The 72,089-nt window shown below is 37.4% G+C and overlaps 2 pseudogenes; both read left to right on the top strand.

The window, feature by feature from the left end:
- Window positions 1-4,728: 4,728 nt before the first annotated feature.
- Window positions 4,729-7,294, top strand: LOC149194344 (uncharacterized; annotated as a pseudogene).
- Window positions 7,295-24,733: 17,439 nt separating this feature from the next.
- Window positions 24,734-37,632, top strand: LOC149194343 (SART-1 family protein DOT2-like; annotated as a pseudogene).
- The last annotated feature ends 34,457 nt before the right edge of the window (window positions 37,633-72,089 follow it).

Genomic DNA, 72,089 nt, shown 5'->3' with positions numbered 1-72,089 from the left:
TCTATAACTGCCTTGAACATGAATTCGTTTGACTGAAAACCCTTATGTTTCATTTTGTAAAACATTCTCCTAACACCGTCTACCAACCCTAGCTTCCCATAGCTAATTGTCATACTTACATAAGTAATTGTATCTGGTTCAAGACCTTTGGCTTGCATGATCATGAACATGTTGTAAGCTTCATTAATCCTCCCAGCACTACCAAGTGCATATATAACAACATTGTAAGAAGACACATCAAAATCCAACCCAGAAGCTCTCAGTTCATCACAAGCTTCCAAAGCTTCAGCATGCATCCCCACTGTAGAAAAGATTGTCATTCTCAAGGCCTGAATACCATGTGGAAGCTATACAAGGAGCATAGATTTAAATTTCCCAGAGAAAAATAACCTGTTACAATTTTACAAAATGTTAAAAGACACAACAGCATGAATACAGGGTATGCCAGCTTCCTTTTAAAAGCTGTGCACATGAAATCGAGCTCGAAACCAGATCTGCATAATCTTATATAATGTGACCATGATCTTGCAACTGATGCATGAACTCCCTCTCCTGGGTAACAAATCTGGCTAAAGCAAACTTCCCAGCACTTTTATAGGCATCTATAACTGCCTTGAACATGAATTCGTTTGGTTGAAAACTCTTCTGTTTCATTTTGTAAAACATTCTCCTAACACCGTCTACCAACCCTAGCTTCCCATAGCTAATTGTCATACTTGCATAAGTAATTGTATCTGGTTCAAGACCTTTGGCTTGCATGATCATGAACATGTTGTAAGCTTCATTAATCCTCCCAGCACTACCAAGTGCATATATAACAACATTGTAAGAAGACACATCAAAATCCAACCCAGAAGCTCTCAGTTCATCACAAGCTTCCAAAGCTTCAGCATGCATCCCCACTGCAGAAAAGATTGTCATTCTCAAGGCCTGAATACCATGTGGAAGCTATACAAGGAGCATAGATTTAAATTTCCCAAAAAAAAATAACTTGTTACAATTTTACAAACTGTTAAAAGACACAACAGCATGAATACAGGGTATGCCAGCTTCCTTTTAAAAGCTGTGCACATGAAATCGAGCTCGAAACCAGATCTGCATAATCTTATATAATGTGACCATGATCTTGCAACTGATGCATGAACTCCCTCTCCTGGGTAACAAATCTGGCTAAAGCAAACTTCCCAGCACTTTTATAGGCATCTATAACTGCCTTGAACATGAATTCGTTTGGCTGAAAACCCTTCTGTTTCATTTTGTAAAATATTCTCCTAACACCATCTACCAACCCTAGCTTCCCATAGCTAATTGTCATACTTGCATAAGTAATTGTATCTGGTTCAAGACCTTTGGCTTGCATGATCATGAACATGTTGTAAGCTTCATTAATCCTCCCAGTCCTACCAAGTGCATATATAACAGCATTGTAAGAAGACACATCAAAATCCAACCTAGAAGCTCTCAGTTCATCACAAGCTTCCAAAGCTTCAGCATGCATCCCCACTGCAGAAAATATTGTCATTCTCAAGGCCTGAATACCATGTGGAAGCCCACTTTTACGTGCAACATCGAGCTGCTCTACTGTATCCCTTGGAATGCCTCCTCTCTTCAGAAGAATGCCCAGTGTTTTATATGTATTCTCATTGGGTGAAGCCTTTAGTTTTAACATTTGATGAAAAACTTCAGCAGCCTCTCTCAATCTTCCATCTGCAATGAACAGGCTAATGACGCTATTAAAAGAAAGAACGTTAGTAAGAAATCCCGATTCTAACATTTCCTTTGCAATTTCAGTGGCTTCATTAAGCCTTCCATTCTTTTTGTATAAGGACAACATCATGGAAAAAGAAAATTCATTTGCCTGCTGCTTTTCCTTCAAGACTTTGAATACTTCTTGTGCTTCAGTCACCATATCAGTGCGAGCATAAAGGTCAAGTATACAGCCTGATAAAAAGGCATCTGATTCAACACCCAATTTCTGTATGCATTTGTACGTTTCTTGTGCTTCCTTCAAAAAACCACGTTTACTATAAACCTTAATCAAAGAACTATACACCACAGAGTTCCCTGCAAAACCAGCGTTTTTCATTATTTGAAAGTAACGTATAGCTTCTTCCACACATCCAGCTTCAGCAAATGCATTTATCAAGGCACCATAAACAAAAACATCTAGCTCCACACCTGCGCTAACCATCTTTTCAAACATCTTCTCTGCCTCTGCAGCTCGACCCAATCTTCCATAGGCGGCAATAACAGCACAAAATGATGAACCCTGGAGGTTGGGAGTGGATCATAAGCTCCCGGAAGAAACTTGGAAACTGAGGAGGCCAGGCTATAATGACACTGGGTAGCAGACCCCGCAATTACAAAGGAAAAGAACATACAGTAGGTAATGTTAAACGTATGTAACTGGTAAACAAGCTGCAATTATTAAACGGAGATCAGGTTGGCCGATACCACATATCCAAATCGAATATTTATAACTCTTTATAACGTAGACAACTCCTTGAAATATGTAAACGATATAACATACGGGAAAACACGAGTAAGCAAGGAATTGAGTATACATCACATTATTTTCTGAAGATATAACCGAAGACGCAAACCCCGAACTGGGTATACATATTTAGCAAAGATTCAAAAACAAATTTAAGCAAATGTGTCGTCGACTGCTGGCCATGGTAGCCATATCAAACCGCAGAATAATTAACCGGCACAACTCTATAAACCTTCATCGTCACAAAAGAGAATAACAGGAAACTACATAATTTCAGAGCAGAATAAGCTCTGGGTAATATCTGAAATGATAATCACATTGTCATAGCAAAATTTATTTACATTTGGGAAAAAACCCATTAAAAGCTCTAACCCTCTTCTAAATTGAGCTTTTTGGCTACGAAACAGGCATCCCATAGATGCAGAGAGCCATAGCCACGCTTTAAGTTTCCCCTCCAACCAGGGCAAGTTCTTACCCATAACTGGAAACTCCGCCACTGTAGACACGTCGCCCTACCAAGCAGGTTGAGCCAGCTCCGGGTCCCAACGTCCTGCGTTGCATTTCAAATACAGGAAAACTGATTAGGGTATCTGATAGGGCTTGAACGCCTACAGTCACGAAGAACAAGGAAATAAGAGCAGAACAAGGAAATAAGAGCAGAGAACCAGCTGAAAGATAAAACCAAAGCTTTTACCTGTAAACATTTCTGATCCACCGCCAGACCATCAAACAGGACCCAAACAGAGTTACCGACCACTGAAACAGCACTGCGGAAAATGGCCGCATCAAAGAAACCTTCGCGGGTGGAATGCAAAACAAATGAAGTCATTCTCTCCACAGTTGGAGATGAGGAAACTCTGGCAAAAGCTCCACCATTGGGTCACATTGGAGCCACGCTTTAAATTTCCCCTCAAACTATGGCAAGTTCTTACCCGTAAGGAAACTCCGCCACTATAGACACGTCGCCCTACCAAGCAGGTTGAGCCAGCTCGGGGTCCCAACGTCCTGCGTTGCATTTCAAATACAGGAAAACTAATTAGGGCATCTGATAGGGCTTGAACGCCTACAGTCACGAAGAACAAAGAAATAAGAGCGGAGAACCAACTGAAAGATAAAACTAAAGCTTTTTATCTGTAAACATTTCTGATCTACCGCCAAACCATCAAACATGACCCAAACAGAGTTACCGACCACCGAAACAGCACTGCGGAAAATGGCCGCATCAGAGCAAACTTCGCGGGTGGAATGCAAAACAAATGAAGTCATTCTCTCCACAGTTGGAGGATCTGAATCTGGCATCTTCGTTCATAATCCAGTCCGTCCTCTATCTGTAAGGGGATTTTCCTTCATAAAACGCGGGAAATTTCTTGTGATCGATGCAGGATTTCTCTTCCGATGGAGGAAATTTGAAGCCCTGAAGATCCATTGAAAACTTTGCCTGCAAAACCCTCACTGGAGATAAAAGCTCATCAAGCTCCAAGCTCCTAGAGTCAGATGCCCAGAGACGCTGCCTGCTCAGGGGGATTTGAAGTAGCGAAAAAAACTGTGCGGCGATTTGAAGCTGCGAGAAAAACTGTGCCGAAAAAATATAAAAAACTAACCTAAACTACATCCAACGGTCTGGAACGTTTCAATCGTCTAACATCTAATCTGATGGCTCAAACAAGGACACGGTGGCAATTGGGGGAGTTGATTTCAGAGAGAAAGGCGTAAAAATGTGTATCACAAAAAAATTAATTATTTCATTATTTAATCAATTTATCTAATAAAAAGACTCAAAATTCATTACAACCCTAAATTCTAAAATAAATTTGGACTTACCTCTCAATGTTACCTCAGACCCCAAATTCTCAGATAAGATTAATTTGTTTCTCAATCTCCAAATTCTCAGATAAGATTAATTTGTTTTTCAATTCTTCTTCAAACTTTCGATAAAAAAACTCAATTATATGGAATAGTGCTAGAAAAAGGGAATAATGTTAGGAAGAGGTAAAACTAATAATTCATGTGCCTCAAAAGGTTAGTGTGAAATAAACATGCTTATTTTGATTCATTAACTTTGAGGTAAATAATACTTATTTGTTTTGATTCATTAACTCTGAGATGAATATTTCTGAAAATTACTCCAATGCAATTCTTTCCCGTACTTCCCTTTGAAAATACCTAATAAAATATATCGGGTACTTTTTATAACGTCTAAAAGTTTAAATTATTTTACCACAAAATCAACCCTGGTATCGAGTTATATGGTGGTGATAACCAGATGAACAGGGGTTTTTCAAAATATATCTTTGGATCCAAGATACTGTTCCAGCGCTTACTGGCATTTATACATGTAAGGGGGAGTGGATTTGGAGTTGATAAAGTGAGTACCCTTTCCGTTTACAAGAACGGATCTACGAGCGCTGAGAGGATTGAAAATTTTTATTTGAGCCATCCTTCTTGATGACCATCAAATGAGGGTGGAGCCGAGTAGGGCAAATCGATTTCACTGCGTGTATAACGAACATGATCATAGATGGCCGTATGGTATACATTACCAATCAAATGAACTCTGAGATGTTGGACGCCAGTGTTTTTTTATGTTTGTACACGACACTTCGAACCGGGTATGAGTTTTTCTCCACTTTTTGAACATTTCCAAGTTCGGAGTTCCCTGGTGCATAGAAACCAATGAAAGCAATTCAATTAAAACTCCATACAAGGCTTCCACACAGTATTTATTACAACACCCACCTCAACAACAAATTTTACTCCACAAGTGCAGTAAGTGAAACCCTATCTAAAAATGAATCCCAAGTGGACATGGGCAACATTCCAGATTCAGAATTCATTCAAAATGTCTTCAAAGTGGTTATGGAGGGGACATGGAACTGTTTGTCCAAAGCCCAAATCGCCTCCAGGCTAAATCCCTGCATTATGAGCGAGATCCTTCTGCAGATTGGCAGGCATGATGGAAACCTGGCATGGAGATTCTTCAAGTGGGTTGCCTACTTGCCACACTACCAGCACGCCACCCGCCCTTACTGGATCATAATCCATATTCTCACTAAGAACAATAAGTTCAAAACTGCTCAGTCATTGTTACAATCCATTTCCCATAAAGGCTTCCTATCTTCTCCAGTAGTCTTAGATGTTATGATAAATGATTATAGCAATTTGGGCACCAATTCTGCAGTTCTGAGTATGCTGATCAATTCATATGCGCAATCCAAAATGACCCAAGATGCAATCCAAGTATTTTATCAGTTGGGTTCTTATGGAATCAACCCCACCGTACACTCTTGTAATATCCTTCTAAACAGTCTAGTCAAGGCCAAATTGCCAACTATGGCCTGGAAAATCTATAGGGAAATGTTGTGTAGAGGGATCGAGGCTGATTCTCGGACTTTCAATGTCATGATCCATGCCTGCTGCAAATAAGGTGATCTGAAAAATGCCGAAGAACTTGTAAATCAGATGAAGAAGCATGGATTCAATCCAGATTTGTTCACATATAATAGTCTTATTTCCCTTCTTTCCAAGAAAGGAATGCATTATGAAGCTTTAAGCATCCAAGACACGATGTTAGAGAAGGGCATTCAACCCGATATTGTAACATATAACACTCTAATACACGGGTTTTGCAAAGAGGGCAGATTGAGGGATGCATTGAAGATTTTGAACGAAATGGGTGATCTGGTTCCAAATAATGTAACATATACTACCCTGATTGATGGTTATTGCAGAGAAAATAATCTGACTGAGGCTTTCAGACTGCGGGATGAAATGATAAGGAAAGGGCTGGTGCCAGGAACGGTGACATACAATGTCCTCCTCCATAAGCTCTGCGAGGAAGGGAAATTGGAAGAAGCAAATGATCTCTTGAATGAAATGGCGGAAAAGGGTCTTGAACCTGATCACTTTACATGCAATATCTTGATCAATTCGCAGTGCAAGAGAGGTAACATGGTTGATGCCTGGAAACTTCGCAACAAGATGTTTCAAACCGGGCTAGTTTTTGATGTGTATACTTACAAGGCTCTTATTCATGGCTTTTGCAAGTCTGGGAAAATAGATGAAGCAAAGGATGTCCTGTTTGAAATGATTATTGTAGGTTTGTAATTTCCAACAAGATTTTATAATTAAAGAATTTTACTTCCTCTTATAATCCTGATTTTTACCCGCAACTATAGGTCTGGGTTTTTTTCATGTACAGTGACCAACTTCACCAATAGGATTTGTTGTATCCATTTCCGTTTGTGAGAAATGGGCCTGTTGCAATACTGAACATTGTATATTAATAAATCAGTTTGTTGTCTGTTGAGTGCAGGTTTTATGCCTAATTTTAGTGTGTACTCATGGCTAATTGATGGTTATTGTGTCCAACACAATGAAGAGGAAGCCCTGAAGCTGCCTGATGAATTTGTCAAAAGAGGTTTATCTGAAGATGTTTTTCTCTATAGTAGCATCATTCGAGGTTTGTGCAGGAAAGCCAAGCTGAGAAGTGCCGAAAAAGCATTCAATAAAATGTCTAGGAGGGGTCTTGTTGGTGATGCCCTTGTTTATACTACTCTTATTTATGCATACTTGGGAGCAGGTGAGCTAAATAAAGCTTCAGAACTTTGCGAAGAAATGGCTTCAAAAAGGATTCTGATCAATCTTAAAACATTTTATGTATTTGATAAGTATTCTCTAGAGATGGATGGCAGACCTGAGGTTTTCTGGAATGGGATGATAGAGAGAGCCTTTGTTGTGAAAAGTGTTGCTCAGAAAGTGAAAACTATTGCACAAGCTTCCACTTCCAATATGCTATTTTGATATGTAACATTAAGGCTCTATGACCTCTTTTGAGTAAAATATTTGAGGTCCAATAGCTTGGGATGCCTCTCTGGAATTTTCTGAATGGTGTTTCCAACACAGAAGGAAAGTGCTTGAATATTGTTGAAAAAAAAGAAAGTGGTTTAATGATTCCAGAAGGGAATTGTAACTAATGTTGCACGCTTAGGCACTTTAAAGAACGAGATACATGAACTTGGGCTTCCGAAGAATATTAAAATAAGTCCGTGCCATCCACATCCATTTATCAGCATTTGACACGGGGCACTTAGTTTGCCCTATTTTTGGTTAGCCCTGTTTTTCTGGTGAGTCTCATTTCTGCACATTCTGATCATGTTTTCAGAAATCCGACGTTCTGGGTTGTCTTAAAATTGGCCAAAATACCTAGCGCCTAGTTTCATGGACAAAACTCCCCTTGCAGAGGTAGTACTCAGAGTTCCAGGATAGTTTCAAGTTTCAACGAGATTTAGAGTGAAAATTAGCCGGAAAAGTGGGGTACTTTGAGTGCCAGATATCCCATGCTCCATTTATCAGTTTGGTATGTAGACATCTATGTGATTCAAGTTTACATAGAGGCTGATATAATGTTTGAAGTTCTCATGCTTGTGAAATTGTATTTCATGCAATGTATAAATAAAAGTCCCCTGGAAAAATTGCAGCATGCTCTTTGGGCCAGTTTTAATGTTTCTCTTGAGTTTAAAGGAAGCACTTCCAAAAATCCAGGAGGTTGTCACCGCAAAATATAAACTTCTTTCATGGTTATTCTGTGTATTTCTCTAATAGAAGAAATTGTCACCTGGGGGCAGGGGGTTGCACAGAACTTTGAAATAGACAAGATATTCTATAATGAAAGATCAATATTGTGAATAGACCAGTCTGTACAGAGTAAAACTACAGGGGAAAAAGCAACGGTTTATCTCACAACCAAGTAATTCCTGTAAAGTACAATTCAAGATCATAATGATCCTGATAATTCATCTGACAAAACCTTTCCTTCAGAAAAAATGATTTTAGTGGAGAAATTTCCTAGTTTCCATCCTTAAAGATGTACGAATATATTGAGACCAGGAAACTCCTTGACCCACATAATTTGCAAACAGGATTAGCAATGATCCAGTTGCAAACATAGACACATTTGTTTTTTTCAGGAAATGAAAAAGCATAATTATATTATATAAGCTATATAATGAGCAGATAATACATTGCCAGATATAAACTTCATATGGGCAGAAGACGGACGCATGGACAATCCGTAGCAGAAGAGTCTGAAAGTAGGAGGGAGACTAGTCCCAAATAGAAAGTTTCTAGAGTTCATCCTGATAGACACATTTGTTAGGCTCACCTTTTCTATCGCTCTCACAGATTGTAATCTTGGCAAGGTAGAACTGACATGTCTAGAATCATAGTGCTTTCACAAGTTACAATTCTTTGAACATCGCCAATTTCGTAGCTCATTTCTATATTGGCAATAATATGTATATTTGAGCAATCTGTGACATTTTGCCTGTCATTCTCCGGTTAATGGTTCATTTCATGATTCCACACAGACAAGTTACACATTTGATCTTAATACACTAACGAACACACCTAAGTGTGATTTTTAGTACGTTAAGATCATACTGTGCGCTGTTATTATTGTTCCTTTCATTATCGATTGTATTTTGCAATACACTGTTTCTTGATATTCTGCTCATACTTTTTACTCCCCTTCTGTTGATCTCATGCATTTTCATTACTCACCTCCATTCTTAAATTGCTTTGTTGCACTTAACTTCCTTGATAAATTATTCACCTTTGTCTCTCATCTTTAAAATATCGCCTCCTCTCTTCAGAAGAATGCGCAGTGTTTTGTATGTATTCTCATTGGGTGAAGCCTTTAGTTTTAACATTTGATGAAAAACTTCAGCAGCCTCTCTCAATCTTCCATCTGCAATGAACAGGCTAATGACGCTATTAAAAGAAAGAACGTTAGTAAGAAATCCCGATTCTAACATTTCCTTTGCAGTGAATGCTTTCGACAACTGCACCTACAATTAAAAATACATACGACTAATAACTGGGTTTTATTTTCATTTTCACAGGAGCTAAAAACCCGGAAAGCTATCGATAAGCAGATGAGAATGAGAAGCTAATCACCCCGAAAACTGTCTGCTAAGCAGATGAATCATAAACAAGATTCACCAAATACTTAACGGGAAGTTTCCTCGGCTGCCTCTTCTACTCCATTCGGCATCGGGATCCAACCACAATAACTTCTCAATATTACCGCTGTGGAAAATCTCAGTAAGAATTAAAAGGGGCCACAACATATTTAAAAGGGGCTTTCTCGGCTAGTTCCTCAACTCTTCACTGCATTGCAAATCAACCACAAAAAAACTTTAATTACATTTTAACAGACTTATGATTTGAAAAAATCAAACCAGAATGAAAAATACTCGGCCAAAGTAGAGGACGAATCCGGTGATGCTTGAGAAGCGCCCAGGTTCGAAGGTGAGACGCTTTAAAACGTTAAGCAGGACACTAGGTCATCTAACAGAATAACACCACCTCTCAATATTACCGTGTAAAAGTTTAATTACATATTAAAAAATTTAACAGACTTTTGATGGAAAGAATCAAACCAAAATGAAAAATACTTAGTCAAAAATAACGAATCCGAAGATGCTTGAGAAGCGGCCAGGCTCGCAGGCAAGTCGCGTTAAATATTACGCGGCACACTAGAGAATAAAACCGCCTTGGATTAATCACATAACCTGCATGCATATAGCGGAAGATGGCCCAATGAGATATACGGCTACTGCAATGTGCAATGAAACCCTGCACGGGTAAGAAACGGCATCAAGAAATCGTCCAGCCATTAGACTACTAGAAAATCCCGTTCAGCTGCGCGGAGGAAACTATTCGACCCGATGCCAAATGAAACGATGAAACTATTCGACCCGATGCCAAATGAAACACCCAAACTGTTTGTGCAACTCCTTTGAATCAACGATCAACGGCTGAAATTGTTGCTATCGTCTAACATATAATCGTGTGGCTTACAAGATGACAGGTAGACAGAGAGGGGAGTTGATTTCAGAGGGAAACGCCTTACGGCATAAAGATGACAGGTAGACAGAGAGGAGAGTTGATTTCAGAGAGAAACGCCTTACGGCATAAATACTATAATTATTCAATCTAAATCTTAAATAACATGTGCTACTACATTGAATGTACTACATGTGTTAATACCTCGAATATACTACTACATTGCTAGAGTCATTATGAGAACCTCAGTGACTATAACATTGTAACAACCGACAAAAAGGCTAATAAAATATTTTTTAAATCATTTGTTTTTTTGAATTTGGAAAAAGAATTCACATATACTAAAGAAATAAAATTACAGCATAGACGATTTAACTAAGTAAATTTTATATGTAATAATAATTCAATATAATTTTCAATTTTATGAAAACTTTAAATATGTTTAAAAATTAAAATAAAATAATATATAGCTAAAAACTATAATCCCCAACTAAAATAAGATACAATGATATATTTTAAGTATAGCAAATTAAAAAAACTCGATTCCCACGTCATTTTGCAATGATTTGGTGAGATCCCATGATTAGATTGTGGCGCATTGTCTAATTTTTTGAATGACAATCTAAAATTGTAATTCGAGGATGATACATTTAACAATATGGTTGTCGTCTTAACATTGTTTTTGTTGATATTAAATTAAATAATTTTTTTTGAATGTTTATAGAATTGTATAGAATGTTTGATTGTACTAGGAATATATATTTAAAATATAATATTTTTTTGGCTCAATTATAAATCTTGACCCTAGAGAGAATTGAATTCATGGAGAGAATAGCAAAAATGTTTTAATGGCAATGAATCTTAATCTCAAAAGTGGAGAGAATTGAACTTGTGGAGAGAATAACAAAAGTGCTTTAATGGTAATGACTCAATTAATTGAACAAATCCTCAGAGGTCAATCTCTCTTAAGTATTACTATGTAACTTTTATGAATTTGTGCACTTAACAAAGTGATAAACGTGACATGAAACATGAAACTTTAAATCGATAAATTATTGCACTTTAAGGGATTACTTAGCGGTGTGAAATGCATGATGGCAAAAATTCTTGCAAGTATCTTGCCATATAAAATGTTCAAATCCACATTACCATGTAAAATGTTCAATCCACATTATATATAAATTTACATATACAAGCTGGAACTAAAAGTTAGACTATGTAGGAAAAGCTATATAGCCCATACAAATTAAAATAATGACCACTCCTCCAAATCCAATTCCTATTCCTATCCCTAAAGCTATTAATGATATCTTTTCTTCCACATGGCTTAGCCAACTCACTTTTACATCATTGCTCTCGATAATGCTATCATTTTTTTTCGATGGGCCTTTATTTTCATTGCATGAATCTAGAGGACAACCCCATAAGCACTTATTATTTTGAAATGAAGTTACATTGAAAGTGGAAAATTGTGTCCCTGTTGGGATTCTGCCGCACAACTTGTTTGATGAAACATCAAGAATGCTCAAGCCATGTAGCATAGAGAGCTCTTCAGGAATCGGCCCACTCAAATTATTATTTGCCAAGTCTAATTGCTCCAAAGTAGATATTCTACCAAGAGTGGCAGGTATTTTCCCTTCCAATTGATTTCGAGATAAATTCAACAGCCACAAGTGACTCATACTTCCTATGCTTGGAGGAATTTCTCCTATAAGATTATTGCAAGACAAATCAAATATAGTGTATCCAGGCCATATATATGATAGATTGTACACATATTTTTTCATGACAATTTTCATTTCACCGGATACTACATAATTATTTGAGGCATCCACAAATCCAGAGAGTCTTTCAAGATGTGCAGGTATTTTTCCACTAAATTTATTGTTGGATAAATCCAACAAAAACAAGTTGGTGAGATTGGTGATGTTTTGTGGAATACTACTATGGAAATTATTATAACCCAAGGCTAATAATCTCAAGCCATAAAAAAGTGTGAAATATAGAGGAAGCTCACCGGTTAATGTATTTTTACTCAAATCTATTAGTTGAAGTTGTGTACAATTTGCTAAAAATACAGGCAATTCTCCATAAAAATTATTAGAATGAGCAGAAAAACTTATCATAAAAGTACAGTTCCCAATTCCATTGGGAATAGGACCTTCTAAATTGTTTTCTGATATATCTAATACTAAAAGTGAAACCATACTACTAATACTTTCAGGGATATTTCCAGAAAAATTATTGTTATATAAGTTCACTGCATTGAGAGCCCTTGGTTTACCTATGCTAGAGGGAATATGTCCACTTAATTTGTTTGAATCTAAATATAAGTTATATAAGGAAGAAAGGTTTCCTATGCTTTTAGGAATTGGGCCTATAAAATTGTTCCGAGAGAGAATAAGGTTTTCAAGTTTTTTTAAATTGGTAATAGCTTCAGGGATGGTACCGTTTAACCTATTGTCACTGAGATCTAAAGTAACTAATTCACTCAAATTAAAAACTGTTGCAGGGATGGGACCAGTGAACATGTTTGAATAAAGATATAGTCTGTTCAACCGAGTCAAATTGGCGATGGCTTGAGGTATACTGCCAGTGAACATGTTTCTAGAGAGATCTAAGTAGTTTAGATTCGCCAAATTGCTAATAGATTTACCTATGCCACTTGTGAGGTCGAATATACTGCCTGAGAAGGTGTTGAAGCCGAGGCTCAGGTACTCTAGCTTCTGCAGAAGGCCCAATTCTACAGGAATAGCACCACCAAGCTTATTCCCGCCTACGTTCAAGATTCGCAGCGCTTCAAGCTGACCAAGCTCCAGGGGAATTTTTCCAGTCAAACGATTAGAAGAAAGATCCAAGATCTGCAGATTATGCAACATACCCAACTCCTTCGGAATAGAACCGTTGATAAGATTCACCCGCAGTTGAAGTGCTTGTAGCTTTTTAAGCTCACCAAATTCGGGCGGAATTCTTCCAGTCAGACTATTACCAGAAAGATTGAGAGTGCGTAGTAAAGACAGATTGCCAAGAGACCGAGAAAGGGTACCTTCCAAATTGAAGCAATAGAGGTCTATGGCGACTACCCTTCTGCTGTATTTTCTGCAGCGAATGCCAGACCAGTAGCATATATTCTCAGAGTTGTCGGCCGTCCAGTTGGAGAGCTTCTCCATTGGATCCGACGTGATGACCTTCCGGAACGACAAGAGAACATGGAGGTCCCGCTCCTCAGCCATGCGTTCAGAATCGGAATGACGTTGAAGTGAAGTTAATCCACCAGGAATGGGGTCATACAGATATTGATGGGCATGGGTATGGGAATATGGCTTGGAGGTTGAGTAATTAATAGACAGCGCAGCAGGCACAGAGACAAGCAAACAGAGAGACAATAATATGAGAAGAAGAAGAGGAGCACTGTGATCCATTTCTCCCGACTCGACTTCTGAGTTCTGTGCGTTCTGTACCCTTCGCTCTGTCTATATATACTAAACAGGGGTTCTCCTAAGAAGTCGACGCCAAGGGATATTTTTGCCCATTGATGGGGAATAGAGATGAAAGGAAGGCCCGCAGAAAATTATTGAATCGGGTAGCCCCACAATTTCATCCTCTTTCCACCCCACTCCGTGACCTCTATGGCCCCTGTCAGCGACCTGTCGATTAATTTGAACACTATTTCAAATCCCATGAAAATCTTTCTGATATCTTGTCCCATCACTTCTTAACTCACCCACCAATTTGTGTGCTCTCAGTTTAGTCAAATTTAGGTGAAGATGACGATTTTTCTCCTCTGTGTTCAACTTAGTCGGCCGCCCACTTGTATCACGCCAGTTTAGTCATCTCAGACACGTGAATATGGCGATTTTTCTTCTCGCCCTTTTGTTTTCTCTGCAATTGTAGAGAACTTTTCAAACTGTCAGCGTCTTTCATTTTTCTCTGTGAAGGCTGCACGCTTTCTTCATAACTCAGCTTCCGAAGACGGTGGTAAGAGGGTTTGAATTTCAATTTTTCTAAACCTAATAGCAATGTGAATAATTCAAGGAATGGATAAATAAACACTTCGTTTAAAGAATGAAGTGTGTTTGTGAATGAACATGGAGATCCTAAGAACTATACCATTTGAGAGAGATAACAACTAGTCGATCATTAGGAGTGTTGAAGTAATTAAAGGAGGATTGAGAAATGACGAACTAATGATCTTTGGAGACATAGCTCTATGAATAAATCAATGATATTTGAAAATAGAACTATGAAAAAAAAACTTATATCAAAGAAAAATAAAAATGAAAAACTAAAGATAATATCAAGAAATGCATAAAATAATAAATAAATAGCATCTTTCGAGTATGGACAATTTTTGGTTATCTTAAAAAAAATATTGTGATATTATAAATACTATATAAAATTACTAATTACTAATCACAAATTATTAATTATTAAATCCAATATGGTGTTAGTTAAATGAATTTTGATCAACAATTTTTTTTATTACAAATTGGAGAATATAACTTAAGTAGTGTTAGACCTTTGAATAATTTTCTCACACAAAAGAATAATAGTCTAGAAAACGAGGGGATATCTATAAACACCCCATATTCACCAAGTGAAGTATTCACTTACTAATCTAACTCCTCAGGTACAGTTAGAGAAGTGGGATAATTATTTTATTTTTAATTTGTTTCAATGAGACGTTATCAGTGATATAAAATTTCATCCGATTCGGACTCTTGGATTTGAAGTTACACCTTCTCAAGGTTTTATTCATTTAACATTATTAATTTCCCTTTTTTGCCATGTGGCACCCACATGTGCTACACATGGTACCTACGTGGTGCATCAATTCGATAGAATTATGTCCAGTTATCTGGTCAATGTGGCCCATGCCTTGCGGCTCCATCCACATAATGTAATTATATATGAACTCATATATATACATATGTCTCAGCGCTCGCATTGTACATACTATATATTATAATGGAATACATAACATAGCTCACATAGTTCAGGGCACACCTACTGACAATATGCATTATAAATATATAATATACGCCAGTCCATGGTGTTCACAATAATATGGGAACCTACTCATATTGATCCAATGGCTAAGAATTTGAATCATCCAATGGTTCATGTCCAATAGCGCCACCGCCCCATGACGTCAACTAGGGGGGTGGCTTTTGATCAATAGTCATTAACCGTGTTGGTTGATTGGTGTTGTCAGATGGTGAAGGGCCACAATTGTCTATATTAGGTATATTATTATATGCAGGCACCACCATATTGGATAGTTGCATATGTGTGTGTGTGGGGAACGATACAACCACTTGTCTTGCTGGGAGTAATGTAATTTGCATCGTATCGAGGCATACACTGGAAAATTCTTATCGAGACAAATATGATGGTGACATCCAAATTAAGTTTTGGAAACTTAGAAGAAGTAAAAAAAATACCCCATTTCCTTGACTGTACCAAGGAAGTTGGGTTAACATAGTAAATACACTCCTACAGGTAAGAGGGTGTGTTTACAATATCCAAATGTCTTGATAAATTTATCATAACAAACAATATCATATTGGAAGTTTATAGGTTTAGATTTTAGCTTGTAGCACATCTTTCTCATAACACTTTTCAAAATTCCTTTAGTTGGAGAAAAACCATTCAAACCCCATTTAACTCATTTTGGTTACAAGAGAAAGAGTTCAAAAATCTATTCAAGAAGGAACATATTGATTTCAATACTAATATTGATGGAATAGTAATGTCTCAATTCAATGAAAACTTTAAAGAAAGCGATTGTTGTTGGAGCCAAACAAAATAATAGAAATTCTAGTTAGAATCTTGTTCTCATTAAATATCATATTCCCCATATACATGAGCCAAATGGAAGTGGTATTCTCTCTTAAGATGATCCACTTGTCCTAAATAATTTGGAACAAGTTATGTAGGTCCTGTTATCTTAGGAAGAAACAAAATGGACATTAAAGAGTAGGGCAACTTAGATAGCAAAAGGGGATGTGTTAGGGTCCCACCTCAACTCTCCTACTTAGTAGAATAGATTACTACTTAATGTAATGGGGGTCATCTCTAGTAAATAAGACCCCACAAGTTAGTAGAGTGTGAAACCAATAAATGTAACTGTCCATATTAAAGACATAGCATTATGTTAGTGGTTGAGGCCTCATCAATGAGGTCCACTAGGTGGTTAGTGTTTTGATTAATTAGAAACCATATATCGTAGTAGAAGGCATGTAGTTGGTTGTTAAGTGAATATTATTGTATTTGGAGATCTTCTCATGTCGTATTTCTCCCCTTGAAGAGGTAAGCAAATGTTGCACCTGTTTCTGAATATCAATAAAAGTTTGCTCTCATGTTAATTCCAAATATTGATTCTAACTATTTACTTTTCGTAGTGTTGAAAAGGCTGAATTTTTATGATTTAACAATAAGGGCTAATCCCAATGGAGATGCACGATTAGACTCTCCTCTATTTGATATGGAACAACCCTCTAGATTAACGGCCCGATAACCTTTTGATAAACCTTAATACATGTTTTTTAATATTATCTTTTTTTAAGTTTTTATATATTAATAAATTAGAAAGAAATAATATTGTTTATTAAAAATAAATGAAATGTTGTTTAGAAATGTAGCTTAAGTGACAGAAAAGAAATATAATTTTTAATCATCTATTTCAAAGAAATATTTCTACATGAATCATTTGATTTGACAACAATTTTTTTCAAGAAATAAGATATAACTTAATGCATTAAATTGTTAGAAGATTTGTTGAGACACTAGTAGAAAATGAGAAATTAGTGACTAGGCGAGTAAAAAAGTTAGTCACTGCAACTTTTACAAGTGAAATACTACCAAAAATAAGCAATCTTAAGTGACCCAACTGAAAACGACTAACATAAATGATTTATTTAGTCCCATGTTAAAATATATGACTTGCTAATAAGTAATACAACTAAAAATGACTAATGTGAACGACTAATTTAAAATAAACTATGAGTAGCTTCTAATAAGGTATTTTGAGCTCTAAGTGAAGTTTTTCGAAAATAATGGGCTACTTACAATTAGTTGAGTTTATTGATGACATTATTCACATATTTGAGGATATTTTTGACTTCCTTAAGGTTTAGTGGATATTCCCCTTATGTGTAAACCTCATCTCTCCTTTCCCTCCTTATATGACTATGCTTGTATTAGGGAGGTTTTCTATGGATTTTATTGATGCCCTCATGCCAAAATTATCACTCTTTGGGCCTTCAATATCATTATATATAGCATCTATGTCAAGTGACCTCCTTTTTCTCAAATGAAAAGAAAATTTAACCTCAATAGTGGCTACATCAACTACCATGGCAATTGAAAAATTGTTAAAATATAATTTTCGTCTACTCTAAAATCTAAAATTGACCTATTAAAATTTAATTCCCCACTAAGGAAAATGGTTTAAGTCATTTCTCATGATAATTAATCATATAAAACATAGGAAGAATGTCGTTAATCGCTAAACTTCCTTCTCCTCATAGTGAACACAAAACAATATCCCACCTTGTGCCTTTATTTCCATCAAAGCAAAAGTGACTACTAAAATAAGAGTTCACAGGTTGGTTGGTAAGATGGATTTGTTGGTTAAAATGAATGAGCACAGTCACATTTAAAGAAAATTCAAGGTAGGCAGAGTAAAGGTTCATGGTTCTATTCTTCCCATGAAAGCCCGTCTTTCCCCTTTTTCCATCTTCGATGCGTCCGATAGTTGTTTGTTTCTATCTCAATGATGACAATGGAAGACTGTGAGTAGCTATCCATCTATAAAACATATCATCTTTTTCAAGTAGGAAAATAAAGGGTAAATAACAGTGAATGGCCAAGTACCTTTGCTCGTAATCTTGTAGAGATTCTTCTCTAGAATGGAGGAGGAAGGTGTGGATCCTTGAGTTGGGTTCTAGATTGGGTTGTAGGATCAATTGCTCACGATGGACAAGGTTTAAAAACCTCAAGAGGAAAAGGAAGTCGTGAAGGGTGATGCTAATAGTAGTGGGAAGTCTTATGAAGTTCAAACAAAAGAGAAGGAGGGGAGTCCAAATAAAAGTGAGTTTTTTCAGAACAAATCAAAACAATATAACAAATATAGATAGACGTCTGAGCAAGCTATGGATGAAATCATAAGCCAGGAATCCAAGGGAGGAGTGGGAAATTGACCTAAAAAAATTGGATATCACGATTATGCTAACCCAGGGCATATTTGGGATTGTTTATAGAGGATTTTACGATGGAAAAGATGTTGCATATATGTTTATTTCCTTTTCTTCTATGCCATGAGCTCATTTGTTTGATCAAATTTAGTCTATTGGAAGTTAAGTTGGCTTAAACATAATTTAAGAGAATGTAAATACATTTTCATCTTTCGAAAGGAGGTTTTACCTATCATATAAAGGCTTCAAATATTATGTCCATATGAAAAACAAACATATTTTGGTATTTTATGTAGTGGGTTTCGCACTTGAGTTTTTGGATTTTATCTCAAAAAGTGTGTGATTTTGTTGTAGCACAGAAAAATATACCCAACAATGTGAGGGGCACATTCCAAGAGTCGCATGCCAAATACCTTGATTGCTAGAAAAGTTTCTAACCTAGGTATCTACAACTTGTTGAATTATCCAATCAAATTTATTGTTGTGTATTATCATTGAGCAAATCTAAGGACAAGCCTATAACATATGGATGTAAGTTTATTGGTTGTGATGTTTAGTATTACAGACCTAGAAAAATTTGATATTTTGCAATCAAAATAGTTAATATGTTGAGCTTATGCCCATTCTCAACAGTAGATAGGAAGGCATAAGTGCAATCCACACCAAAAACGAATTCAATAGCTAAATTTGACTCTAAGTACTACATGCAATATTCATATCAACATAGATAATTGCATATTTATTTGGACTTATGGAAAGAAATTCTATCCTTTTTTGTTCTAGTCATTGTCACCTACATACTCACCTAAAGGTCAGCCTGTTCATTAAACTTTCTGAACTCTAGAAGAAGGGACATAATGGAGGTAAATTGCTCTACCTTTTTAAAGTATGATGCAGCATGATGTGGAGGCCCCAAGCAACAACATTGGAGGAACTAATGAGTTGATCTTAGTTATCTCATATTTCAAGGATGGTCCACTCTCATATCAACATTCTTATGAATATAAAACAACACATAAGTACTTCCTCATGGTGTGGTTTATTCATGATCGAAAAATTTCCCTCCAGAGCTATTATGCTATATGATGGGCAGTCTTAGATGGTGATCTAATGTAAGGTTTTGAGGCCTATTTGGCATAAGACTATTGCTATTCTATAACAATAAATGGAATCCATTTTCATTAGTAAGTATATCCCCTTCTCTAATGTGATACTCATCAAATTAAGAAAGAGATAAGTGTAGATTTGAGAAGAAACATCCAGCAAGTAGCATATTATTCCTTGTGTTCACCTTCATTTGATTTTTTGTACAAAGAGGTTTGATCTATTCTAGAGAAGCATTTTATGACCTAAAAGACATTGGGCATCATTGTGTAGGGTGAAACTCTTTTCCATGGTCGAGAGGTATGTTATGAAGGGGATTCCACTTGGCACACAATCCAAGGTTGCTTCATTTCCTAACAAATGTATTTGTTTTATTTTTTATTTTGTGGTTGATGCATTATAGGGGGAGGTAGTTATAGTAACCTAAGTTTATTTATTGCACCCTTAGCCATTGATTCCTATTCTTGGATATATAGTTGGTTTATTGGATAAAGAGCCTTAGCTACCTTTTCTATTTTGACCTTGTAATTGGTTTTCATTTAGAATGAGTGATGAATCACCTAGACCGAAGGAGTGTTCCCCTAGTTGGCACCTTAACACATTATTTAAGGTCACTCCATTTGCTATATCTTGTTGTGACTTACAATGGCCAAGTTGACCATCCTGCACACATTTTTAGGGTGTATTATTAAGGGATGAATTGGTTACTTGGAGAGTATGCGCTAGTTCACCCTTATCTATTGGGGGTACGTTGACTTACTAATAGTGATATGGGTGAGAGTATGGAGAGATAGTTGGGTCATTGGAGAAAGAGCCTTAGCTGCCTTTTCTATTTTGAGCTTGTAATTGGTTTGCATTTATGATGAGTGATGAATCACCTAGATTGAAGGAGTGCTCCCCTAGTTGGCACCTTAGCACATTATTTAAGGTCACTCCATTTGCTAGAGCTTGTTGTAACTTAGAATGACCAAGTTGACCATCCTGCACACATTTTTAGGGTGTATTCTTAAGGGGTGAATTGGCTACTTCCTTGGATACTTATGGTCTCAATGTCTTGTATGTCTCTGCTACATTATGCATTTTATCCTTTGCTGTAGTAAGTAACCTGCAATAATCTGTTATCTCTTTGATTGTAATTTATTTGTCTTTCTACTCTGCTCTCATTCATTGCTATATTGATATTTGTATAGTAAAGAATTTACTCCTAATGGTGCAGTGAAGTTGGTTTCAAAGGATTCATCACCATATAATGTAATAGCAATGGGAAGCCAAGACTGTAGCATCATTGTGTGGACCACAACCAGTCCACACCCTATTTTTATTTTTGATAAGTTTTAGAGCCATTAGTTGAACATGATAATTGGTTTGATGCCCCAATCCAACTCTAAAGTTAATGATATGAGATTCACTATATAAAACACTTCTCCCTACTCCATAGAACTAAGGGTCATCATCAAAATATGCCCATGCACCATCCTTACCCACTTCTACAACAATATTCCTAGGAGGCTTAGGTACTATCGTCTGAGGAAAAATCTTTTAAAGAATTGAGACCACATCAAATAGGAAAAGCACATTGAATAGGAAGAATTTGCCTATCTTTAAATAAGTTGACATTCCTAGCTTGCTAAATACCCAAGCTAGGATCTAGGGAAGTGCTTTGTAATCCTTCACTGAAGAGTTATGACACCAACCTCTTAGACCATTTTCAACTGTGCCACCAATTCAGACATTTTTCAACCTAGTCAAATGTTTAATCTCCCTCTAAACTTGCATAGTGTAGTTACAGTCCATGACAAGATGTTTATTGGTATTTTCACATACCTTGCATAAAATGCACCTATCGAGTCTTGCTCTATTCCTTCTTAGAAGATTATACCAAGTCAAGTATTTTTGTTTAATGCAAACCATATAAAATTCAAGCCTTTGAGGGATATTTAAATATCCAAACTCTCCTCCTCCACCACACATGATTCCTCTTCTCCCCATCTAAACTAATAGAAATATATTTAGCTTTTGGGGTACAAACCCCACAGGTGTTCTTTGACCATATGAGCTTGTTTATCTTCTTATTCAATCTAACATGGATAGACATGAGTCTTTCCATAAAAATTCCCTAGGAATGAGCATCATACCCTCTAAAATCTAATGAAAGCCACCTTTGAACTCCAAATAGAAGTAAGATTAGGAATTGTAATCTGAGAAAGATTAAAGTATCATGTCCCTCAATAAATAAATCATATGATCTAGAAGAAAAAATTCCATACCACTCCCAACCCATGGATCCTCCCCCAACCTAACACTAGCCTTGTTCCCCACCTTTCACACAAAACCATCCCTAATTAATTGGAAAGCCAAAACAATTTCTTTTGAAATAACACAAGCATTGTGTAAGCTTTTTTTAGGCTTTCTAATCCAGTCTTCAACATACAATGCATTTTTGATAAACAACTTGACACCATAGAAATTTTCTTAAATAAGACTGCAAACAATTTTGGCTACTACAATTTTGAAAAAGCGAAAAATATTTGAGTTGCCAAGCACATATGGCTCTTGGAATAGCTAATTTCTACCACTTTACCCATAGGATACCCCTTCTTTTCCTGCACCCTGACCAAAGAACTTAAATCTTAATCTCCTCAAATACTTCAAAGTCCTATTTGGAATCTAGGAGAGTGACATCCAGTAAACTGTAATAGCCTCTTGAACTTCCTTAACCAATACAAGGCAACCGCCCCTAGATAATCAGTTGTGCCACCAAATCGATATGATATTCTAAAACTTAACAATCAACGAATTCCAATCTTGTTTAAGATAATTATTATGTTTTAAAGAAACTTAAATATTTTATCTCCCCATCCAATTTTCCCTAATTACAAAGAAAAATGGTAGCAATATGATCCAAGCCTATAGCATCCATCCCTACAAAAGAGATTGTAGTCTTTCTAACCTTAACCAACATCCTTGCAGCAACACAGTACAACTCCAAAATCTCTTTGAGTTTCTCCACTTCCCTTATTGACCCATCACAAAAGATTAATCTATCATCAACAAACACTAGATGGGACAAGTAAAAGGATACCGTAATTTTCACTTCTTTAAATGATCTATTCCTTGTACCATCAATTAAATCCCTATTTAGGCATTCAAGAAAAATAAGGAAAAGAACAGGAGATACATGGCAACCCTATCTTAAACTTCTACAAGGCTTGAAGGAAACAAAGGTTGCTACATTGATTAGTATTGAGAAAGAAATAGAAGATACACAACCAATCACCTAGGTGATAAAAGGAACATAGAAACTAGGATGTTTTAGCATCAACCTCAAGTAGAACCTACAACCCTATCATAGGTTTTAGAGAGGTCAAACTTGACCGCTAGTGTTTTAAGGATGCTATTTTTTATAGAATGTAATTCATGGGCTACGCAAAATGCCTCATGAATCTGCCTTCCATCCTAAAACTCAAATTGTTCATCAACATAGATTGAGTATCCTTTTAATCCTCGTAGTAGTAATATTTGCAACAATTTTTAAATGCAATTACAAAGAGATATTGTCTTGAATTATTTAAAGGAAGAGGGGTTATCAGTATTTGGGATTAGGGAAATGAAGATAGCATTAATGGTTGCCAACACTCTCCTTTTATCTAGAATCCCCAATGACTCTTATAAGATCCTCTTCAACAGTATCATAAAAACCTAAGAAAAACTCTATAGGCCAACAATCCTAGGAATTTTTTCCTTTTAAAAATTGTGAAGGGCTACCTAAACCTATTCCATAGAGGTGACCTTGGTTAATTTGATTCTTAGCTCTTGTCACATAATTGGGGAAGAAATATGTCATACTAGCCACCTTTTCTATAGATATCCTCTCTTCTACTATATAGTTTCCATATATGCAGGTTGTTCCTTTAATCTTTTACAAATTGGCATTGTTTAAGAGGTAATACCACACTTCTATTAACTAGATTTGAATCCTTTTTTCTGATATCTCTAAAGTGATGGGATATCAAACATAAAAAAATGAATTTGAATGGTATTGTACAAACATCTCTTGAGATAGAGAAGTGGTATAACATTGATTATTCTTGTTATACATTTATTTTTGTGTTTATAGCTTCACTCTTTTGAGATATTTATAAATAATGAAGCATATTTTCTCATTCGTGGCTTAGGTTTAATGGAGACAACAATGTTTTCAAGGGTAGAGTAACTTCTACTTGAAGATACAACATGAAATAATGGATTACTGATACCTTTGAAATGTAGTGTATTACTTGCAATAAAATGTATCTTCTTGATTTCCATTTGATTTTAGATTTGGATTTGTATTTCTTGTACCAATATTTTGTCATTATCTAAGCCTTACGTATATTTCTCTAATTGGTATCAACGTTACTTATCTATATCATTTTCTAGGTTATAAAATTGTACGGGGAAAACCCCAAAGTACTTCCCCTCGTTTCGAGGATGGTACACACAGTAAATCCTAGAATTTTTAGGGCACATGGCCTATCAATAACAATGCTTTAAGCCATTAAAAAAATAGACTCTTTATGAGCTCAACATGTTACTTTGGGGATTGAACCTAGGTGGGGAGGATAACAAAATCATTCCTCCCAATCACTCGAGATAAACCCAATTGACTATCAGTGTTTCTTATATGTAACTAAAATATCCCTTAGCACATGTAACTTTACTACTAAGGGAACATGGTTGGTCAACAACAATGCTTGAAGACATTAAAACAATATAATCTTTATAAGATCAACATGTTACTTTGGGGATTGAACCTAGGTGGGGAGGATAACAAAACAATTCCCCCCAACCACCTGAGATAAACCCAATTGACTATCGATGTTTCTTATATGTAACTAAAAGATCCCTTAGCACATGTAACTTTATTGTTAAGGGCACATGGTTGGTCAAAAACAATGCTTGAAGCCATTAAAACAATATAATCTTTATGAGCCCAACATGTTACTCTGGGGATTGAACTTGGGTGGGGAGGATAACAAAATCATTCCTCCCAACCACCCGAGATAAACCCAATTGACTATCAACGTTTTTGTTGGTGTGGCAATGAACGTGGGTAAATAAGAGTATAAAAATTGAGGAGCATAAAAATACTATGAGGGAGAAAGCAACACATATTTCCAGGATTTTTAAAGAGCAGGGTTGTAACCTCTTGAGGCGCACATGAGTGTCTTTTGTTTATATTATAATGATATTATATCTTATTTTTCAATTTCTTGTTATAATAATCATTATTCAACTTATAGATTTGAATATAAAATTTTATTTGATATGGGTGCTTCGTTTACTCAAGATAATGTTGAGGCTATAGAAAGTGATGATGAAGAAAGAATAGTGCCTAATGGAAGTAATAATTTATTTCTTAAACTCTTTTTCTATAGTATTCTCTGCTCAGTTGTTGCAAATGTTTTTCTGTTGTATTCTTACTATTTCACTATATTTCTAAATCTTACGTTTCTAGGATATGTTTGGCATGTGTTGAAAGAAGAGAAAAGTGGATGGATTCCCTAGATGTTAAAACCTTCAAAATTAGCAGATGGGTGTGTAGTATACTTTATATGATATCAATCTATTATATATCCATGTTATGTGGTCAACATCTTGCTTTAAACAATGTGTAGTGTTGTTGATATGCAGAGGATCTCACATGACTAAAGGTCCTTAATGGGTTTGATAAAGTAATTGAAGGAGGGGTAGTTTTATTGATACATAAGGATCCAAATGTTCTTCCTGGTGATGATGTTAATGATGGTATGTTGAGTTTTTCTTCCAAGTCCTAAATTTTTAATTTACCTAATATGGTCTTTGTATCCCTCTTTGTTTGTTGATTGAAGATTCACTAATTATTTTGTCATGCTACTACAACAATTGATATGCTTTAAAACATTGAAATTTGAGAGCAAAATGCGAGAAATGAAGCCTACAAAGTAGCTAAAAACAAAACTGGGATCTATAAATACAAGTAAGCTAGATATTTATTGGATAATCATTTTTCTAAATGTTTTTAATTTTTATCTTACAAATTTCTCACTATTGTTTTGTGACAATTTTCAAAATGATATGAATACTATGAAATCAATTCTTCCTCAATATGATGACCCTTTTAAGGAGGAGGTAAGTTTTTCCCTTGATATTCTTATGCAGTAATGTTGATATATTTAATATGTTCACATTTTTTCTAAGATACTTAAGGCTTTAGCATTCATTTTGTACCAAGTTATATAAAAATTTTGCAATTCTATTTTCACGGGGTAACCATAGATCAAATGTGAGGTATAAATGAAGAATCCTAGAACAAACTAGATGAGGTACGTTGGATTCAGATTTTTCATAACAATTTTATAGTAGGAAGGCGTGTGTGTGTGTGTTTTAAATGGAACTATTTCTATTAGCTAAAGAATCTGGAAATAGAACTGACACTTCTATAGTTAGCTAACCAGGGGCTTCAATATTAAAAAAGCTACTCAATAACTAGCTGACCATGATTATTGAGACTTCGTGCTTTCTACTTGTTAGGAAAGGTTTGTGTTCAGAATTTTCAATAAAATATACCAAAATTTCACAACAACCTACAACTTTATGAAGAAAAACTTTTTACTTCTGAACAACAGTAAAGTTAAAGGATTGTTTTGTTTTTGGCTGACTCAGAGGATCCTCTATAGGATCCCATAGCCCTGGTTATTTTTCCTTCTTTCATTGTAAAAATAATTTTTCCAAGTTTTTCACCTGCAAAATCTTTAAAAATTTCTAGATAATTAAAGATAATATAAGATAATTTTATTAATTTCCAATAAATGATCACAAAAGTGGGTCAATGGGGATAAAAAAAATTAAAATTTGTGTAGTTCAAAGTGGGAATGTAAAAGCAACTTCAATATTCGAGCTTCCATCAACAAGAAAATATCTAATAGCTAAGAATTGAGTCATAAAGAAATAAATAAAAGGACACATTCATGAAACTTTTAAATGAACTGAATACATTGTGAAATCTCCATGTCAATCACCTCAGAGTTGATACCATTCCAATGCTGCATTTGGTCATGCATAAATTGTTTTCCATGAAACATCTTATCTGTAGTCTATTAAGATATATTAAAATGGCATTTGGGGGAGGCCCTAACTAGTTTCCTTTCCTTTTCCTACCATGAATTATTTCTACCATGAGGGAGTACGGATCATGATCCTTGAATAATGGATTTGCAAGAGTGTCGATCAATCAAAGGAGAATCTAAGAAACAATATATTAATACAGAGGCAACCTACCTTAGCTATCACAATGGGCATGATCTGCCAACTCCAGGAAGTGCTCAAAGTAGAAAATTATCTTAGGGTTGAGGCCCCAAAGAGGTGAAATAGAGTGATTTGGATGGATTTGCTATCAATGTCCTCTTTCATTACCATGTCAAGGTCCTATTTAGACAAAAGGCTGAAGTGGCCTAGAGTGTCTAGAAAGAACTTGAAAGTGGGGAGGAAATCAAGAGTGTTGGCCATAGTGAAGCACCTTGGAGGCATTATAAAATCAACACTAAACCAACGTAGTGGGGCTTGTAGAAATGGGAAATTCTAAATAATAGAGAGCAAGATAAGGGTACCATGGTTTCCTTGAAGTAGAATCCCAAAGGGTTTGAACACTAAAGGAAGAGACAGATCTGAAAAATGGTCTCTAGGTACAGACTATGTGCTTTGAAAGCTGCTTGGATGATGGACTAAGGATCTTCTGCATGCATTGAATGAAAACGTTGTAACTTAAGAAATTGTACTCAAGGCTAGTGAACTCAAATTATTTTGTTTCCCAAACCTTGGACCAATAGAGGATTGTGGCTCTAATGATCATATCCAAGAGGTGCATTTTAGATGTGATGTCCTAGATGTACTCCAAAATTTCTACCTCTAGAGTAGTCCATATTTTATTCATCCTCTTCTTCCTTTTTTATTGTCAATTTTCTTTAGGTTTTGCATGTTTCATTTGATTTCTTTTGTTTATGACCTATCTTTTCTACCCTTTTCCATCCTTCTAGAAGAGGATCCCAAACAAGGGTCATTTCTTCTTTTATCCATGAAATCTTTCTTCCTTTTGGATGTATCTTGTTTCAAAACTTAGCACAAACTCAGAGTCATGGGACCTTATCCAAGACTATCATTCTATATTCCTTATTTTCAAACAAAAAAACATTTTCCACAACAAAAGAAGGAAAAAGTCTTAAGATTCAAGTTACCCCACTCCTTTACAATCCATTGGAGGGTTCCTTTGGAAACAATCCTATGAAATCTTCAAACTGACACAAATTGTGAGAAATGCTCCAAACTTAAGCAACATCTAATTCAACTTGATTATGGAGTCCTTTCCTATTTTCAACTATCCTAATGATATGATTAATAAAATTAGTTTTACTATGCTAAAATTCCTTTTCAGATTATATTAAATATGCTTGAGGATTTATGAAATTATTTGCAAGTTTAAACATGGGTTTTTGAGTGTTGTTATGTAATTTTTATGTGCAAATTAACATAAACAAATGAATGAAAAATAGCATATAACAGACATTAACATCACCATAAACAATATCAAAACAACACATGATAAAGGAGTTCACCCCTCTTGGGTTACATCTCCTTGTTTCAGCTTCCAATGGTTTGGCCCTCTCTATTATGCTCAAAAGTGTGAATACATCAGTTTAAAATGCTCAAAAAGCTTTGAAACCTATTCCAATGGCTCCAAAATGCCCTCTTTCTTCTCATGATTTGGTAAAAAAATGAAGAAGTTATGGCCTTTCCAAATATTCTACTAATCATACCACAAATTTCCCAAAATCCGACACCTTCCTACAATTTTGCCCCAAAAAGTGCTAACGAAGTGAAAATTTCGCCAAAAATCAGGGGAATTTATCGAACGCGTTAAATGTCCTCTAGCACCTTTTTTTTGAAAAGTGTGGCCACGTGGGAGGCCACGTGCCCTGGGCTAAGGCCAACGGCCCCCCACTCCCATCGATTTGATGGTCATGTGATGGTTGCACGGCTAAGGGCTGGCCCCCGTGGGTTGGCCCCTTCCCAAAATTGGCGTGCTCTTTGTATTTAAATATACGCTGAACCCATGGTTTAATAAGAACCATTCTTGTGGCGCATTAGTAGGAGGAGTTGGTTATGTTCTTGGAGGTCATGGGTTCATTCCTCACTGCCTAAGCTTGGACCTCAAACAAACTTTTGGTGGCCCCTAGGTTGCCACGTGGCGGCCTCTCGTTGGGCCACGTGTCAGTTGGTGGTTAGCCACCTTCCGACCAATAAGAAACTGCCAAATGCACCTAATCCAGAACCACCTCTTAGCATCATACGATTCACTGGAGGATGTTGACCAGTCAACTTTTTCACCTCAACCTACACAATCAGTGCCACGTTAGCAATACGAATTGTTGACTAGTCTGTCAATTTTTTTCAAAAATTTGCCTGTTTGGGAAAGTGAACATAACAATTTTCTAGGAGCATACGGTTTTTGTTTCATGCGAAACGAGTTGCAGTAGATTCAGGATGATGAGCACTACATGATCATCTAGGTTCCACACCAATACAAAAACTTTGAATTTTGAGCTTTTTTTGGAGCACCTGATCATTCCTCCCCAATGGAAGCCTTTTGGACCCCAAAATATCACTTTCATTTGTCCAGCAAGTGAGGGTACAATTCCATCACCTTTCCAATCTCGATCCATTTAGCCTTTGAAGGATCTGTTCATTGGAGCCCCACTTGAAGGTAATCCAAATTCCCTTATTTTGAAGACCTTGTTCTTTTGTCAAGAATGGTGTCTTTCTGTAGTTCATAAAGATACTCAGGAAAAAATCCTCAATGGAAGGAATTTGGACATGTTCCCCTTGATCTTCAATCAAAGGAGGCTCATATAACATTAAGTTCTCAACATTAACAACAACATAAATTTGCATATATGAAGGCAAATCTAACCTGAATGCATTGTTACCAATCTTTTCCAAAATTCTGAATGGACCATATCTAATTGGTTTTAGATTTTTACCTTCTCCTTGGAGCCTCTCTTTGATAATATGAATCCAAAATTCATCACTGACTTGGAACTTGTGATCTACACGATGCTTGTCATGCCTTGCTTTGTACTTCTCTGGGCTCTTTTCAAGCTATTCTTGAACTCTTTGGTGTACCAATTGGATTTGTTCAATGAACCTTCTTTCTTTGGCTATGTCACCATGACCATCAATTGCAACATATTTTCCAAAAATGAAATCCAAAGGAGACTTAGGCAAGTATCCCAAACATGCCTAAAATGGCGTTGTTTGAGTTGAAAAGTGCTTGGCCTGGCTGTAAGCATGTTGAATATAGGGCAAATGTTCATCCCACAACTTAGGATGCTTGCTACAATATCCATGAAGAATATGCATCATTGTCTTGTTCACCACCTCCGTTTGACCATTTGTTTGCTGATGAAATGTTGTACTCTTTTTCAGTTTGGTGTACATGAATCCCCACAAGATTGATAAAAAATTCCCAATAAAGCGAGACTCTCAATCTCTAACAATGGATGTGGGCAATCCAAAATGTACCCATACATTCTAAAAGAATATCTGAGCAATTTGTTTAGCTGTAATTTGCTTTTTACATGGCATCAAAATACACATTTTGTTGAGCCTATCCACAATTACATACAAATAATCATGACCTATTTTTGACAATGGAAGACCTCCTATAAAATCCATAGAAACACTCTTTCACAATCGTGAACAAACTGGAAGTGGTGTGTAGAATCCTAAATTCCTATTGTTAGGCTTACTGACTGCACATAATGAACATCCTTTAATAAAATGTGACACACTTTCAAGCATACGAGGCCAATAACAATACCTCTGTAGATGTGCCACCATCTTACTTACACCGAAATGACCAACAATAAGAGAAGTATGTGCCTCTCTTATGATGTTGACTCTTTATATATTTGGAATACAAAGCTTGCTAAGGTGGTACAAGAAGTTATCATGCAAATGATAATCCAATTCCTCTACTTGGTTACCTTGACTCAAGCTTGCATAAACATCCTGAAAGTCATTGTCTAATGCATATTTCTCAATATAACTTTCATGCAAAACAAAATTATGCTTGAGTAAAGTAGTTGCACTAATAATAGGCCTAGAAAGCATATCAACAACTTTATTGTAGATACCTTTCTTATACCTTATTACCAAGTGGAATTGTTGAAGAAAACCCATCCATCGAAAGTGCCTTGATTGCTGTAGCTTAGATTGAGATTGAAAGTATTGTAATAGCTGATGATCAGTGTGAATGATTGTTTCCTTACCCATCAAGTAGTGTTTCCACTTTTGCACACTTTGGACCAATGCATATAATACCTTGTCATATGTAGGATAATTAATCACTGCACCACTGAAAGTTTTTGAATGAAAATAGATAGGCTTACCATGTTGCATGAGGATTTCACCCATGGCGTAGTCACTAACATCCGTATGGATCTCAAATGACTGTCTCAAGTCTGGAAGTGAAAGTAGTGGAGATGAATTGGTCTTTTCCTTCAATGCATCAAAGGTATTTTGTTGTTTTCCTCCCCACTGAAAAACGTTTTCACACATGTCAATGCATGCAAAGAAGCTGCTATAGAAGAAAAGTTGGCAATAAATTTTCTCTAATATTGGGCTTCTCCCATAAAGCTTCTTACCTCAGTAACTATCTTGGGCCTTAGCCAATTTAAAATGACATCAACCTTGGAGGGATCAATTTTTAACTCACCTCCTCCAATAATATGACCCAAGTAAACTAAAGAAGTTTTTCCATACTCACACTTTGACATATTTAGATACAACTGTTCTTTCTTTAAGACATCAAGTACTTTTCTCACATGCATGACATGTTCATCACAAGATTTACTTAAAATTAAGATTTCATCTAAGTAGACTATAACAAACTCAGCAAGAAATGACCTCAACACATCATTCATCACACATATAAAGGTAGTAGGAGCATTACATAAACCAAAAGTGATAACTAGCCATTCAAACAAACCTTGTTTTGTTTTTAATGGTGTCTTCCAAATGTCTTCTTCAACAATTCTAATTTGATGGTAGCTACTCCTTAAGTCGAACTTAGTAAAATACTTTGCATATTTCAATTGAACAAGTAAATCATCTATTCTAGGTAGTGGGTAACAGTTCTTTACCGTAATCTTGTTCAATGCACAGAAGTCCACACACATGCGCCATGTTCCATCCTTGGCACCAAAATAATAGGTCAACCACATGGAAAAAAACTTGGCTTGATGATCCCTTTATCCAACAATTCTTGAATTTGGTTTTTAATTTCTTCACTCTCCATCACTGACATCCTATACATGCCAATGTTAGGAAGAGGACTATCTTGTTGCAACTGTATCTCATGTTGGATTCCTCTCTTGGGAGGAAATCCTTTTGGTTCCTGAAACATCTCATCATATTGGTTAAAAACATCAACCAATTCAAATTTCAATCTTGAATCACAACTTTGAAAAGCCTCATTATCAACATCATTCGTGGGTTTGATCATTAGAAGCACAAAATTATTGCTTGAATTCACTAGTCTTTTCATCTGCCCCACATTAACAAGTGAAAGATTTAGTTTCTTGCTATGAGCTCTCACAATATATTCTACTCCATATTTGAGCAAATGGTATTTATTTTCATGTCTATGGAAGATAGCTTTTCTTTCATAGAGATAATGGCTGCCCAAAACTATACCACATATGTCTAATGGGACAACATCAAGCTCCACTTCATCTATGAAAATTGTAGTAATGGCGAATTTCAGTTTACACTTTCTAGTTACTTGCAATTGTGCATTGTCACACACACATGCTAATGGATATGGTTTATGATGTGGAATGGTTTCCAAGTTTAAACTTTTGACAATGTTTTCAGAGATGAGATTGGCTTGAGAGCCACTATAAAAAAGAGTATCAATTTTTCTATGTTTTGAGATCACCCTTATGTGAAAAAGTTTTATCCTCTTCTTTTCATTTGGAGTTTCATTGTTTGAATTTGAAGTACTAGTGCTAGCAATGGATTCTTTTCATTTCATACCCATGGTTGTAATTTTAGTTTCATCACCTGAATCGGATCCCAGAACTGTTGAGTGGTTGTAGTTGTCTTTGGTTTTCCCTTGTTGTTGAATTTCTTTGGTTTCATATTGGGATGAAGCTTCCAACAATGAGCTTCATCGTGACCCTCTTTCGAGCAATGCTTGCATGTTAATTTCTCTCCTTCCTTATTAATGGATGCATTTTTATTTCCCTTCCCTTTGAAATCCTTTTATTTTCCTTTACCCTTAAATGGATTTTTACTACCCTCTTCTGGAGTGTTTTTCCCTCTTGCCTCAAGAAGAGTGGCCTGCAAACACACCTCATCTAGATTATTGGGATTAAACATAAGGATAATATGCCTAAGGTAACTGTGTAATCACCCTATGTACTTCAACAATGTGTCTTGTGATTGCAAATCTACACCTAACATTAGATACCTTTTTCTAAATTCTTGGGTGTAATCTTGCACATTTTGACCTATAAGTTGTCTAAAGTTCTGCCAATTCATGACGGCTTTCTACATATGAGTTAGAGGGTAGAATTGTCTTTTAATTGCAACAATGAAATTAGACCAAGAAATTGAGATATTACCGTGTTTTCTTATCTCTTCTTGTGTCTTTGATTCCCACCATACTAGTTTTTCACCCTCCATCCTTAAGGAAGATAATTGAATATTTATGTCATCCTCTTGAAGGTTTTGAATTCTGCAATAGACCTCCAACTGTTGAACCCAATTGTCAAGCTTATCTGCATTCACTTCACCATTATACATGGGCAATTCAAATTTAACATCAAGTTTTAATAAGGGTGATTTACCAATTCCTTTCGAGGTATGTTGATGATTATGAGTAAGGGTTGTGTTAGTGGAAGAGGGTGAAGATGCCTGTGAAGAAGAAGATGAAGAAGATGGTGGAGAGTTTTGAGTTTTACCTCCATTTCCATTACCTCCTCCTCTTGAAGAAACTTCTCCTTTGGGAGGTTTGGAGCTTTCACCTTGTAGTATGGTATTCCTCTCTTCATATAGGACCTTCACCATTTATTTCATATCAAAGAAATCCTTCCTGAAGGCCTTCTCATCCACTGTCATGTTTGTAGGCTCTCCTTCATGAGACATGCTCAATGGAGTCTCAACAACAACTTGAGGAAGAACTGGTGGTGGAGATTGTGGAAACCTTTCCCTCCTTCCCCTTGACCCAACTTTAGGGCTTTCAACCAACTTCCCTTCTCCTCTTCTGAGTTTCAACCTTGTAAGCATGACATTCACTTGCAAATAGTTAAATCCTTCTTGCACAAATAAAACTAAGATATTTGATGCCAAACTTGATCTAATTAAGAAAATTAGTTTTGTTGTTCTAAAATTCCTTTTCAGATTATGTTAAATATGCTCAAGGATTTATGAAATTATTTGAAAGTTTAAACATGGGTTTTTGATTGTTTTTATGTATTTTTTATGTGCAAATTAACATAAACAAATGACTGAACAACAACATATAACAAACATTAACATAATCATAAACAACATAACAACAACACATGATAAAGGAGTTCACCCCTCCTGGGCTACGTCTCTTTGGTCCATATTACAATGGCTTGGCCCTCTCTATTATTCTCAAAAGTGTGAATACATCTGTTTACAACGCTCAAAAAGCTCTAAAACCTGTTCCAATGACTCTCGAATGCCCAAAAATGCTTGTGTAGCCTCTTTCTGCTCCTGATTTGGTGAAAAACTAAAGAATTTATGGCCTTTCCCAATCTCCCGCTAATCGCATCGCAGATTCCCCAAAATCCGGCACCATCCTACAATTCTTTCCCAAAACACGCTAACAGAGCATCAATTTCACAAAAAATCAGGCAAATTTGTCAGACATGTTAAATGCCCTCTAACGCTTTTTTTCTAAAAAATGTGGCCGTGTGGGGGCCACATTCCCGAGGCTAAGGCCAATGGCCCACCCTCACCATCCGGGCCCCCATTCCCATCTGGTTGGTGCTCATGTGACGGTTGTGCGACCAAGGGATAGACCCCATGGGTTGGCGCTTTCCCAAAATTGGTGTGCTCTTTGTATTCAATTATAAGTTAAACCCATGGTTAATAAGAACCATTCTTGTGGCGCATTGGTAGGAGGCATTGGTTATGTTCTTGGAGTTTGTGGGTTCGACCCCTGCTGCCTCTTCCTAGACATCAAACAAACTTTTGCTGGCCTCTGGGCTGTCACGTGGTGGCCTTTGGTTGGGCCACGTGTCAGCTTATGGTTGGCCACCTTCTGACTAATAAGAAACCACCAAATGTACCCAATCCATAACCACCACTTGGAATCATAAGATTCACTAGAGTATGTTGACTAGTCAACCCTGCCACCTCAGCTTGCACAGTCAGCGCCACATCAGCAGTATAGACTGCTGTCTGGGATGTCAATTTTTTTTCAAAAAATCCCCTGTTTGGGAAAGTGAACAAAACATGATTCTGGGAGCATACTGTGTTTATTTCACGTGAAATGATTTGCGCTAGATTTAGGATGATGAGCACTACGTAATTGTCTAGTCTCCATAACAATTTGACAACTTTTAATTTTGAGCTATTTTTTGAGCACCTGATCACCTAAAGAACAATGAAAACTAAGTGAAGTTGGGAATTTCTCCTTAAAATATCCTTGATCCTCTAAGGAAGAGCTATCTATGAACATTAGACTTGTTGAAAGAGACCCGAGGGACACTAGGTGGACAACTAATTGTAAACATGTGTTGGATTCATGGCTAGTTGAAGCTCTTGCAACCTTATCATCATAATTTTTATTTGGTGTTTATCTATTAATGAGAAATTTGTTAATCATGTTTTATATTTCATGTTAGTTTTGAAGAATGCTACCACACTAGTTTAAGGAGGATTAAAGTGTTGTTGAATGTTGATATCACCTATTATGTTTGTGTAAATTTTTCTGTTTAAAAATGTCAAATGTTGATATTATCTTTTATGTGCGTGTAATAATGTCTCTCTAGATACAGAAGAGACTACAAGGTGAAACTACGACTAACTAAGCTGAAGAGTCACAGGCCCAACCAAGAACAATTATTTTTGATTATTACACTCAAGAGGAAATGCTTTAATTCAAGAAACCTAAGATGAAGAAAAAGTTTTGAAAGAAGGATAAGCTAGACATTGATGCACTGGAAGAATAAGAAATTTTTGTTGGATTTGGTGTTGGGGATCCTGGTTCTAGGATGATATAAAACGAAAGTTTTCCAAGGAAAATGCAGAAAGGAAAAAGTTGAAAGAAAAGTGCATATCAAAATGCATATAATAAAGCAAAAGAGGCTTCTAGAGGGCTTCAAGATGAGAAGTTGTTAGATGCAATGTAGGTCGATGAAGATGCAGATGTTGTTTTTAGTGTGGAGGATGAAGATATTTACAAGTCACTAGAGAAGGCCAGGAAAGTGGCATTGAATAGGTAAGAAGAAAGTAGTGGGTCTATCCCCCAGGAAGTAGCTCATTTAGCAGTAGCTGCAAATTAGGCAAAGGAAATGGTCAATCATCAAAAAAAGTGTAGGAAAATAAAGTTATATTTATGGAGATGGAGGAGTTTGTGTGGAGTTTACAGCTTTATGAAGGTTTGTGGAAAAAAAAAGGAAGTTATAAATAATGATATGAATTCTTAAATTTATTTTTGTAATGAGATGTCTCATGTAGTCATCATAACTATAGTATATATTTGATTTTTTAATTGATGTTTCATTGAACTACCTCATTATTTTATAATTCTAATTTTGTGTTCATTGAGCCAAACACTCACAAGCTTGTAATTGAAGATGTCTTTAAAGAGGATGATGAGGGTTCAGGTCCTGTCAAACAGGATGATGTTACCAAAACCATAAGTGGTTAGACTGAGGTGAAGGAAATGGATATAGATGTCAGTTATAAAAAATTAGAAGAGGAAGAAATGGTGACAGATGACATAATTAAAGAAGCTTATTTAGGAAAAGGTTTGGCTAAGACCTTGCAACTATTGAAGGAAAGGGGTTCATTGAAAGAGTATGTGGAATGGGGTGGAAGGAATATGGAGATGAAAAAAAGAAAACTTGTTGGACTACGAGATACTGATGGACCAAAAGAGATACAATTAGACCATTTAGATGAGTTAGGTCATATTGTAAGTTTCTTTGTTTGAAATTTAAAGTTGTCTTGTGCTTTAGCATGTAAATCCCTTAGTTTAATTCTTTAATATCTATTCATAGAAACAAGAAATTCATTTCCTTTCCATATATATTTGCAAATGACACCTAAAGAATCTTTTTAGAAGTTGTCACATAAGTTGCATGGAAAAGGCCTTGGAATAATGAAACAAGAAAAACATATGAAAGAGTATTAGGAGGAATTGAAGCTTAAGAAAATGAATACCGGGGACACCCATCTGATGTCCATGGAAAAAATGTGTGACATCCAAGCCAAGCTACATACTCCTTATATTGTTCTCGATGGTCAAATTAAACTAGGGTATGCTTATCTTCTTTTTAGTTCATGCACGAGTACTTTTAATTTGAGAATTATCTCACCGTTATTGGCTTACGTTAATGTACAACCTTGTCCATGTATTGTAAAAGTCACAGAAGAAGTGGGTTTTCTACTGTTGAAAAGGAGGTTCAAGGAAGCCTGACTCTAATGCTTGGTGATAGGAAGGTTGCTAGCATTGAACTGAATATAATTTTCTTCTTGTCTTCCTTTAGATTAAATTTGTTCATGACAGCTGTGTAGTACATTATATGTTGTGTCTTCTAGTTTTGCAAATACGTGACATGATTTTTTGCACTGTAGGTTAAGAATTTCTTAGGAATCAAGCATAAATCTAAAACTGGGACGATGGGTCCTAAGAAAAAACCAAAGACATGATATAGTTAGACTTGGCACTTCCTAAAATAAGATTGAGTTTTTTAGGGCCATGAATACTATTGTTGGCAAAGGTGTTTGAAGTCCTCATATATGATATGGTCCTTAAGGTTCTTAGCTTTTATGCCAATAGCAAGATCAAAATTCAAGAATAATATCATTATTTGTGCTGAGTGGGACCGTATTTTCTCAAATGAGTTTATGAGTCATCACAATTGAGCAAGTGGGAAATAAGATGTTAAAATGTTGATATTGTAGGTTAATATTATGTATAGAGAATATAAAATATTTTTTCTTTGTTGAAAGTTTCAATGGCCATATGTATGGATAGTGTGCATCAATTTTAACTTAGAGATTATGGAGGGAGTTCTGTTTGAAGTTTGAACTTTGAGGACATTGTTTTGGTGTAGACTATTTTTGTCCTTTCATGCATTTCTAGGATATTCTATGGATGAAGAGAAGAAATAACAATATCCACATGATACTTGACCAATTTTACTGGGAATTTTTAGAAAAAATTTGTAACCTTTGACTCCATATCGATGCCTCACCTTTTAAGTTTTCAGGATCTAGTTTGGAAGTACATTTATATGATAAAAACTTTACCCAGGTTACATTTCTAGTATCATTTTGTCTATTCTCAACATTAGGTAGCTGTGGTTTGGTGGTGATATGCATTCTGGAAAATGTTCCACAAGCTTGCCAGGTTCTATAGAAACTATCATGACTCCTTTTTTAATATAAAAGAAATGTTTTCCTTAATTTGATTGGTGGCATTTTTCAAAGAACATACTACTCAAACATGGTTGTATCTTTCTTATATAACGCTTCTCAATATCAATTTAAATTTTGTTGGTATTTGATGTGGGGTTGTATGGAAGTCATAATGGAAATAAGCAAGTTAGAATTTTCCGATATATTTTTCTATATAATCCCTGCAATTTTGTACTATTGTTTTTACAAACATTAGAATCTAGTGGATGAAACATTACTGAATTAACATTTGGTATAGGAAATCTTGTCCATTTTTCACCTTTTCTTTAGTGTCTTATGAACTAACAACATCTCGTTTCATTATATTAGAATTAAACCGGTTGTGCCATTTATTTTTATTATGTGAATTTTGTTATCATTCTATGGATCAATTGGAAAACTCCTTGCAGACATTTGTGCTTTTGCATGCAAAATACATTTGTTTCCCGTAGAGTGTTGCATAGGGCACAAATTAAATGAAGGATTGGGTGAACACTGAATAGGATGAACAATTTTTTTAATGATCAAGAAATCATTTTGACGTTGTGCTAGTAGGGCATGCATCTACATGTAGTAGTCCCAATGGAAGTTAAGAAGTTAGTTGAGCCTGATATTAGTGGGATTGTTGTTTACATACCACATTATCCCTTTTCTCTAGGATAAAATGCTTCCTTGAAACATTATCAGAAAAATGTAGAAAAATTCAAACAAAAAAGAGTGGGCCACAAACCAGTGTCCACTAGCCAAAAATAATGTAGTGCCTCACATGCTAGTCAAAATTAGGACAGTCCAAGCCCCAAGGGCTTATGAAAAACTAACTTACTAAGTGAATAAATAAATCATATGGAAATTCTTACAGAGTTTATGAGAGGATTTACTCTTTTTAAAGAACTATAAGATAGGGTCTTCCTTGTCTGCTTTTTTGAAATGTTTCTTTCTCTATCCTTTCTCTCACAAGAGTGACTCTTATTATAAACCAGAGCTACTCTTCTTCTAATTCTTATATGATATTTCTTGTTATCATTATTGCTTGCATAAATGAGCTATAAGTATTCTGTCGCTTACAGTATTATAGCTTTTTGAGTCGCGTCAGCTCCCTTGCATGCCTTGTCTTCCTTGCGTTGAGTACTTTTTCATTCATCTAATGCATAGTGGAGAATCAAAACTCTAATTCAAGAGTTTCCTTGATAATAACAACTCGAATTCAATAGCGAGAAGTTAGAGCTTGCTTGCTTTGATTCCTTATTATACTATCTTTCCGGGTTTACTGATGGATGGAATTCATACTCGAAATAAGGTTCGAATTCTAGCTTTCATTAATACTCGATTTAAGGTAATACTGCTTGATTGAATTAAGGATAAGAAAAAGAACTACTTGCTTTCATTCGCTATAAGTTAGAGCTTGCTTCTTGCTAGCCTTACTTACTACTAGCTTTCAAGAGCATAATAACAACATCATTAAGTCTTAAAGTAGGCCCCCTTGCTTGGGCTGGGTGTGACCTATTATTTGGTCTCATATAGCCCGCATCTCTTCCAGCTCAAGGGTGGAAGCTAGTGGGGTATTTCCATGCTCTGAGTGTTGAGGCCAGTTTCACACCTTCAGAACTTAAGCAACGACTGTAGTATTTTAGGGTCAGTGGTGTTCTCTTGACTAGCTGAGCCATGGTCTTGACCTGAGTTCATTTCAGCCTCAGCCATACAAATGTTGGGTTGGGTTCCACTTTCAGCTAGAACCTCCTCCCGACTACTGTCTTCGACGTAGGTGTGTGCCTCACTTGACATGCTGACGTAGGTTTGAGAAATAATTTTAGTGTCAAACCTCACCATCGGGGTATGCTCCAACTCCAAGAAAGTAACCTAGTTAAGAATACGTGTCTAGAAAAAATAAACCAACACTTTTTTTCATGGTGGGGCGGGGGTTAAATCCATCGAAAAGAGTTTCAAGTCATTTTTTCGATCACAATCTTTCTCGCCAATGGAGTTAGAAGTGGGTCCCACCATTGGATCCCAAACCATTGGATCCCAAACCACTTATACCCTACAACTTTTACTTCTATAGACTAAGACATGGATCTCTAAGACTACGAACTTCTTCACAAGGTCACTATCTTGGTGAATTCACACTTTGAAAGCTGGATCGTTGGCAGGAAATAGGTGGTTTCTTACCTGACCTTAGTTGAGTAATAGGTCCAACGTTGGGATGCCTAAACCAATTAAAACATAGTCATATTCAGGATAGACATACACACTACGCAACTACAATGAATCTTGTGTGAGGTGGAGGGTCTCTCAACCTTGGGATTAGGCCGCACCCAATGACAAGTGGATGATGATTTTGATGGGAAGTGTTCCATACATCATTTGTTTGCTTCTCCAGGTGCTTCTCCATCAATATTTTCAAATCCAATTGAGGGTACTTGTCATTTTTAATTCATGGAGGAGGCAATCAAATATAAGGTTCTCAACTTTGGGTATAACAGGTACTTCACTCATGGACATGATGGTTGACCTAATGGTGAGGCCTGTTGTTGGAATGGTGCAACCAAAAATAGAGGGCGAAGTTGGAGTAAACAAGGGTGTCTCAGATAAGAAAAATTGGTTGAAATGATTTTCTCCAAATGTTCTTAATATAAATATTGTGTACTTTTTGGTATAAAAAATGTTCCAGTGGGTGGTCAACCTTTTGATATTGAAGCCTAGATTAGATCATCATTTGTTTTCTACTCCAAGTGCTTCTCCATCAATATTTCCAAATCCAAGAGAGTGTACTTGTCATTTTTTAGTTCATGGAGGAGGTGATAAAATATGAGATTCTCAACTTTAGATGCAACAGGTATTCTAGTCATGGATATGATGGTTGATCTAATGGTGAGGCCTGCTGTTGGAATGGTGAAACCAGAAACAGATGGGGAAGTTGGAGCAAACAAGGGTGTCTCAGATAAGAAAATTCAATTGAAAATGTTTTCTCCAAATGTTCTTAATATAACTTGTGTGGATTTTCCTGGTATAACAAAGGTTCTAGTGGGTTATCAACCTTCTAATATTGAAGTTCAGATTAAAGCAATGATTTTTTCATACATCAAGCATGAAACATGCATAATTCTAGCAGTTTCACTTGCAAATGGAGATTTGTCAAATTTTGATGCACTTCATATGGCAAGAATTGTTGATCCTAATGGTGAGTACATTTGTAGAGTGTTTGATATGAAAAAATAGATCTGAGTTTAGTTGTTTCCATTTTGACATATATGCTTTGATGGATGTTTTACTAGATGTTTCATGGCAAAATATCCATTATTATATTTTTAGTAAATTAGGATATTCTATTTTTTTAACATAAATCTTCAGGGCGGAGCACCAAACTATAGGTGTTTTTACCAAGGTAAAATTGTTACAAAAATTAGCTAAAGATATTATAGTATTGTAATTCTTTTGTATGGAGTTGTGAAGTGATGTGATTTTAATTTATTTTTCCAGCTAGATATCATAGAAGGAGGAACTAATGTAGCTAATTTCCTTTTGGGAAATGTAATCCCCCCATGCCTGGATTCTATTGGAGTTGCCAATCACAATCAAGCGGTATGTCTAATAACTGTCAAGCATCTCATTTTTTTCTAGAAAATAACTTTTGTAATTTTTAGGCTTACACATTTTCACTCATACATAATATTCTTTGCAAATTTGGTATGAATACATACTTATTAACCTGTGTAATGAATTATCTACAACTTGAACTCTCTCCTATTTATTTTGTTCTAGCTAATAGTCATTTAACTATTCTATCTCTACTCCCTTTTCATTTGTCACATATGATATTCCTTTTCCCATAACCTCATGTGAGGTTGGGAATCACAAGAACCTAACTTGCAAAAAGTGCACTATTTTTTTTCCGAGGAAAAAAACGGTAACTTTTTATTAAAAAGATAATGAAAAGTTACACTAGCAGATGCATTGAAGCATTCCGTAAGTTGCCACAAGGGCTCGAGTGCTTTCGCACCCCTCTCAACGTTAGAGGACTAACGTGCACAAAGAATAAGAAGAAAAGAAGGAGGGAGGAAAAGGAGAAAAGAGGCAAAAAACTGAATTCCGGCAGTGAGTTGGACTCACGCTTCAGGTTTTTCTCCCCTTTTTCTTTTCGACCTTACGCCACTCTCCTGGAGTGGGCTCGATCGAAGCAATGACTAATTGTGTTTCTGTATTCTGTGGGCCAGTTTCTTTGTCTGAATCTGAAGTATCTGAATGGTGTTGCCGTTTGATACCTCCCGTGCTCAAATCCATGCTTGACTTCTCTGCCTTGTTGTCTGATGGGATTTCCTTCTGATTCTCCATTTCTTGAAATACCTCGGTTTTTTCTGCTGGGATCTCTTCCTCTGCTGCTTCTGATTCTTCGTCCTCTGAATCTGAGTGTGAGAATTGCCATCCTTTTTTCTGCTTCCCTTTCTGCTTCCTTTTATTCTTAACTTCTGGACATGAGCTTTGTAGGTGTCCTGTCTGCCTACAGAGCCTACATCTGAAAGCGGTGTTTTCATAGTCTAGTACCTGTAACCAGTCCTGTTGTTTGTAGATCAGCCTTATACTTTCCGGCAGCCCTTTACTTAAATCTACTTCCACACAGATACGTGCGAAGGTGTAGATCCTTTCATCGATCCTTTCTAGATCTGTTTTGATATATTTCCCTATGCTGTTCCCAATGCCTTCCAACACTCGTTCATTCCAAAAGTGTAGTGGCAGATTGTAAAGTCTGACCCAGACTGGCATTTTGGTTATAGTCATTTTATTTGGATCAAAATCTGGGAACCATGGGGTCATAAACAGCCCCGATGTTCCCCAGAACCATGGCCCAGCACTTATGACTGTATCTCTGACTTCCTTGGATGTAAATCTTACTATGAAGAAACCCTTCGAACATAGATGGATATCACATTCCATGGTCCAGCTGTTGAAGATCCAGTGGAATAAATCCATGGGTTTTGGCCAGAAGCTGTTGAAACGGCAAATTAAAGCTTGTGTTTCATAGGACTTAACGAAGTCATCAATCCCTGACGAATCTAGGTTTAAAGCTGGCGTTTGCTCTGACTGATCTACTATGTATGGTCTGGGTACGTGTCCGCCTTGTTCTGGGGCGGGTCCTGAATTCCTGCTGCCCTGTAATATGTTTTTGTAGGATATCCCTCCCTTGGGTTGGTGCTGGCCTGCAGTTTTTTTCCCTTTATCAGCCCCTGAGGAACTTGTCTGTCCCTGAGGCAGAGCCCCTCCTCTCAATCTGAAGTTTAACGTAATGGTTGATCCTGGCCCAATCTCATAACTTCCCAGCGATCTGCCGTCCTGGAGGGACCGCCTACCACTGACCAGGTGTTGGATCTGGACTGGGTAACCCAGATCAGCCCATATTTTTTGTTTCAACTGCAACGAGGTGTCTCCTGCATGAACCCAAACTAGGCAAGTTTTCCCCTGAGGGGGATTAATCAGTATCTGAAAACAAGAATTTGTTACCTGCGCTGGCTGAAGGCAAAGTTCCGGATCTGGCTCTGTTTTGATTCGTTTTTCCTTGTGCTTGTCTAGATCTGTCAAAAAGCTGCTCGATCTATGATTTGTGCCTTCGATCTGCTGCCTGGGGTCAGTCTGTGAATACTCCTGAATCTTGTTCCAAAAGGTTAGATCTGACCAAGATCTGCATTGATTGGGCCTCAGATCTGGTAGATCCGACCCAGGTCTGCCGAGATTGGGTCTTACGATTTTGGGGTGGGTCGGATCTGCAACCCGCAGTCCCCCATCCTTGCATGCAGACTTCGTGAGGAGATGGGCAATATTCCCTCTGTTTGATCGGTGCTTATACCCACCGATCTGCTGCCCGAACTCCTGGAGATCTTGGATCTTGTCCTTTTTTGTGAGATCCGGCCTAGATCCGCTGGTTTTAGGCCATGCAATAGTGTACATGGGCGGATCTGCCCCATGCAACCCTTCATCGTTGCCTGCTTGAAGAAACTGTAAAGGGGTGAGCCAGACAATCCCTATTCTGACCGATCTTGTACATATCAGAACGATTTCTGCCAAATTTCCGCCCTCCAAGAGAGATCCGAGCCCAAAGACGAAAGGGGTCTGCAGATCTCTGGTCTCGAGCAAGGTTGCTGGCCTCTCCTTCAGATCGTCCCTGGTTCCTTTTGGCCCAGCGTGCAAATGGTGATTTGGACAGAGGAGAAACGCTGTACCCACAGCTTCCAGAGGTTTCCAGGTACTAGAGCGCATGTTCAGGGCCGCTTCAGATACTTGGAAAGGACCGAACCATGCCAGTGCCGCGGCCATACTGTCAGATCTGTAAGAAACAGGGACGACGACCTTCCCTTCCACGCCACCTTCGACGATCGCCATGCTGCGGGTTCGATTCCTGCGCAAAACGTGATCTCCAAAACCCTCGAAGCGTTCCTAACAGCCCTCAACCTGTCGTACTTTATCTGATCACAAAAAAAAAAGTGCACTATTGCCACAAACACAAACACAAATTGGAAGGCTAGTAGAATAGGTAATGAATGTGCAAAATTCAACCGACATGATTAAAGCTGAGGAATTGATTTGTTTGTTATTGATTAACTTGGTGCAAAATTATTTAATGTGGATTAATAGTATGAGTAACATGTCGATCAAAGTATTTAAGGCATGATCGATAAAATTTCCAGTCTTCTAAAAAACCTAAATGTTCTACTTGTGTCATTAAACCTGACATGAACATTGTTACTGAATTTTATAGTGTGGAAAAGACTAGAGAGGGAAAACCATGAAATTTTCACAGATTATTACATATGGTTGAAAGTAAAAGAGAATATCTTGTTATTCAACCATTTACTTGGAAAACAACACCACCTCATAATGATGGAAAGGGGACTAGGTATTCTCCTATCTCTATTTATTTACAAAGTAGAGGCACCAAGACTTGAGCTTAATAAGTAATTAACCATCCTTAATTATGTTCACTTTTTCCATACTTGAACACATGAATTTTGTAAATAATTTGATGCATTCAACTAGGATTTGGCATGGAACTAGCTTTTCAATTTTGTTTAGTTGTTGCATTCAGTTTATTTTTCACAAAATTTTAATGATATAACAACTAATGTGTTGAGAATCTTATTGAAAAAGTGTACTCATACTCATGATATATTCAACAACCACAAATTCAAACAAGAAAGAAATGTTATTTTGTCTCTAGTGGGCTCTCTACTCAACTTACACACAAGATCACACATTTTTCACTTGACAATTTTGCAAAGTAAGATTTCAAAGCTAGCTTATGTTCTCCTTGTTAGTATGTACATGTTTGTGTGATCCAATGCTTTTTATGCCCTACATTTGAAGAAACCAATTAAAAACAGACCCAATTGTTTACATTAATCAGGTTGAAAGGGTCATGGAAGTGCCCGTGTTCATGCAACCATCTTCATTGGATGTCTCATCCATGAGAAACATGAGTTTCAATCAAGATTTTAGAGTGACTAGTATTGAATTTTTCTCCTCTAGCCCACCAATTCCACTACATGGGAATGGATTTTTACACATGGGAAGTTTAGAAGGATTTCTAGGATATATTGAACAGTCTCTTGTGACTAGGATGACAACATAGTTGAATACAAATTTTCCAAATAAACAAGGTATGGCATCTTTTCTGAATATTTGAATTTCTTTGGAAGTTTAAATTTGATTTATGTGGATATTCAGGAGATGATTTTTATAGACAAAACTAACAAGGTTGAGGTATCAATTGCCCTTCCAAAAAGTTTTTATAGTCATGCTTTTTTTTTTCCATCAATTATGGCTACTTTTATGAGTCCACTCTTTCAAAATATATGTAAGTCTCCATGGAATTTTAGATATGTATAAATTATTATTTTCTTGAATTCTTGTAAGAGAATTTCATAATTTATGTTTGGGAAATCGAAGACTTATATAGTATTCCCTGCAGGTGAGGGCATAATTGCGGAGTCTGTGACAAAAATAGTCTATAACTCGTACCGAGACAAGGTATAAGGACTTGCAATTTCATTTCCTTATGTAATTATGAAGTAAAAAAGGATAAATTTTGTAGAGATAAAAGTATGAGACAAAATAGGGAAAGTTGGGAGATTATAAATTTGTCATCTTCCATGAGCAGAGTTAATTGTTAGCTGTTAAGTTTTCATTGTGAGAACTAGTAGTGTCTTTCCAAACCATATAAATTTCCTAGCCCAATGAAATTTTTGTTTACACTGGGTCTATATGATTACATGCTCATGCACCATCCAGAATAATGAACAAAGAATCATGCACTATAATTTGTGAAAAAATGGCAAGAAAAGAACCCCCAAAAACCATATGTAATCAATGGATGCGCCATACTTTTTCACTGTAGCATCAATAAGAGTACTCATTGACTTAAGGTCTTAGATATAAATAAGTGTCCTCATAAGGTGGGGGATATGCATAAAGAGAATTATGTTTTTAAGGTTAATTTTTGCAAATGATCAAATTTCATTGTTTCTTGTATGAGCAAGATCCTCTTAAAATCCTTGTTATGCCTTATTTTGTAGAAAGTCATTGTTTATCTATAACTATAAGAGAACCCTTGTAATGTTACATTCAAAATTCATGGTTCAAAATCCATTTTTTTTTCTATTTGTGGGAAAATCCATGTATCCAACTTATCCATATTGAAACTATTATCTCCATCCAGTGAGTTGAATCTATGTGGTGGTAATTGCATGCCTATGCATCTCTTGCACCAAATTATCAAGCTCCAATTACTTTTGTGGTGGTTCAAAAACATCACCATACCAAACTATTTGCAAACAACCATCCATATCGAAATGCTACAGACAAGAGTAGAAACATATTGCTAGGTAAGAAGATAATTATTATGGAATACACAACTATCAGTTGTCACATATTATGTATGATATTACTCTATTGATCATAATTCTATTGTAAGATTCCTTTTATTTTACGAAAGAGTTAGTAATTATGGTACTTTTTGATATGATAAGAACTGTAGTTGGCTCCAAAATTTTTCATCCAACAGAATTTGACTTTTACCTCTGCAATGATGTTGGTATTCAGGTACCATTGATATTACATTTTCCATTTGGTTGGATAACATGTTGATATATTTTGAGAGTAAGATGTTATTATGTTGTTCAACTTAGCAAAAATGAACATGTTGACTAGAATATCAACCGATCTATGTTTATGATGTTTACAGGGAACTAGTAGATCTACCAATTATAATGTTCTTTGGGATGAAAACAAATTCACAACTGATAGATTATTGTCCTTAACCAAAAATATTTGTTACACGTAGATCTCTACCTCATCCTCTTTAACCCTAATGCATTGTGTAGATTAGATAACCTATTTTCAAAATCCTATAATTCATTTTTAGTGTCTTTCTTATCAGTTTGGACTTTTACTTTTCTTATTGGTTTTTCAATTGTATATTGAAAATTTTATAGTGTCAGGTTGCAAAATTCATGTTTAAGTAGTAGGATAAGAGTTGGAAGTTATAGATGGCAAATATAAATAGATATGTAGTTGTAATTTGTTTTAAGATAAATCTTAATTAATGTTTGAAATCATGTTAGTTATTGAGAAATTATTGTTTTTCAATTTAAAAAAAATGATGTTTGTGCTCATTTAGTTGAAAAATGGGACTTGGTTTTTGTTCTTAAATTGAAACAAATTTAGATAAAAATTAATTTCTTGTATATTTTATTGGGTTCCTATTGACTTGTATTAATTGGTTTGTGGCAGATATGTGAGGTGTACGTGCTTAATTTCTATAGGTAGGTCTCCAATGCTAAATAATAAATATATACTTGGTTCATATATTTGGTGAATTCCCTTGACATACATTTTATTTGTTATTATGTATAGCACCCCAAGCATATTATGCCCATCTGGCTACATTTCAGGCTCATTTTGATATGGATCCAAAAACATCAAACAATGGTTCCTTATCTAATGGTGTTCTTGGTAGTCACATGACTGCAACTAGTTCAGGTTCTCAAAGCACTCGTGTACCTACAAGAATAAGTGTTCGACCCTTACCATATCTGAAAGAAAATGTCAACAGAGTTATGTTTCACTGTTATATTTGGTACACAAATGTTTGACATTTTTAAGTTCTATGTATACCATCACTTTGTTGAGTTAAGTAGGAAATTGACTGACAGACTAGGTGCATCATTGTGATGCTTTCAAATTGTAAAGTGCTATATTTCAAAAACTTAAGATCATGCTTAGTCAATTTCTTTTCACCTCTTGTACTATTTGACATTTTTTAATTGGTTGTGGCCATTTTAATTAAAGAGACAATTAAAATTTAGTGTGAACATTTGTGTTGTGTGTTTTCATATTAGATGGACAAGAATATTGTATGATAGTTTTTTAATATAGTCACAATATCATACTAATTCATTTATGTTGATTAATAATGAACATAAATAAAATGAATATAAAACTATTGAATTAGTAGTTTATATTGATTAATAATGAATACAAATAAAATGAATATACAATAACTAAATTAGTCATTTATAATGATTATTAATGAAAGTAAATTAAATGAATATAAACTACTAGATCAGTCGTTTATATAATGAATATGAAATTACCAAAAAAAGATAAATGACCATTGTAAATCATAAATTTGTGATTACAAATGACGACTAAATTTTGCAAATATACAACTATTAGTAGCTAATTTATAGTATCTTATAACACAACTGAAATTTAGTCATATTTCTTTGGTCATTAATTGGTTTCAAATGACGACTAAAATTTGCATATATATGACTATTAGTAGCTAATTTACAGTATCTTATAACATGACTAACATTTTGGTCATATTTCTTTGGTAATTAATTGGTTTTCTTGGGTGATCATATAGTAGTATATTTTGTTGTGTATTTGGTCATTAATTGTGACAATTACTGACTAAATTGATGACCAAATTTATGACTAAATATACTACTACATGATAAAATTGAGACAACCAATTAATGACTAAGTTAAAAACGACTACAAGTTGGTCACATTATAAGATATTGTAAACTGGCTATTATTGGTTACTGACTAGGAATTGGTAATTTATATGCAAAATTTATTCATTTTTTAGTAACTAATAAGCCATTTTGTACTAGTGAGATGAATGAATGAATGAAATTTAAATATTTCTTCAAGATAGCTTTAAAAACAACTAAAAATCCTTACAATACATCTATACAAAGATTTCAAATTCAAATTAGTCCACGTTATTCATCTTGTATCAATGGATCTCCTCATGAAAAAGTGTTCTAGTCAATGAATGACTTTTTCATTGGTCAAAGTATAATAAATAGTTTTAGCACAATCTCACCTTAAGATTCCTACAGTAAAAATCCCCTAGAGGTTATTAATTTATAATATATATAAAACTCTTAAAATTTATTTATGATAACCAGTTTAAATCAACCCATAGGTGAATGAGAGTTTTATTCTCTAACTACTTCCTTGTCATACTTTTCCCACTCTTCAAAAAGCATATTGTGTAAATAATTATGTGGAAAAATATGTTGTTTTTGGGAATCCTTTAAAATTGATAACTTCATATTAAACCTTTTAATATCCTAGAGGTATTGACCTATAAATACAATAGGATCTATAATTATTGCTACCATTCAATATTAGGTATTACTTAAAAAAAGAATAATTTGATTATATAGAACCTTGAAATAAAGAGATAACTTTTAGATTTAGATAAAGGAGGATTGGCGGTGAAAATAGCAATTTACGGGAAAGGCGGAATCGGTAAATCAACAACTAGTTGTAATAACTTAGTCGCTCTAGCGAGACGTGGTCAAAAAGTGTTACAGATTGGGTGTGATCCCAAACATGATAGTACTTTTACACTTATAGGATTTCTAATACCTACAATTATAGATACTTTACAATCCAAGGATTATCATTATGAGGATATTTGGCCCGAAGATGTAATTCACAAGGGTTATGGAGGGGTGGATTGTGTGGAGTCACTCTTCTCACTTCATTTATGAGAAAATTATACAAGTGATATTTCTCAATAGCTAATATGTTGTGCACTTCTCTCTTATGTTATTGGATTATATCTTCAAATTTCTACATCACTTGATCTGAAAGGGAAAAAATAATTGGAGGTCTGAGTGAAGGCAATATACACTGAGTAATTGTGTCCTTTATGAGGTCCCAAATCTATATACATGCTAACCATCCACGCTCTACTTTTTTGGGGCTTCATATGCAATACTACCCAATATTATAGATCTTGTTTAATGTAACAACCCTAGTGAAAATTCCATGTAATAAAAGTTGATAAAGAAAAAAATAATAACCACGGTTTATGGGGCACTTATTCTAATTTGAATGTTGGGCATAACATCATAGTGGTTGTTAATTTGGTTTTTTATGGTTAAGGAAATGGTTAAGGATTTAGAAAGGTAAAATGACATTTTTTGGCACATTTATTTAGGAAAATGATGGAAATTAGTAGAAAAAGGAGGTGGAAGGTCACAGGCTGCATGTGAGGAGGAAAATGAAGGAAAATAATGGAAAATGAAGAAAATAGAGGCCTCATCCATAAAAAGGATTCTGAGGATCAGTTGGTAACCTTTTGTCAGTTCATCTTTGGAGCTCTCTCATTATTCTCTCTCTCTCATACTCTTGGACACTTAGAGTTTTCTTGGAGCATTTTGGCATTGGATCAAGAAAATAAAAGAAGGCAAGAGGAAGAAAAGATCAAGCAGGGAAAGGTAGGATCAAACAATAATACAACATGCTTCATTGTAGGTATTGACTTGTATGTGTACTTTTCCTTACTAGATTTGGCATGCATGGTATTGCATGTGGTTCTTTCGCTGTTGTGGCATGGGTTTTTCCAGGTGTAACAAATTTTTTAGCCTAGCCTTTCCATTTTCGGATAGCCATGGTGTGATGGGGTTCTCATGTTTTGGTTGAGCTAGATTGCCGGATGGATTTGAAGCTGAGTGGGCTGAATCTCTGAATGATAAAGCACATGGCCTAGTGGTCCCTGAACTAGACTGTGGATCATGGTAAAGCCACTGCCTTGGTGACCCCTAGGCCAGAATGTGGGTTGTAGTAAAGCTAAGATTATTCTTCCTCAGTGGGCCTCAGAATCCTCATCAGTGAATGACAAGATATATGGCAAAGCAAAGAGGTGGTTTTCTTTCCATTGGGTCTAGTAATCCTAAGTTTGGGATATGCGGTAAAGCCTGGAGAGTGGGTCTCGGTTTAGGGCCTAGTGATCCGGGTTTCGATGTGGTAAAGCCTGAGAGGCTAGGAGGCAAGAAAATTCCTCACGGTATAGGTGGATAAATCTGATGGCATCCATGCTTGTTTGGCCTAGTGATTGGGTGGAGATCATGGTAAAGCCTGTTATGATGTGTTCAATTTGTTGGCCTAGTGATCCGAGATGGATTATGGTAAAACCTGGTTTCTATTGATGAGGATGAGGTGGTTTAGCCTTGGTATGCCCTATATTGGGTTCTTTTGGTTTGATTCCCACATTCATGCTTGGAATATGGCATGAAGGTGAATGGCTAAAGAGAGATTTAGCTTAGCCATTCTATGGTCAGGTGGAACGTGGAAGTCCCATCACGGGTTTGGATTTTGCATCATTAAAGAAAGGTTATTTCTCCTTGTATTTCTATGAGAATTTTAATGGATTATATGTGGATCTTATGGATGATGTGTTTATGATATTTGTGTCCCCATTATTTTGGTTAAATGTATGTTTTATGACAATAACTATGTCTGGCTCTCAACATGTTTTTTCTTGTAAATGAATGGATAATGTATCTATGGTTTGATAGATGATAATGCAACAATTGGCATTAGGGAACAATGGTTCTTAGCGATTCTCAGATAAGTATGAGATCCCTTGTAGTTTTTAACCCCGTAGAGAAATTATCTACATACGAATTCTAAAAACAGAAAATAAACAATGGCGAGAGCATAAAACATAAAACATATATACACAGAGATTTTCGCCTGGATCCAAAAATTGGGACTACCAGATTGATTTTTCATTATATTCCTTTCAATGTTACAATACATATATATACATGCCGACACATCCATAAACCCCAATCCATTAACCCTAGATTAGAACATAATTGTAGTTCCCTTGATCGGTTCTACAAAATACCATGGGAAGAAAACCATCATGCCCAAAACCATGTGTGAAAACCATGCACAAAACCTTAGGTAGGTCTTCCCACCTAATATATGGTCCAAAAAAAATTTCTTCGAGGCTTGTAGAGGGGGGATATTGCCCCCCTCAAACCCCCTGACAGGGGGGGTTACCACCCCCATTGCGATCCCCTTATTGTGCCTAGCACAACAAATAGGGGGTGCTTTTGCCCCCCGCCGCATGAGGCTAGTTGTAGAAAGAATATAACAGACACCCAAAATCCCTACACTTACGTATGTTGATTACAACTGTAAGTTAGATGTTGATGATATGTTTGACAAAATGCCTATCATGGCTAGTAGGGGTTTGGATAAGGCCTTGTTCAACTTATTTCTTTTGCATCATTGTTTCCTTGTACTTTTCCTGATTTTAAGCTATCACTCAATTCTAGGTAGTGACTTGGGATCTGGGCATAAAAAAGTGGCTTAAATCTCAGAGTTGCTGGCATATAACTGTTGAAAATAGCAACAAGAAATGCTAAAAATAGCACTGCTGTAAATAGCAGTTCAACCAGTGTTAAACATAGCAACACGGAATGAAAAATGGAAGTGATAAAAATAGCATTCTATAAATAGCATTTCAGGATACCTTCCTATTTTATTCAATCCCTAAACTAAAATAGTGAAGTAAAATTGAATTTGATCTTAGCAGTTGTTTGTAAAATAATTAATTAATTCATCTTGAGTTAATTAGTTAAGGAAAATCAAACACGAAGTCTATGTGGGGACATGAAACAGTTTCTCCATTAATTGAGGAATTTATCCATCAGTTAAAGAGATAAGGATGAGTTGTAATATTTAGTTTTAATTAGTTGGCTTAGTTAACTGAGTCAAGTCCAGTTAGATTAATTCAAACAGTTTGTTGAATTAATGTAAGTTCAGTCAGTTAATGCTTGCATGCATGTAACTGTTGCACTTCAGATAACTGAATATTCTCTCATAAATAACTTATGCATGTTAGTTCAGACAGAGACCCAGTTGAGATCGGATGGAGGGATAGTGTACTATCAGTTGCTAGAATATTCCATTGTGAATATTCCTTGCATGCAGAAGGAATTCTTTCCTTGAGGATTGCGCAATTACTTCTTCAGGTTTTGTGAGTGTGATGAGGCCAATTCACACATGTGGCTTCACTGGACCCCAAGAAAAACTGCACAAGGAAATAGGAGGCTTGGAGGGCTTGAGGAGGACATATACTATGTCTATTCAGTCTGCGAGATATATTGTTTGATTGCAGAGAGCAGGATAGCTTGAGAGTTGATTCTTTTTGTAACTTGAACAAGATTTCCACTTGTATGATAATACAAAGATTGGGGTTTTAGGCTGAGGCTTTCCCCATGTCATTTCTTTTGTGTTATGTGTGACTTATTTCTCATTCTCAGTTATATTTGTTCTCTTGATCTTGCTCAATTCAATTAAGCTTTTGCAAAGTGTTGTAGAAGTAGATCTTGTATTGTGTTTTAGTATATTGCATAATCTATTGATCTACAGTGGGAATTTCTACATTGTATTAGAGCAAAGGTGATCAAGACGAAGAACAATATACAAGAAGGAGAAGTTTGAAGTTTGTGGTTCTTGAATATAGAAATCGAGTTCTTATCACATCTCAATTTCACCAATGGCATTCAACGATTTAAGACTCGAGTATGCCCTTGGTGGCAGCTCGAATTATATAGCCTGGAAGGATCGCATGGAGGTATATTAGAGGATAACGGTCTAAAGGACTTTGTTACACAGTAATTTGTCACCGTCCTTGTTACCCCTTCTCCCACACCTTGGAGGACTTATTCCAGGACCTGTGAGAAGTGAAATAACCTGAAAACACTTGCATTGTATCCCCTTGAGTATGTACTTCATATGCCTTGAAGAAACCTTCTGCAAAATACCCATAAAAATAGCCCTTTTTCCATTGGCGCGGTTCCACTGTGTATCAATCACGCCAATGGGGGAAATCCTCCAAAGAGGGCGCGCCAGCTGGCGCTCTGTCTTAGAGTCGCACTCACGCCAGCCCAGTTGGGTAAAGTTTTTAACAAACAAACTTACGAAGGTTCTTCCTAACCTATTCATGAACTGATTCCATCTTGAGTTAGTTCAGTTGGGCTTCGAATCTCCATAGAAGGGAAGTAGTTCTCCACCTCTCATGGAAGCTTCTTAGTGATAAAGCCAATCCCATGAATCTTGTGGATGACCCTAACTCCTTCTCCTCTATCTATAAAAGCTTGTCCTTTTGCCTTTGACAATTTAGTCTCCAAGTTCCAAATTCTAAGTCCCAAAGTCTGAGAATTGCCAAGTTCATGCTACAAGGAGCCTTATTCATTCCCATGAGGCTAAATCTTAAGTGAGGAGATTCTTATCCAAGTGACCAAGGAGAGAGAGGCTTGTTCCCCATTCCCAACAAGCTTTGCAAGGCATGTGTTGCTGATCACCCAGCCAAAGGAGGATTTGACGTCAGAACTATGGTTGTATTCTTCTTTGTTATTTATCAATAATAGACGACTATCATTATGGTTCCACTCTAGTTATTATTTGTGATGATGTTGAGTTATATCCTTTCTGATTGATATATAGTTGCATCTATTGAATTAATGCTTGTGTTTGTGTCGTTCTTTGCATGTGCAGGTGTCCGTTCACGAGGATCGTGGGGATTGTGACCAGCCAGAGCAAAGGAACGAGAGCGACGACTCTTCTACAAATATTAGCGTTGGAATCTAAGTAGGCCCTCATCATCGGTCTTTGATTTGCAATTAGGAACCTGCATGTTAGCGTTGTTTGATTGTTGCTAGACCCCATTTGGGCTAGTAGGGATCACCTCTGTCCGTAGAGGGGATTTACCTCCACAACAATTTGGCGACTCCGCTGGGGAGTTGACTTTTTGCCTTGTTGTTTGTTTTGTCTTATTGTTTGATTTGTAAACTTTAGATGGAGCCTGAAGTATGGCCAAATAGCCTTTCAAACGCTATTGCTCCGCATTAGCAAAGTAGATCAACACCGCTTCAGTCCATCTCCAGTTTGGTTTACGAGCTGAACGGCTTGGAACTTGCCTTGTTTCTTAGTTGTTTCTTGGTTTCTCTTGCTTGATTAGCTTTTTGGGTTGAGTCCCTGTGTTGCTTCTTGCCCCTTGGTGTACCTGGGTACTGTTGACTTAGCTTTGGCTCATTTGTTTTTTATTTTTCCATAGCAAACTCGGCTGGCGCTCTTTTATAGCATTACAGTCGCGCCAATTGGCGCTAGTTGCACATTGACAACCCACGCCAATCCCTAAAAGGCGCTAGTTTCAGCCTGACAGTCGCGCCAGGACTGAGAACTTTTGAAGTTTGCTTGTCTTTGAGCCTCCTGAGCTTGGTTTTTGTTCTGGGTACCTTTTTTTGACTACTTGAGTGTGTTGGAGTCTTGTTTGACTAGTTTTGAGTATCTTTTTTGAGAAATTCTTAATTTGATTTCCTTTGGTCATTACTTGGAGGTTTGTCCCAGTCTTTTCACAATTGTGTATGAGTGTTAATCGCCTTTGAGTGTTTTTATTTTTTGATCTTTGGAACTCTCACCCAATTTTCTTGATTTGCACTTGATTGGTTCTTGGATTACATTAGAATCATCTTGTGTTTGAGAATTCTCTTGCATAGATCACACTTGCATAATTAGAATTCTCATTTTCAGAATGTGCATAGATTACATTTGCATACTTTTCAAGTGAATTGTGCATAGATTACCTTTACCCTTTGGATGTTTTCCGTTTTCTATCGATTTCACATTTCTAGCCCTAGGGCATCGAGTGGCTTTGTGTATCGAGCCTTCCTTAGGAGTTTTGGTCTTCTATTAGTCCAATCAACTTTCTGATTGCTCCCTTGCACTCGTTTAGTGGTTGTTAATCATTTTATTGTGTTATTTGGGTGACTTGCTTTGTTTTCACTTTCCGCTTTGTTTCACTTTGAGCCTAGATTACACGGCTCATTGGTGTCTTTGGGACTTTTCTCATTCTTTGGAGGTTTTCTTTGTGATTTAGGGATCTGAATGTGCTTGTATTGAGTAGAATTTGTTTGTTGTCATTTCTCAAAGTTGTTTAGTGCGTTTTTCCATCAACAAAAGAAAAAATCTCTTTTGCTTTGTATTAGTTAATGAGAATTAGAACTTTTCATTTTGATTAGTGATTAGTGATCTTAAAGAAAAGTTTGTTAATTTCCATTAGCTGCATTAGGGAAGTTCTTTGTTGTTTTGTGATCATTTTGTTTGCGTGAAAGCTCTCAAACCCTCTCGTAACTAGCATTCATCGAATGAAATGACATATTTTGGCATATAGTTTGCATTTCGGGAATTTTGAGAGATTACATATGGTAGTGCCTCAAAACTGAAACATAATCCAAGATCAACTTTAAAATGAACTGAATGAATCTAACAATGCATTGGAACATAACGCACACATTTAGAGGTCTAGGCTAGAGACGTGCTCCGACGTCGTTAAACCTAGTCACTTTTGTTTCACTCAAGGTTGGGTGATTCCTCCTTCTGTGATGAAATAGTGGTCTAGTACGGATTTGAGCTCCCACGTACTGTCAAGTATATGGGGAGACCCCACTAGGTTATCATCCTTTATCCATAGGAAGCCGTGTCTGCCGTCTTACAATCCGTAATGCACCGAACACAGCATTCGGGAAGATTGACTGCCGTACGAAAATTCCTTGGTTTTCATATGATTGCCAAGGTGTATATGCAGTTTTACGGATTTGTTTGGTAAACCTTTTGCCTAGTTCTCCAGAGTAGTCACTTTTGATCCTTTTCAGACTCCCTAAAAGAAAAGGCTCATCTGAGCATTTGTCACTTCAGGCTCATTAAACATTCGAAGGCGACTAGAGTCATCTTTTGTCCTTTTTTCGACTCTTTAAAAATGAAAAGGTCAAGTTATGTCCTTGCGTCTTAAAATTTATTCAGCCACGATTCACATTTACCCAGTTAGATCTTGTTAGCGTTAGTTTGAGTAGGGTTCTTTCTTGTCCGTGATGGCAACTTTTCCGGAGTTTACCAACCCAGGCATCCCCTCTGATGGGAATCCTGGTCATTTCCCTCCTTTTAGAAATATTGGTGCTCCTTACATGGCAACGTTGTCCCTTCATGGGTTAACTGTTGGGTTGCCTGTTTGGTTGTTCCCAACCTCTCTGGTCCCTACCATCTCAACTGCTGGTCAATCAATTCCTCCACCCGAACAACATCATGTTGATTCTAAGGTGCACCTCTCCCCTTCTTCGCCTGTTTCTGTGTCCTCATCTTCTACTTCGCTTGGTGAAATTTTGGATTTAAGTAACCAGGTAGCTAAGAAGAAGAGGAAGAAGACGAAGAAGAAGAAGTCTCCTAGGCAAGAGGTTAAAAGTACAACTCAAGTCGAGCCACCTTCTGCTCCTCCGTGGAAGGTCAAATTTCCTTGTAGATTGTGCAAGGATGACCATCTTCTTCGTGATTGTCCTAGTATTCCCAGGATCCTTGAAGTATGGTCTCGCGATCCGGCTCATCCCTCATCGTCCTTTAAAGCTCATGGCGATGCCACCCTATCAACTGACAACATTCAGAAGAAAGGGAAGATTTGAATCCCCTGTAGACTATGTGAAGGCAATCATCCCCTTCACCTTTGTCCGCTCATGGATAAAGCTTCCACTGTTTTGGAAAGTCTTACAGCTTCTTCACCCCAACTTCCTGTTGGTTATCAGAGGCTCTCTTCAGACCCTCTCCCTGTTGACAAAGAGATTGACTTAGATTCTTCTCTTGTCCAGGCTCCTCTTCCCGAACCAGGCTGTGCCAAGCCTGTTCCAGACCAACCATTGGTCAAAAAGAGTGTCGAATCAAACTCACCACTAGTCGATCACTCTATTTCGGAAGAGCATCATGCCCATGTTCTTCTCGTCTCGTCAGATTCTCCAGAGTCCGGAAATGACTCTCCTATCCCAGCTGCTCCCGAAAGTCCTCCTTCGGTTCCTTTAGAGCATGGGGGCAATCACACGATTCCCCACCAAGTAGTTTGGCCGTCTCCTTCGACTGGAGTCACCTGACTGCTTTCCGCCTTCCATCCCATGTGCCTTTCCAGATTACAGTACTTGCGTATGATAAGGCAGTACCTGGCACTGTTTTGGATGAAGGTGCATCTGTCAGTCTTATGTCGTCCACTACTTGGCAAGCTTTAGGTTCCCCGCAGCTTGGGCCGGTCGCACAGAATCTGTTAGCATTTGATGGGGGAACCAGTCAACCTCTAGGGGTCCTCCCAAAATTTCCTATTACTTTGGGAGGCAAAACCGTCTATATGGACGTGCTAGTTGTCCAAGGTGCTTTAGATTTTAGTCTTCTCCTTGGCCGTGACTATGTTTATGCCATGGGGGCCCTTGTCTCTTCGCTTTTCCGTGTGGTTTGCTTTCCACACAACGGAAGAATCGTGACTATAGATCAATTATCGTTCTTTAGTCCCCCGGTGCCTCCTGCGCAGCTGCCACCCCCTCCTGGTTTTTATCCACCGGTTGTGTCTGCCCCACCGCAGGTCAACTACATGGCTACCTACCCCGTGCCTGTATCCCATGATGATGTCGTCATGCATAATGTCTTGGGCGCATTGGGTCCTGACTTCCAAGATGTTTTCCTTCCACCGGGAGTGACACCCTTGGAAGCAACGACTTCTTGTTCATTATGATGAAGTTCGTTCGGAGCATAGTTCCTTTCCTATGTCAAGCTCCTTAAAAAATGAAACTAGGTTTGGTCAGAGCATAGTTCACTTTCCTATGTCAAGCTCCTTAAAAAATGAAACTGGGTCTGGAGCACAGTTCCTTGTCTTGTGTCAAGCTCGTTAAAAAATGAAACAAGGGTTATGAGGATAGTTCTTTCACTGTGTCAACCTCATCAAAAAATGAAACAACTCCCTCTCCAAATCAAGTCTTTTGATTAAGATCTCGTAAAATACAAGTCGAGTCTTTCATAGATCTCGAGAGTGAACCTTCATTCCATCCACTTTGTTGAATTCAATGAAGCTTGGGGGGCATGTACCTTGATTTGCGTTATTATGCTGGGGGCATGAGAACTCATAACAAGCATAGTTTTTCGTTTCAAGCTTGTGTAAACATGAAATCGAATCCAAGCAGAGTTCTCCATGGTTCAAGCTTGTGTAAAAATGAACCCATACCTAATTCACATCTTGTGATTGCCGCCTATCCGCTAAATTCTGCTAGATGAGCCTTGGTTGTTTCATTCCATTGCCACCATCTCTTTGGCTGATCATATGCTTTCACTTGGTTGTTTTTCCTTTCCTGAGGAACCGCAGCGATGAGTGGTTTTATTAGCCAGCCTCTTGATCATTACATGTTTTGAGCAGTTCCACCATTGTCGAAACCAATTGCTACCCGTTATACCACTTGTTCCTCTAGAACAAGTCTCCTTTAAGCTCTTTTCTGACTCGTAAAATATGAAAAGATTGCTGATTATTTTTCCCTTTTTGACTCGTTACAGAAAATAAAAACGGAGTCATCTTTCTACTATTTTCTGACTCTCTAAACGTGAAAAGAATGCTAAGTTATTCCTCTCGACTCGTTAAACATAAATGAGAGGCGGTCGTCTTTAAACCCTTTTTCGATCGTGTAAAGACGAAAAGATTGTCGGACCCTTGTCATTTCAGGTTCGTTAACGGTTACGAAGCGACGTGGTTTCGATCGTTTTTTACTTTTTCAGGTCGAAATCACTACTCATGAAAAGTACTCCTCGATCGTAATGGTCGAGCGGTTCTTTCGAGCATTGTTTTATACTTTTTCAGGCTCGACAGACACAACTTTACGAAAAAGGCCACCCCTGGAGTTTACTTTTCTGCTGTCTTTTCAAACTCTCTAAACATGAAAAGACGCCGAGTTCTTCCTCTGTCAGGCTCGTTAAAACTTGATGACATTGGATTTCGTCGAAATGACACTTTACAAGAATATGCTATCCCCGTCAAGCTTGTTGATAAAAATAACTGGGGTACTCGCTAGAAATGGTGGGGAAAATGGAACCACAATCATTGTCGTGTTGGCAGTATGTCGCTCTTGAACATGGCACTTGTCTGCATTCGTGTCTGGGTGGGGACATCTCATCTTGTTTTTACACTTGCCTCTGTGGGTTTGGGTTATCCTGTTTGACCTCTCATCTGCTCATTACCTCGTCACCATGACCCTTGATCATTTGATGTCAAATACTGCCAAGTCCACTGTCATGCCGCCAATATGTTCAAGAGAAGTTGACCTCTGCAGAATACTCAACCTCCCTCTGATACCTCACACAAAACATCTTATCCTTCTCTGTCTTGTGTCGATGATGTGGGAAACATTATGGCCCACCTTCGATCAAGGTCACTTCCTGTCGACTTCAGCTCATTATCCAGGAAGTTGACCTAGAGACTCCCTTCAGGTGCCTTGGAGCCTACATGCCTCAATGGCAGGTTCTTCGTGTTCGACGTGAGGTTTTCATCATTGGCCTCCGATCGAATGATTCTACGGGTGTTCGACACCGGCTCACTGATTCGCACGCCGTAGATTGTACCTATAGTACCTTGAGGACCATTGTCATTATTGGTGGTACCTCTCGCGTCTGTTAACAATTTTCATCATTGACTGGTAATCAGACAATGTTCTTGCATGTTCGACTTTGACTCCCATATTCGCATGCTTGAACTTGTACTTTGTTTGGGTCGAGATGGAGCGCAAGACCCTGGATTTTGTCTGTTGGGATCCAGGTTGCGATTTTGTGGATTATTATGATCATTACATGACTCATTCACTGGATGGCTGCGACCATGCCTGAGTCTACTTATCGATCCTTACTGGATGGTTGCGCCCATACCTTGGATCCAAATTCTTATGTACTCTGCTATGGATGGCTGCGCCCATACCACATACATCATGTACTTGAGATATCAGTTGTACTTCTTCATGCAGGTTCTCCGGTGGCCGTGTTTTCAGTTGGCCATGTTCTTGTAAAGCATTTCACCCCTCTCTCTCTCGTGACTAATGCTTTAGGGGGCATCTGTTACACAGTAATTTGTCACCGTCCCTGTTACCCCTTCTCTCGCACCTTGGAGGACTTATTCCGGGACCTGTGAGAAGTAACATAACCTGAAAACACTTTCATTGTATCCCCTTGAGTATGTACTTCATATGCCTTGAAGACACCTTCTGCAAAATACCCATAAAAATAGCCCTTTTTCCATTGGCGCAGTTCCACTGTGTATCAATCGCACTAATGGGGGAAATCCTCCAAAGAGGGCGCACCAGCTGGCGCTCTGTCTCAGAGTCGCACTCGCGCCAGCCCAGTTGGGTAAAGTTTTTAACAGACAAACTTACGAAGGTTCTTCCTAACCTATTCATGAACTGATTCCATCTTGAGTTAGTTCAGTTGGGCTTCGAATCTCCATAGAAGGGAAGTAGTTCTCCACCTCTCATGGAAGCTTCTTAGTGATAAAGCCAATCCCATGAATCTTGTGGATGACCCTAACTCCTTCTCCTCTATCTATAAAAGCTTGTCCTTTTGCCTTTGACAAGTTAGTCTCCAAGTTCCAAATTATAAGTCCCAAAGTCTGAGAATTGCCAAGTTCATGCTACAAGGAGCCTTATTCATTCCCATGAGGCTAAATCTTAAGTGAGGAGATTCTTATCCAAGTGACCAAGGAGAGAGAGGCTTGTTCCCCATTCCCAACAAGCTTTGCAAGGCATGTGTTGCTGATCACCCAGCCAAAGGAGGATTTGACGTCAGAACTATGGTTGTATTCTTCTTTGTTATTTATCAATAATAGACGACTATCATTATGGTTCCACTCTAGTTATTATTTGTGATGATGTTGAGTTATATCCTTTCTAACTTATATATAGTTGCATCTATTGGATTTTATGCTTGTGTTTGTGTCGTTCTTTACATGTGCAGGTGTCTGTTCACGAGGATCGTGGGGATTGTGACCAGCCAGAGCAAAGGAACGGGAGCGACGACTCTTCTAAAAATATTAGCGTTGGAATCTAGGTAGGCCCTCATCATCGGTCTTTGATTTGCAATTAGGAACTTGCATGTTAGCGTTGTTTGGTTGTTGATAGACCCCATTTGGGCTAGTAGGGATCGCCTCTATCCGCAGAGGGAATTTACCTCCATAACAAACTTCATTGATCAAGAAGTCCCCAAGCCCAGTGGTGCTACTCAACTGGAAGAATGGAAGAAATGTGTGGCTAGAGCAAGGAGAATCCTCCTGGAGGGAGTTCGATACCACATTGTCTCAAGCCTCCATGGGAAGGAGACACTGTTTTCGATGTGGAAAACATTGAAATATTTATATTAGAATAGCAATGATCAAAGGAAGTTGGCGCTAAAAGACAAGCTTCATAAGATCAAGTGTGAAAAGGGCGACACGATCTCTACATATCTAAACAAGCTCACCACCTGTAGGGATGAGCTTGGAAGTGTAGGGATCATGACTGCTGACGATGACATGGTGAGTCTTGCACTCGTTGGTCTTCCTAAGAGATGGCATAGTTACCAAGACTTGGTTAATGGAAGAGAAAAACTACGAGATTGGGAACGACTTTGGTTGGCTCTGATGCAGGAGGAAATAAGAAGAAGCACCAGAAATGGATCCTCATCGAAGCAAGAAGATGAGGAAAATCTAGCCTTAGCGAGTAAGGCAAGGAAAGGGAAAGGGAAGTTGTCCCATCCCAAATCTGGTTCTTTCCATGGTGGGAAGAAGATTGACAAATCGAAAGTGCGATGCTTTCATTGTCATGAAGTGGGCCATTATGCTACGAATTGTCCACAGAAGAAATCGAAGAAGGGTCCCTCGAAGGGATATGATGGTGAGGCACTGGCCTCACAGTTTGAGCTAGATTTCTCACTTATTTCATGCATGGTTTCATCCATGGTGGGATGTGTGTGGTACCTGGACAGTGGAGCTTCATTCCACATGTCAGGTGACAAGAATCGTTTTAGTACCTTGGAGGAGAAGGATCTCCAGATGTGGATTGAAATGGGTGATGATGGAAAGTACTGTGTTTCAGGTGAAGGTACGGTTGTGTTTTAGAGGGAGCATGGAGCTCCCCTCACTCTGACTGATGTAAAGTATGTACCAGGTTTGAAGAAGAATCTTGTGTCTGTCACTATTCTAGAAGATAAAGGCTATGATGTAGTCTTTAGTAAAGGAAAAGTATTCCTGAGGCATATCGGTACTGGACAGACAAAGTGAATAGGAATTCGTGTTAAGAATCTCTACAAGCTGGAGGTAGACGAATGTGATGCTTTGAGTTCCAAATATGAGATGGTGCAGAGCCAAGATGTTGGTGAGCTATGGCATAGAAGACTGGGCCACTTGCACCATGGAGCCCTGAAGATCATGCAACAGATTTCTACCGGATTATCCAAGGGAAAAGTTGAGTAGATGATTACATGCAAAGGTTGTACCTTGGGTAACTATGTGAAATATTCCTTTCCAGGTTGAGACAGTAGAGCTGGAGAAATCCTGGAGTGAGTTCACTCAGATGTTTGTGGACCTTTCTCTACATCCTCCACCGCTAAACAAAGGTACTATGTTATTTTTATTGATGAATTTTCTTGTAGATGTTGGATCTACTTTATGCAAAAGAAGGATTAGACCTTCTTGAGGTTTTGTGAGTTTAAAGCCTTGGAAAAGAAAGAATCTAGAAAGAAAATAAAAGCCTTGCATAGTGACAATGGTGGAGAGTATGTCTCCCAACAGTTTAAAGACTTTTGCATTGCGGAAGGAATTAAACGGGAATTGACGTCACCCCATAACCCACAGCAGAATGGGGTGGCCGAAAGGAAGAATAGATTGATTGTGGGAGCATCTCGAGTGATGTTGCATGACCAAAGCTTACCACTGCATTTGTGGGCTGAGGCATGTAATACAACAATATACTTGCAGAATAGAAGCCCACACCATATACTGGAAATGAAGATACCTATGGAGGCCTATTCTGGGAAGCGACCTGATGTAAGTCACTTCTGAATCTTTGGATCATAAGTTTACTATCATGTGACCAAAGATGTTGGGAAGAAGTTAGACCCAACAGCTGAGTTGGGAATACTTGTGGGGTACACGGATACACCCCACAACTATCGGGTGTACCTACCTTCCACTCAGAGGACTGTGGTACGCTGGGATCTGAAGTTCAATGAGTAGAAAGCCATGCAAGTGTCACTTGAGAGGGAGTTCAAGTTGCATGCAGAGGAGGAACTTTTAGTTCCTAAGGAGGAGGAACCTCATATTGATGTGAAGCAGCCACATGTAGAGGATCTGGGAGTGGAGACATCCACTCATGCTGATACCTCCAGAGATGGGCGAAAATGCTCAAGGGAAGCTGATAGGTTGATGTTGGATGTGTGGGAGAATGTGGGACAACCATATTCCCAGTGCAGAAAGAGGAGGTCGCCCGAGCAGTACACTGGGTACATGCCCTTGGTTGGGGAGCGTGTAGATACTAAACCTTCTTCATTTAGGGAGGCAGTGCAACAACCAGTCTAGGTTGATGCAATGGTAGAGGAGTACGGCTCTATCATTCAGAAAAATGTGTGGGATGTTGTCCCAAGGCCTCAGGGCAAGTTAGTGGTGAGTTCCGGATGGATTTATAAGGTAAAGCGGGCAGCTAATGGCAGTTTTGAGAAACATAAGGCAAGGTTTGTTTCTCGAGGTTTCTCACTGGTCAAGGGGATTGACTATGATGTGACTTTTTCTCTCGTAGCAAGGTACTCATCGATTAGATCGATGTTGGCATTATCAGCTTAGATGGTGTGGAAGATCCCCAGATGGATGTGAAGATAGCATTCCTCAATGGGAAGATTGAGGAGGAGGTGTACATTGAGTAGATAGAGGCTTTTGAGACCTTCGATCGTGAGTCGCATGTGTGCCAACTCAAGAGGTCTTTGTATGGGCTGAAGAAAGCACCTCGTGCTTGGTACACCAGGATCAACAGTTATTTCACCGATTTGGGCTTCACCAAGAGTGAAGCAGATGTGAACCTTTACAACATCATGGTAGAAGGTAAACCATTGATCATTGTTCTTTATGTCGATGATTTGATTTTGACAGGTGATGATCAGCTGATACAATCTTGATCATTGTTATTTATGTCGATGATCTGATTTTGACAAGTAATGATCAACTGATACAGTCTTGCAAGGAGGACCTTGCAAGAGAGTTCGAGATGAAGGACATGGGCCTTATGCACTACTTTCTAGGCATGGAGGTGTGGCAGAAAGATGGTGAAGTATTTGTGTCTGAAGGCAAGTATGCTAATGAGATACTCAAGCACTTTCACATGGAGAAGTGCAAGCCCATGCAGACTACTCTAGCTGGGAACTAGAGGAAGGAGGATGCTACTTCAGGTGAGGTAGTAGCTGCTACTGTTTATTGGCAGCTGGTGGGTTCACTTATGTATCTAGTGAACACATGACCTGACTTATGCTTTGCAGTGAAATAGCTGAGTCAAGCTATGGTTCAACCTACCAAGCTGTTTTGGAAGGCAGTGAAGCATGTGCTGAGATACCTCAGAGGCACATCTCAATTCAGATTATGGTACAGGCAGACAGAGGTAGTGAAGCTTCATGGCTTCACAAATGCGGATTGGGTCAGGAGTCCATCAGACCATAAGAGCACTTCTGGAGGAATGTTCAACCTTGGTTCAGCTGCAGTTTCCTGGTATAGCAAGAAACAGAGATCAGTTGCACTTAGCTCAGCAGAGGCTGAATACATGGTTGCTAGTCAGGCTGCATGTGAGGCCATTTGGATGCAGAAGATTCTAGTGGGATTGTTTGGTTAGAGGATGGATCCTACAGTGATCTACTGCGATAACCAGAGTTGTATCAAACTCTCTGAGAATCCAGTTTTTCATGATAGGTCCAAGCACATTGATATCTGATATCACCATCTTCGAGACTATGTGGTCAAGAGGATCATGTTGTTGTTGTATGTTTCGACCAAGGAACATGACGCAGATATTTTGACTAAGGCATTGTCAAAATGGAAGTTCGAGTTCCACAGAGACAGGATTGGGGTTACTGATAATCCATTTCTTGTTGAGAGGGAGTCTTGAAAATAGCAACAAGAAATCATAAAAATAGCACTGCTATAAATAGCAGTTCAACCAGTGTTGAACATAGCAACAAGGAATGAAAAATGGAAGTTCTAAAAATAGTATTCTATAAATAGCATTTCGGGATACCTTCCTATTTTAGTCAGTCCCTAAACTAAAATAGTGAAGTAAAATTCGAATTTCATCTTAGCAGCTGTTTGTAAAATAATTAATTAATTCATCTTGAGTTAATTAGTTAAGGAAAATCAAGCATGAAGTTTATGTGGGGACATGCAATAGTTTCTCCATTAATTGAGGAATTTATCCATCAGTTAAAAAGATAAGGATGAGTTGTAATATTGAGTTGTAATTAGTTGGCTCAGTTAACTGAGTCAAGTCCAGTTAGATTAATTCAAACCGTTTGTTGAATTAATGTAAGTTCAATTAGTTAATGCTTGCATGCATGTAACTTCTGCACTTCAGATAACTAAATATTCTCTCATAAATAACTCATGCATGTCAGTTCAGACAAAGACCCAGTTGAGATCAGATGGAGGGACAGTGTACTATCAGTTGCTAGAATATTTCATTGTGAATATTCCTTGCATGCAGAAGGAATTCTTTCCTTGAGGATTGCGCAGTTACTCCTTTAGGTTTTGTGAGTGTGATGAAGCCAATTCACACATGTGGCTTCACTGGACCCCAAGAAAAACTGCACAAGGAAATAGGAGGCTTGGAGGTCTTGAGAAGGACATATACTATGTCTGTTTAATCAACAAGTTGTATTGTTTGATTGCAGAGAGAGTAGGATAGCTTGATAGCTGATTCTTTTTGTAACTTGAACAAGATTTCCACTTGTATGATAATAAAGAGATTGGGGTTTTAGGATGAGGCTTTCCCCGGGTTATTTCTTCTGTGTTATGTGTGATTGATTTCTCATTCTCAGTTATATGTGTTCTCTTGATCTTGCTCAATTCGATTAAGATTCCGCAAAGTGTTGTAGAAGTAGATCTTGTATTGTGTTTTAGTATATTGCTTAATATGTTGATCTACAATGAGAATTTCTACAAGAACATGGAAAATTTAGTCTCTATCGCTGGTAGGAAAGCTTGCACGAGTGACTTTGGGTTTCTGGACACTCTCTTGCCCATAACATGGGAGCGACTGAGGCCTAAGACGTCTAGAACATCAGTGGGACCTAGGGACAGGTTGTCTAAGTGGCTGACATGTCTCATGAGGATTCTGAAGCTAATTTTGGATGATTGTGTGTGATGTTTCCATTTATTCCACTTCCTTAAGGTCACCTAGGAGATCAAATCCAATCATAGTAGCCTCTCATCTCATGTTTACCTCGATTGACTAGTTACTTGGGTGGATGTGGGAGGAGGGTGTTACAGTGTGGTATCAGATCATGGTTCAACCCTCAGACTGGATGAGTGATGTGTGTTGGTCATGCATGCATTTCAGTTGCATGTGTGTCTCTAACACTTGCATTCCATGTGATTGTTGCATTTGCTTGATGATTAATTATGGTTGTAGTAATGTTGCCATGGATAATTTGATATTGATTTCATAGAATGTATTTGTCATGAGTATGTGATTGGTTTCATATGGATTATATTTCGCTTACATGTTGATTTATGTTGCCTACTTACATCCTTGTATGTTAGGCTACATTCTTATAGGTTTGATTACTTTTATCAGTCTTGTAGGTTGATTACAAGAATTGATCACTTATGCATGACTACATGCATTTATGCATATGTCTAGTTGGTTAGCCATTACTTATGGATTTTGTTGGTTGCATGTGGCAATGTGTACAATGGTTTTTGTCATGCATGAGGTCATGGCATGAATTGTTGATATGGCCTTGCATTGATGATTGGACCCTAACTAGAGTGTTGTGTATGTGTTGATACATTTATTTGCATATGTCTATATGTTGTTATGATTATGTTATACATGTATCACGCTGATTTGGTAATATTGCAGAAAAGGTATCCTTCCTGAGCTATATTAAGGTATGTTGATTTATTGTGATTTGGTCAATCTGACATATTATGCATTGTAGGAAAGAGACCAAATGGCTAGCAAGGTGGTAAACTACATAGAATCTCCCTATGCATCGGATGAGCAGTGTGGTGTGGGGCATACTTCTGATTTGGCTGATACATTGAGAAGCTAAAAGGAAGAGATAAGGAGTTGTAAGGTAGATAATGATCGGACCATACATGCACAAGAGAATCAAGCAGAGGTTAATGCTATACTTCTTCAAAGTTTGTTAGACTTGTAGAGACAAGCTCCACTTCGAATTAGCCATGGACATGGGGATGGAACTAATGGGGCATATGGCAATAGGTCTCCTGGTAGACACAAGTCAGATAGATTAGACACAGTGAGAGATGGAATGTTTTTGGACACTCCAAATAGGAGGGGTGATGGGTACAAATATTATTCTAGTTTTCGTTCTGATCAACATCATGATCGTCATCGTTATCATCCTTATATGAGGAATGATAGGGGATACTTTCTAGATGAATTCAAGAAATAAAAACCACCTACTTTGGATGGAGATGTGAAGAATTTGGAAGATGTAGAGGTTTGGATACTTGGGATGAACAAATTCTTTGAGTTTCATGAGTAAACAGATAACATGAAGGCCAGAGTAGCGATCTCCAACTTGAAAGCTAAAGTAGATATCTGGTGGGAATATGTTAAGTGGGTTAGAGACATTAGGATAGATTAATTGAGTTGGCAAGAGTTCAAGAGGATTTTCAGGAAGAAGTACTTGTCAGAGAGATACTATGACAATAAGGCTAAATAATTCTATGAGCTAAAAGTGGGATCAATGACAGATGAAGAGTAAACGACCAAGTTTCTAGAGCTATTGAGGTATGTACCCTATATTACTGATGAGAATGCTAACATTCAGAGATTTGTCAGTGGTTTTCCATTAGCATTTAGAGATCATATTGAGTATAATGAGCTTCGGTCACTTGAGGAAGTCATTGGGAAACTGAAGCATTACTATGAATAGTCAAATCGTAAGAATGAGTCTTAGCATGGATGGAAGGGAAAAGATAAAGGTAAAGGTAAATGGCAACCTAAGAGAGAAATGCCTTAGAATGCAGATGGGAAAGAAAATGTGGCACCACAAAATAGATTTAATGTAGCTAGACAGGGACATGGGTCACAACAACAGTAACAACATAGAAGTGAGGGCATTGGTCGGTTGGAGTGTTGGACATGTGGTGAGGAGTACCTTAGGAGAGATTTTTCGCAGCATAAAAGGTGGTAGGCATAAGAAATATAATTCACAGGGGTTGTAGACTATTTGGGATGTTGGTTAGAGTATTACACGTATCTATGTAGTGGCAGACAACGGGTAGGAAGAACACCATGCATCTATCATTGAGATCGATGGTAAGAGTTATTTCTATTTTTATTGACCCTGGATCTAATTATAGCTATGTTAGTCCTGACTGGGTGGATAAGTGTGGTTTTAATAAGGAATTACATGCAAAATATTGGTTATTGTAGTTGGCTACAAGTACAAAGAAGCGAGTTCATCATTGGGTAAGAGCTTGCGCATTTGACTTGAATAGTATGCTTACCACAACAAATTTAATTCTATTACAATTGGGATCATGCAATATGTTGTTGGGCATGGATAGGTTGTATCTTCATAGAACCAAGGTAGACTTCTATGAAAAATCCAATGAATGTTTTCATGACAATGGGGAACCAAGAGTCTTACAGGGTAAGAAGAAAGCCACATCAGTTAGGATGGTGAAAACTATGCAAGAAAAGCATAGCTGCAGGAAAGGGTGTATGTTATTTGCAGTACACATTTCTAGTGATAAGAGTAAGGAGGTTGAGGATGTAGATGCATTGAACATGTACCTAGTTTTGCAACAGTTTCAGGATGTATTCTTGAGGGCAATATAGAGTTTCCACCTCATAGGGAGGTATAATTTTCTATTGAGTTAGTGTCAGGGGAAGCATCAGCATCAAAAGAACCTTATAGGATGAGCACACATGAGTTAGTTGAGTTAACTTCGTAGTTGAAGGAAATGTTAGACAAGGGATACATTAGGCCAAGTGTATCACCTTGGGGCACATCAATATTTTTCTTGAGGAAGAAAGATAGTACTCTTAGATTATGCATTTATTACAGGTTGTTGAACAAAGTGACTATCAAGAATAGGTACCCTTTACTGAGGATTGATGACTTGTTCGATTAGCTAAAGGGATCAGCAATGTTCTCGAAGATTGACTTCAGATCTGGATACCATCAGGTACGCATCAAAGAAGAATACATTTACAAGACTGTGTTCAGGACCAGGTATGGGCATTATGAGTTTATTGTTGTTCCATTTGGCTTAACTAATGCTCTAGCTACATTCATGTGCATTATGAATAGTGTGTTGCATTCACATTTGGATAAATTTGTTATTGTGTTCATTGATGATATACTAGTATATTCTAAAAATGAGGAAGAGTGTGTCAATAATTTAGCAGCAGGGTTGAGGTTGTTGAGAGAGAATCAGTTGTATGCTAAGCTCAGCAAGTATAGTTTCTTTTAGATTGAGCTACACTACTTGGGGAATGTTGTCTCCAAGGAAGACATTGCAGTAGATCGAGAAAAGATAAGAGCCATCATGGAGTGGGTAGCTCCTAAGAATGTGGATGAGGTGAGATATTTCATGGGTTTGAAAAGCTATTATCGATGGTTCATCAAGAACTTCTCACAGATTTCTTATCGTATTACATCATTGAAAAGGAAAGGTAAGAATTTCGAATGGATAGAGAAGTGTGAGGCTAGTTTTGAGCAGCTTAAGCAGTTGTTGACACATGCACCAGTGCTATAGATTGCAGATACGTGAAAAGAGTTTGTAGTGTACACAGATGCTTGCAAGAGAGGACTTGGTGGATTCCTTATGCAGGATGGACAGGTGGTATGCTATGATTCTCAGAAACTAAATGGGCACATGTAGAACTATTGAACACATGATCTTGAGTTGGCAGCAATTATACATGCATTGAAGATGCAGAGACACTATCTTCTTGGCAGGAGGTTTGTACTTATGAGTGATCATATTGGGTTGAGATATTTGTTTGACCAGCCGAGTTTGAATGCCAGGTAGGCTAGATGGTTGGCCATGATTAGTGAGTTTGATTTTGTGATTAGGTACATCAAAGGTAAAGAGAATAGTGTGGAAGATTCTCTCAGCAGGTGGGTATAGGTTAATCACTTGGAAACTATGAGCTCCTATGGGACAAATCTATAAGATAGGATATTGCAGGCAGGTTAGTAGGATTTCAGGTATATGGAGATTTTGCACAAGTTATAGCAAGGTACTGGTATAGGTACAGGTGGTAGTACAGGTACAGGTGCATGTACATGTACAG

The sequence above is a fragment of the Pinus tabuliformis genome, chromosome 2_2 (genome assembly GCF_031772625.1).
Source record: "Pinus tabuliformis cultivar Carrire ecotype Pingquan chromosome 2_2, CPIR1, whole genome shotgun sequence".
NCBI lineage: Eukaryota > Viridiplantae > Streptophyta > Pinopsida > Pinales > Pinaceae > Pinus > Pinus tabuliformis.
The sequence above is the reverse complement of the archived record's forward strand: the minus strand, read 5'-3'. Positions and strand labels throughout refer to the sequence as shown.